Here is a 70,534-nt window from a genome sequence, read left to right on the forward strand (position 1 = left end):
CGCTACCGTTTTGTTTAAAATAACTTTTCCCGGAGGCTCACTATTTGAAGCACATTTGGCTGAGAATGTAAATTAAAAAAAAAATAACTTCATTGTATTTTTATAACAATCCAAACACACCCTTAAGTTTTCTAAAAACCCAAATTTAATTATGTAATCTCATTCTCATCGCAACTTCGAAGCTCTTACTTTCTCGTGTATTAATCAACATGTATTAATCATTAAAATCACTATGACTTTTGGACTTCCACAAACTCTCACTAACCTGACTTTAAAGCTTCTATATGATCCATTTTCCTTCATGAATCATTCATTTGTCAAATACATGAGAATAGACTAATGATTTTTCAAGACTTGGTAGAAGCAAAACTAAGTAATATTCATTTTACTGTCTTTATATATTGGTGTTTTGATATCACCAATATAGCACGACACAATTTTGTCCAGTAGTATTTTAGTCTTCTTTCGAGAAAAGAAAACACACAAACACATGCGGCTAAATACGAGACATAAATAAAAATTTTCCTTTTCTGATCGATAAGATTTTTTATTTCAAAGAAAGCTCCAAAGCAAAACAAGCTAGCTAGCTAGTAGGAGGACAAATCAAACAGGTCATGGCAGACCAAACAAGAACACTAAAAAACAACAACAAAAAACCAGAAAACAACAAGAAGAGCCAAAACTACATTCAAAAGCAGACTAACATATCAGCAAAACTAAAGGCCATGTATAGCAACATGCAGCCAAAGATGATTTCTGAAAGGTTTACAAGCCAGACTCCTGAAACTGCCTTCCTTCAATACTTCAATTTCCTTCACTCATTTCCAACATGAGCAATATTCTTAGTTGTTGACCTCCATTGATCGAATGTCTTCAATTAACTTCTCTAAGTTGCAATAAGAGGACCCACCTTCCTTCACACTGTCACAAGCCATTTTCGAATTCTCAGCTATTGATTTCATGATCTCCTTTCTCTTACCCTCCATCAGATTTCTTACCATTTTCTCAACCGTTGATCTATCACAAATGTCCTTCATATCAACCCCAACCTTCCACAAATCACTCACACACCTACTATTCACCTGTTGGTCCGCTAATATTGGCCAACAAATCATTGGAATACCCGCCAAAATACTTTCCAACGTTGAGTTCCACCCACTGTGGGTCAAAAACCCACCCACAGCCCGATGGGTCAGGACCTCTTCTTGTGGGGCCCAACGCACTATGCACCCTCTTTCTGTAGTTCCCACTTCAAGCTCTGCTGGATTCTCAACCACTCTATCATCTCCCAAAAGCAAACCTTCCCTTATTACCAACAAAAATGGTTTTTCACTATTCACTAAGCCATACCAAAACTCTAATAACTGGTCACGAGTCAAAATGGCCACACTTCCAAAGCTAACGTATATTACTGATTTGGACGGCTGAGAATCGAGCCAAGTCAAGCAGGTCATGTCTTGTTCTCTGATACTACCATTTGATGAATCTGACTCTGTGTGATGTGTGGTTCGAGACTTGAAGAGGGCATGAAGAGGACCAATGGTGTAGACTTTAGGAAAGAGGGAGCCAAGTTTAGAGATGATGGGTGATTCGAGTTCATCAAAAGTGTTGAGTATGAGGGCAGAGGCTCGAGTCATGGCTGATGTTTGGGTGATGTAGAATTGTAGGATTGGATTTTGGGCGTCTTCAAGTCTACAAATGCTTGGTAGGTCTCGACGTCGCAAGAGGCTCTCAAAACCCGGAATGCAAGCAATAGGCCTATCCATGTCATCATCTGCTAAAATCAAAAGCCTAATCAATGAGTTATACTGATAGAGAGAGTTTGAGACTATGAATACAATATATTTGTTATGTGTTGGATTGCAGGAGTAGACTAGGAATTAATATCCACTTTAGATATTTGTTCTAGCCGTTGGATTAGAAAAATTTGTGAAAGTTGTCAACTGCCGAGAATGTAGACTTTACGTTTTAAAAAAAATAAAAAATAAAAAATAAAAATAAAAAAAGGAGGAGGAGGAAAGATTTGCTTGTTTCATTCTCTCCTCTTTCTGCATCTCTTGGTTGAGATTTTTTTAATCAAACAATTAGAAATGGAGAGCTCGTTAGTATACTAAAGACATCCCTCTTACTATCATTAATATTTGTTCTAGCTACTAGTATTAGATTTTTGTATGTAAAATTGTAAATGATACAATCAGGTTGGATGGTGGCCCAATCAAATTGTGACACCTGTCTGAAATTAATATAAAATTAAATTGGGCATTGCCCATCAATTTCCGGGTATAACCCGTTCCCAGTACATTCTTTCATTCTGCCTCGCATCTCTCCATCCCAATTTCTTAGGCCTCACTTGGATTGAGGGAATTGGAGAGATTTGGAGAGAAAAGAAAGGGAATGATAGAGTTTAGTGTGTTTGGGTGGAGAGAATTGAGAAGAAAAGAAATGATTGGGAGGAATAGGCTATCCCTCTGAATCCCTCCTGCACAGTGAAATCAAATCCCCTCAACTTTGAGAAGATTTGAGGGGAAAGGAAGCAAGTGAAAGAGAGAGACAAAATTAGCCTTCCATGAGATTATCAACGGCACAATCTTCGTCCATGAGAGAGCAGCTTTGGGATACGCACCGGTGATGGCGGATTTAAGCTTTGGGAGAGTAGCTTTGGGCTACGCATCGACGTCGACGGCACCATCTTCATCCATTATATCATCGTCTTCGGGCTCGAAGTCCACCGCTTCCACATCCACGTTCACCATCGTCTCCTCTCTCTCTTTACCGAGTCTCTCTCTCTATCAGGTATGGTTAGTGTTGTTTCTATTGACCACAATTTCCCCCTAAGCATATATTTGCCTTCCACCCATATTATAAACATAAATGCACTCATGTACACATACATAGTGCATATGCCAATGTAAATAAAATAACACACAGATAAAAATAACACACAGAGTAACAAAAAGTTTTTGACAAATAAAAATAAAATCAAGAAAGCAAAGGCAATAAAATAGACAATTAGAGTCCTCTACGATGAGCCACAGACAGGTGGAGCAAAAGATACAGTAGAATATGAACCCCAGAACATGAAGAACTGAACCCAAGTAAAACAAGAGAGAAAATGGAAACTATTCAACCCCATCACCAAAAAGGGTTAGATGGTAATTTTTTTATTATCAATTTCTTTCTTTTCTTTCTTTTGTGTTATCCAAACAACAATATTGTCAATTTCTTTCTTTTCTTTCTTATCTATCCAAACATGAATATAATTTAGAGCTATCATTTTCTTTCTTTTCTTTTCTCTTATAATCATTTCTTTTCTTTTTCTTTTTTTTTTTTTTTTTATTTCCTGTGTGTCCAAACAAAGCCTCAGATCTCTCGAGATGGGGACAGGTTAATATCAAGATGGAGAACTCTTTTTTGTACGACTATTGGCAACTTGGTTACAATCAATTTCAGAAGACGAGTCCGACTCACTCTGTACCCTGCCATTGAAACCAGTAACCGCCGTTTCAAACAGGAACGCCTGTTTCTGCTCCGCCGCCCGTAGCCGTACAAGCCCATTGTAGAACATCACAGGTTGCGCATGGGGTACAACTGCTAGACTCGGCAGGTGGTGATAGATCGAATAAAAAGACACCGAGGCCTTCACCAAGGCGGCGCGTGAGAAATCCCATCTCCGCTGGAAGACTCCACCGTGCTGCTCGGGCTCGGGCTCTTGTCTGTTGCGACTATCTCCGAAGGCAGAAGGAAGTTGGTCTTGGCTTTGGTACCTCGGAATTCCCTGATGGCGGCGGCGTAGGGTTTCGCCGCCTCTTCCGCTGTGTCAAAGGTCCCCAACCAGACCCGGCTCTTCCTTCCGGGATCTCTCGGCGTATCGCCCTCATGGCCATAGGCCTCTTTCTCACTCTGTAATGCACCTCCTTGACATCACTACTCTTTGCTTTAACCTTTTCCTTCATAGCTATTCTTGATGATCTCAAGAATCAATATAGGAGAATATGTTTGTGTTATGACTACCGACTGGGTTGGAGTGAGTGGGAAAATAGAGGTGAAGGGAATTTATAGAAGAGAGGTGAGAATTGAATACACAAAAAGGGTACAGTGATACTGAAAAATTCAGTACACAACCAGAGAATGAGATTCACACAACCACAGGAATTCAGTACACAACCACAACCACAACCACAACCACAGGAATGAGATTCAGTATACACAGATGGAGTTTAGAGAACTGAGAAATTGGGGATGGAGAGGTGCCCGGCAAAAGGAGAGAATGAACTGGGAACGGGTTACACCCGGAAATTGATGGGCAATGCCCAATTTAATTTTATATTATTTCGGACAGGTGTCACAATTTAATTGGGCCACGTAATCAGGTTGGACAAACTTCATCCACCTGAGTTGGACCCAAGAATTGTATGTGTGTATATATATATATATATATATATAAGATCTAAGTTACTAACAAGTTCACATGTAAGCATACTGTCACGGACTTGAACCTTTTCAAGCTACCGTGCGGCCTTAGACACTTTCAAGCCCCCTTAAAGCGCTAAGTCAGCCTACCCGAGTGTGCTAGCTTAGTGAAGACTAAGGCTAGACAAGTGTTTTGCTTACTTGGGTGTGTAGGAAGAGGTTAGGCAAGTGAGCAAGAAAGTTTGGAAATGTATAGAACTTGTATTACTTGAGAGGAGAGATTACAACTTGGTTGCTTGGTGAGGAGCAAATGAACTCTCACCTCCTATTTATAGGCCTTTGGCCTTACAAGAACATTCTAGATATGTAAAAATGTGTGGCCTAGATTTAGTGTCTAGAATCCTCCAGAAATATCTACACAACTCTAGAACTATCTACTATGTACAAGACAAGTCTAGAAAATTGTAGAGAATTCTATACAACTCTAGACAAGTCTAGAAAATGCTAGACAACTCCACACTAATCTAGAGAATTCTGGAAAGTTCCACACTTGTGTAGAGAAGTCTAGAAAGCTCCAGTCCATGCAGGCTCCATGTCATCGTCTGCTGGGCGTCTGCGTGGCATAGCCTCTTGGTAGCGGGGTGTGACATTCTCCCCCACCTAAGCTCGCGACGCCCTCGTCGCGTCTTCTTGCTTGAACCGCTGGATATGTTCTGCGAACTGCCATAGTGTATCCTCGTGCTCCCAGCTCGCCTCGCTATCTGGCAGGTTCTTCCACTTCACTAAATACTCTGTATATTTGGGCACACATCTCCTGCTCATCACAGGATCTGCAAGGATGCAATCAACTTCCTTATCAAAGGATGTGACAACGGCCGTGGGTGCCCTAAGCGATATGCCCCGAGTAAGGTCTTCCGTGTCTTCATGATAAGGCTTGAGCATGCTGACATGGAAGACTGGATGTATCTTCAACTTGGGTGGAAGCTCCACCATGTAAGAGACCTTGCCCACCCGCTGACGATGGGGAACGGGCCCTCGTACCTCCTACTAGCCCCTTATGCACGCTCCGGAAGGACTTAAATTGTTGGGGTAGTAGCTTAACCATCACCTGGTCTCCCACTATGTACTCCACCCGCTTTCGCTTGGTGTCAACCCACTCCTTCATCTTCTTTGCCACCTTGTCAAGGTACGCCCTAGCCAAGTCAGACTGCTCATGCCACCTCTTGGCAAATTTGTAGGCCGCCGAACTCTTACCATCACAAGTCGAAGTAATGGCGTTGGGTGTCATAGGCTGCCGTCCGGTAACAACCTCAAATGGACTGTGATTGGTAGCCTCACTTCGCTGCAGGTTATAAGAAAATTGTGCCACCCCAAGGAATTTGGCCCAATCTCGCTGATTAGCACTCACATAGTGCCTCAAATAAAGCTCCAGAAGAGCGTTGATGCGCTCCGTTTGCCCATCTGATTGGGGGTGGAAACTCGTAGAGAAGTTGAGATCCGTCCCCATCTTCTTGAAGAGTCCCGTCCAAAATCTACCCGTGAAACGCGGGTCTCTATCACTGACAATATTCTGCGGAACTCCCCAAAGCTTGACCACATGGTCAACAAACAACTCTGCTGCCCTCTCTGCTGTGAAGTCTGCTGGTGCGGGTATGAAGGTGGCATACTTGCTGAACCGATCTATTACCACTATAATGCTCTCACAACCTTCTGACTTGGGCAAGCAAGTGATGAAATCCATAGAGACGCTCTCCCATGGTCTCTCTGGAATAGGCAATGGCTCTAATAGGCCTGTAGGATGCTGTTGCTCAATCTTGTCTTGTTAACACACAAGACAAGTCCTCACATATGTCTCCACGTCATCACGCATCCGAGGCCAATAGTAAGAATCTTCTAGGAGTGCTAGTGTGCGCCGCATACCTGGGTGACCAGCCCATTTAGTGTCATAGCACTCCCTTATTAGCTCCTTTCGTAAGTTGCCCCACCTGGGCACAAAGATTCGGTCTCCTGTAGTGAGAAGTAAATCATCCCTTAGCCAAAAGCGCTGAGTCTTCCCTTCCTTAGCCAGCTGAATAAGGCTTTTGGCTAGAGGGTCATGCTGCAACCCCTCCTTGATCCGCTCCACAAGAGGGTGCTGTGGCCGACTAATAGCTGCGAGCCCAGCCTTGCGACTAAGCGCATCCGCCACAACATTGGCCTTGCCCGACTTATATTCAAAATGATAAGTGAACTCCGCTAGGAAGTCCTGCCAACGAGCTTGCTTGGGGCTAAGCTTCTTCTGTGTCTGGAAGTAGCTGGTGGCAACATTATCCGTCTTGATCACAAATTGTGCCCCGAGCAAATAGTGCCTCCAAGTACGTAGGCAATGGATGACCGCCGTCATTTCTTTCTCTTGCACCGTATAGCGCCGCTCGGTGTCATTAAGCTTGCGGCTCTCATAAGCTATGGGGTGTTCTTCCTGCATTAACACGCCCCCAATAGCGAAGTCTGATGCATCTATGTGCACCTCATATGGTTTGGAGTGGTCGGGCAAGCTAAATACCGGCTCCTCTGTAACTGCCCTCTTCAAGTCATCAAATGCCCCTTGGTATGACTCTGTCCAACTCCAAGCACGCGCCTTCTTGAGAAGGTCTGTCAATGGGGCTGCTCTCGCCGAGTAACCCTTGATAAAGCGGCGGTAGTAGTTGACAAGCCCAAGAAATGAGCGTAACTCTGTCACCTTAGAGGGCGGCTCCCACTCTTGAATGGCCCTCACCTTTGCCTCATCTATCATCAACTTGTCATCCCGTATCTTATGCCCTAGGAACAACTCCTCCTCTTAGGCAAAGGAGCATTTCTCCGTCTTTACATATAGGTCGTTCTCCCGTAGGACTTGGAAGACCGCCCTTAAGTGCTGCATGTGCTCCTCTAGAGTGGTGCTATACACAACAATATCATCCAAGTACACCACCACAAAGCGATCCAAGTAGGGATGGAAGAGCTTGTTCATCAAAGTACAGAAAGTAGCAGGTGTATTGGTGAGGCCAAACGGCATAACAAGAAACTCATAAGAGCCATACCTCGTCACACACGTAGTCTTAGGCTCATCCCCGTCCGCTATCCGCACCTGGTAGTACCCCGAGCGCAAGTCAAGCTTAGTGAAGTAGCGTGCTCCACCAAGCTGATCAAAGAGATCGGCAATGAGAGGAATGGGGTACTTGTTTTTGATAGTCACCTTGTTGAGCGCCCGGTAGTCGATGCACATGCGCAAGGACCCGTCCTTCTTCCTCTTGAACAACACCGGTGTGCCATATGGGGCCTTCGATGGTCGAATATAGCCCGCATCTAACAGTTCTTTAAGTTGCCTCCGCAACTCCTCTAACTCTGGGGGTGCCATCCGATAGGGCACCAAAGCAAGGGGTTTAGAACCCGGTTCCCGCTCAATCTTATGATCCACCTCCCTCCTAGGTGGAAGCTTCTTGGGCAGCCCCTTAGGCATCACGTCCGTGTACTCGTCTAGCACGGCTCGTATCTCCTTAGGCACCTCTTCTTGTGGGGAAGGGACTAGCTCATCTTCGGGTGTCTCCAGTAACGTGGCAAGGTAGCTAGTCTCTCCCTTCTTGAAGCCTTTCTTGAATTGCATAGCTGACAAAGCTTGGGCTTCCAACTTGGCGCCTCGCTCCATCGGCACCATGCATGCTGTGTTGCCTTCCATAATACACATAGTGTTAGCAAAAGGAATGGGAAAGACTCTCACCTTGTCTAAGAACCCCAACCCAAGAACTAGTTTGAAGTCGTCCATGGGTACCATCGATAGATCTATGTGGCCACTCCACTCGCCAATGCATGCTTGGACGCCGTGTGCCATGCCATGTATAGCCTTTGCCACCGAGTTAACTACCTTTATGGAGCCCCCTTCTTTGCTATACTTGAGGCCCAACCTCTTGGCCTCGTCAAGGCTCACAAAGTTGTGGGATGCACCCGTGTCCACCAAAGCATGTGTGGGTGTCCCATTGATACTCGCCTCCACGAACATTAGCCCTTTAGCCACCACCTTAGGGACTTCAGTTTTAGCCTTAATGGCATTAAGGATTTGCAGTGAACCCATCTGCGCCTCCTCCTGTTGTTGCTCTTCATAGCGGCTCATCATGGCATTGAGGGTCTTCCGCTTTGGGCAATCTCGTACCCAATGTGGTCCGTCACATATGAAGCAAGAACCCTTAGGCTTGGGTGCTCCTTCCTTGTTCTCCCTTCCCTCTTTGCTTCCATGGTCACCACCTGGCTTACGGGACCAATCCTTGTGGGGTGCAACGCCCTTGTCTCCCCCACCTTTGCCGGCATACCTCCCCTTGTCCTTGTCTTTGTCTTTTGGCTTGGACGAGGGTTCCTTCTTGGAGCTGAAATCAATAAAGGACTCCGCCTCTGCAATAGCTGTGGCAAGGTCTTGCACGTTGCGCCGCCTCAACTCCGTCTTAGCCCACAACTGCAATCTATCCATGAAGAAGAAAAGAGAGTCCTTGTCGGATAAATCCGGGATCTCAAGAGTCAAGTTAGTGAATTCCTTCACATAGTCCCGAATCGACCCAACTTGTTTTAGCCTTCGGAGTTTGCCCCTAGCTTCATCCTCGGCATTCTCAGGATAAAAATGCTTCTTAATTTCCCTAGTGAAATCAGCCCAAGTATCAATAGAGACCATACATTTGCCTATGTCACCATACTTTTTCCTCCACCATAGCATGGCATGGTCGGTGAGGTAGTGGGTCGCCGTGCGTATCTTGATGGTATCATCGGTCATGCCCGTAGCCTCAAAGTATTGCTCCATGCTGAAGAGGAAGTTCTCCAACTCCCTCGTTACCCAGTTCCCACCATAGCACTTAGGCTTGGGAATATCAACCCGGGGTGCTATTACCCCTGTAGTAGCTGTGTCGGATGCCACCGCCCGTTTGCACAATGTCCAGTCCACTCGCATTTCCTCCATTTGCTCGCGAAAAGTGCCAAGCTCCTGATCAACATAGCCACGTAGGGTGGCAAACTCCCTCAACATAAGTTCTCGAAATGCTTGGAGCTCCTGCCGAAAGTCACCACTTAGGGCATTGAGTGACCCTTTGACAGCATTTTGGACCTCAACGTCCTCCGACTCCAGCCCATCCATGCGCTGGTGAGCATCCTCAAGCTGCTCCAACACGTTGGCTATGGACCCCTCCATCTTTGCCACACGTGCCTCTAAGCCCGCCATGATGTCCTTCGACCTAGCCTTCGTCCTCACTCCACCTGGAGGGGGATTTGTTTCCCTTCCACGTAGAGTCTCCTCTTGAGTGCCAGTCACGTCTGATAGCTCCGCCATAGCTTCCTCCACACAAGGTGTGACGCCTCACGACCCTGCTCTGATACCAACTGCCATGGACTTGAACCTTTTCAAGCTACCGTGCGGCCTTAGACACTTTCAAGCCCCTTTAAAGCGCTAAGTCAGCCTACCCGAGTGTGCTAGCTTAGTAAAGACTAAGGCTAGACAAGTGTTTTGCTTACTTGGGTGTGTAGGAAGAGGTTAGACAAGTGAGCAAGAGAGTTTGGAAATGTATAGAACTTGTATTGCTTGAGAGGAGAGATTACAACTTGGTTGCTTGGTGAGGAACAAATGAACTCTCACCTCCTATTTATAGGCCTTTGGCCTTACAAGAACATTCTAGATATGTAAAAATGTGTGGCCTAGATTTAGTGTCTAGAATCCTCCAGAAATATCTACACAACTCTAGAACTATCTACTATGTACAAAACAAGTCTAGAGAATTCTAGAGAATTCTATACAACTCTAGACAAGTGTAGAAAAGGCTAGACAACTCCACACTAATCTAGAGAATTCCGGAAAGTTCCATACTTGTGTAGAGAAGTCTAGAAAGATCTAGTCCATGCAGGCTCCATGTCATCGTCTGCGTGGCACCTGCGTGGCATAGCCTCTTGGTAGCGGGGTGTGACAATACACTCACCTTGAAATGGAATTTCTCCTCTTCCACTGAGTATATATATATCTCTATACATATATATATAAGCTAAAAAGTAAAGTGGGAGAAAAAAATGTAATTTACAAATCTTAATTTAGGGAAAAAATAATTGCAACTCACACGCTTTCATTTCTTCTTAGAAAAAAAAAACATTGGATATAACTCACCCTATCAGTGGGTAAAATAAAAATAAAAAGACACCTTGAATATATATAGATGTTAAAAAAAAATTGGGCTAGGAGAACCCAATTGGTTTGACTCACCTTGAAATGGAATTTCTCCTTGTTGAATGAGGTTTTCAATATGGAAGTAAAGCCAGGTGGAGGAAGCATTATGGGTTCGAAAAGTGATGACCGGAATGTGGAGCTCTTCTGCAACATCAATGGCGAAAGACATCATTCCATCTGCTATTACGCATGTGGGTGGCGGCCAATGCCCTGTTTCTTGGCCCAATAACAATATGTCCTTGAACTTGGCCTTGGGCGCAAACACAATAGAGAACATTAAGTCAAGGAATTGTGGACCAGAGCGTGGATGTTCAGGTGGAAGTCCATCTGGGATGACCTCAAAACGGAGTGTAGGAAAGAGGGCCTTGAAAGTGGTACTGTTGATGATCAATTTGAACATGAGATTGTGGTTGTGATGTGTGTTTACAAAGGTGACATAGAAATTGGCATTGCAAAGAAGCTGTGCTAGCATTAGCATGGGTTTGATGTGTCCTTGTACAGGGAAAGGCAAAATCACTACGTGAGGCTGAGAAACATCCATATCCCATCACCTTCCTGCTGCTTAATTGAGTTGGGATCGAATTAATTAGGAAGATGGTGTACACCGAATGATGAACGCAGTGAAGGCTGAAGACAGTTGTGTAGATCGACTTCAACGTAATTGATCAAGTCAAAAGGAAATTATCTCTCTCACACACACACTGAATAATTATTGGTACAAGTCTCCATCAGTATAGCAGCAACCTGTACCCAAAGTTATTTTATCTATGAGAGGTTGGTCCTTTTATTCCACACCATGGGTTTCTGTTAGAATTTGGCACAAATTGTGGCATAAAACAACTAGAAGAAAAGTCAAGTCAAGAATTGTGGCTTGCGGAAAACATGTGTTTGAGTTCAAATTGAACTCTGTCAGCTGATGTCATTGCATATGTTTGCAAAGGGCAGAATGGTGGCTATAAATAATCCGTGAGTTCAAAGCAACCGAAAATATTTTAGGTATATGGAAAAATTATTTTGTTTGCGCAATCTTTTAAGTGAAATTTGAAACTTGTCTTTGCGTAAATTATATATTATTCAAGGTATTTCAAAATGAGTGTTGTGTAAGTTTTCTTTACGTGTAAGTGAGAAGTGTGATTATTATGGTAAATGATCTTTAATTAACTAATGAGTTTGTAGTACTGCACTTCATGAGCTGGAATGGGAAATTATTGGGTACCCAATCATAGACAGTTTTTTGTTTTTTATCCAATCATCGATGGAGAGGATTAACCATGGCAACATAAATAATTTTACAATGAGCTAACGACAGTTGCAAGCATGACTGCATCCACAGTTGCGCTCTCATTGATTACTTTTTTTTTTTTTTTTTTTTTTTCAAATTATAATTAATGAATATCACCCCTACTTTAACAATTTTTTGGCAGGAAGCAAAATAATAATAATAATGAAAATTAAAAAGTGACTAGTGAAACAGTGATCAGGTTCCATCAAATTAGGAAAACAGTCTACAAAAAAGTTATGACCAGTTCACTTCACAAATTCTTTTTTATAAGTTGCGTTAACAAAGGTAAATATGAAACTATTTTTCAACTATAATAATAATATTTTTATTTTTATTTTATGTGTATAAGAACAAAATCTAACATGTCAATTAAAACTTAAGAATTAATATTATTATAGAAAAATTACAAATTTACAATAATAGATAGATGTTTTTAAACAAGAATAATATAAAGGGATATCTAGTGGTAATAAGATAACTTATAGTTTGGTTTATATATATATATATATATATATATATATATATATATATATAATATTTTTAATACAAAAAAAAAAATTATAAGGACAAAATTATAATATATCAATATCAACGGTATAGAGGAAGTGATTGCTTTTTTTTCATTACTGCATTCAAAAGCGAAATAAGATATCATCTCCAACTTCATCTGCAGAACTAAAGATCATAATAGAAAGGGTGTGAAGACTAGCGGCAAAAACTAAGATAGTTTTCAAGACTCCTAAAAGTTAAAACAGTCGATTTGAACTAAAAAGATGAAATCTATGCAATAAATCTTGCCTTCAACACTTCAATTTTCTTCAATGTTTCTTGACAAAGCGACCCAAAATGCTCCTAATATATGTGGTGACCACTTATGTTGTCCAATTACAAATACACACATCATCTGTTATTTTAAAATCAATAAATAATAAATAAGAAAACAATTTTTTAAAAATAAATTCTGCCACTCTATATGTTTTCGTTATTTTTTACCATTCCGAATTTACTGTCTTTATATGTGTTTGAATATTGAATATATAGCATGCACACACAATACAAACATAGACAAAATTCTGTGTGAGAAAACAGACACAGAAGCTAAATATGAGGCATAAATATATTTCTTAGGTAAATAAGATTTTATAAATCAAAGAAAGCTGCAAAACAAAAGAAGCTAGTGGGAGGACAAATCCAACAGGTCATAGCAGACCACAAATTAAGAAAACCAGTAAGGCTAAAAGCAAATAGCAACAAAAAGACTAAAAAAACAACAAAAACCAGAGTACAACAAGAGCAGTCATCGCCGTTATAATTGACGACTAAAATTGTTGTTGAGGTGTGGGGCCGTCAACAGCATCTCTGATTTGTAACCCAGGTTGGATCCTAAAGGATCCCTGCCCAGGTGAGTTCCGGTACCAGCCAAAAAAAAAATTAAAAGAGCAGTCAAAATTATATTCAAAAGCAGACCAACATATCATTTCCAATTTAATGAGCAGAAATAAAGACCACAATAGAAAGAAGGGTTATGAAGAGCAACAGCCAAAGCTATGAACGATAGTTTTTGAAAGATTACAAAGTCTCCTGAAACAGTACGTTGGTTTGAGCTTGAAGGAGGAAATCCATGCAAATTAAGAAGTGTTGAAGGCATAAAATACACTTTAATTTTCTTCAATGTTCACTCATTTCCAAAGAAGTGTTCTTAGTTGACATCATTGATCGAATGTCTTCAATTAACTTTTCTAAATTGCAATAAGAGGATCCACCTTCCTTGACACTGTCACAAGCCAGTCTCGATTTCTCAGCTATTGATTTCATGATCTCCTCTCTCTTACCCTCCATCAGATTTCTCACCATTTTCTCTACTGTTGATCTATCACAAATTTCTCTCAAATCAACCCCAACCTTCCACAACTCACTCACACACCTACTATTCACTTGTTGGTCAGCTAATTGCGGCCAACAAATCATGGGAGTGCCCGTCAAAATACTCTCCAATGTTGAGTTCCACCCACTGAGAGTCAAAAACCCACCCACAGCCTAATGGGCCAGGACCTCTTCTTATGGGACCCAACTCACTATGCACCCTCTTTTCCTAGTCCCCATCACAAGTTCTGTTGGAGTCTCAACCATTTTATCCTCCCCCAAAAGCATATCTTCCCTTATTACCCACAAAAATAGCATTTCACTATTCACCAAGCCGTACCAAAACTCTAATAACTGGTCACCAGCCAACGTAGCCACACTTCCAAAGCTACTGTATATCACTGATTTGGACGGCTGAGAATCAAGCCATGTCAAGCAGGTCATGTCCTGTTCCCTCAAACTACCGTTTGATGAATCTGACTGTGTGTGATGTTTGGTTCGAGACTTAAAGAGGGCATGAAGAGGACCAATGGTGTAAATTTTGGAAAAAAGAGAGCCAAGTTTAGGGATGACAGGTGATTCAAGTTCATCGAAAGTGTTGAGTGTGAGCCATGAGGGTAGAGGCTTGAGTCATGGCTGATGTTTGGTTGATCAAGAATTGTAGGAATGGATGATGAACGTCTTCATATCTACAAATGCTTGGTAGGTCTCGACGTCGCAACAGCCTGTCAAGCCCAAGAATGCAAGCAATAGGCCTATCCATGTCATCATCTCCTAAAATAAAAATATAAGAAAAAAACCTAATCAATGAATTATATATACCAATATAGAGAAGTGATAGGCTTATTGAAAGGGTACTATGATTATTAAATGAAAAATAGTCATTTTGCAACTATATGTAATTGTTAAGGGCAGGGGTAGGCCAACAGGGCCTGGCCCCCCAAAAAAAAAAAGGAAAAATTTATTAGTATATACAAAAAAATAATAATAATAATAATAAATTAGTATACTAGCCCCCACATTAGGGCACGAGAGAGAAGTTGGAAAAAAAATAGAGGGAGAGGAAAGAGAAGGCAGCGACTCACTACTGTTACCATCTTCACAGTTAGATCTCTCATCTCATATCAATCTGTCTTGGTTGAATGAATTGACGGCCAATTTTGCCTATGTTGTGACTTGTGGGAACTTTCAATAAACAAAAAAATCAATTAAAAGGCTAAAGCTGGAAGGAGAGAGAAAATCCAAACAGGAGGCAATTAAGCAAGTTAGCAACGCGATTCTCCGAGTCCATTGAAGCTGCTCAAAGATCTTGAAGGATCGAGGCTGTCGAAGCTCAACTCAAGGTCTTACCTATCTTTTGCCCTTTTTTTTGAATTGATCTCTGTCAATATTATGCTAAATTATTAATTCAATATGTTGTTATTTGCTTCTCGTGAAATGAAAAAAAAAAAAAAAAAGAATTCTTCCTAAGTTCCTAACTTCCTATGACTCTATGAATTCTTGTAGACTATCGACAAGTGTGGCTGGATTCCGATTCCTTCTTTGAATTACAATTTGTAAACAATTTGCATTCAACACTTCTGTTAGTTCACATTCATATTTATTAATGTCTTAAATAAAGATTTGAAGTGGGTCAAGTGGCAATTTTATTATTTTATTAGTACAGTCCAATAAGCTGACCTTGTCTTATTAATTGGATGGAGTTAAAATTCAATTGAATGAACATTGAACTTATTTTTTTAATCCCATTAGGCACTGTCAAGTACGTAGATATTTAAGCAACCATCGCATATTTAGACACTCCACACAATTTATTGTTTAGAGTCTTTAGACACTTCACTGGCCACAATTGTGGGTGATAATTTTTTTATATTTTAAATTTGTTATTTTATATGCAATGAGGGTGCAATATTATTTTTACTCAATTATGTTTGTTAGCAATTTAGGATCGATGGTTTAAATTACAATGTAAAACCCTAGGTAATAGGTATTAAAAGTTTATATTTGAATTACTCTCTTTAGGTACAATGTCATACAATGGTGAAGCCAAAAAGAACTATTGACACTTTTTATAAAAAAAATGATGTGCCTTCCGCGGCTTCCATCTTTAATGTTGATGTTTAGATTTTTTTTTGTATTTATCTATGTTATATTTGACTAGATATAGACCAATTATTGTTTTATAAACAAATTGGCCAAATTTTTGCTAGATATATTTTTATATGTATTTAATCGATCATGAAGTACTTTTAACTTAAAATATTATTATATTATAATGGTAAAATTGTTAATACTACGAACCCCCTTTACATTGAATCTTGGCTCCGCTAAAGAGTATGTTATTTGAAAATTTGAACATAGTTGAGGGATTTTTTTTGTACTGTATCCATATATATATATATATATGTAAATTTATATGCATCTCATATGGAATGGAATATCTTTGTGTGTTGTGTGCGCGTTCCAATTATTTCACGTGGGAGCCGGTTAAAAAAATAAAATAAATTTGGCATTTGAGAAACTTATTGATTTGTCTCACCATGGAATTGAATTTCTCCTTGTTGAATAAGGTTTTGAATATGGAAGTAAAGCCAGGTGCAGGAAGCATTGTAGGTTCGAAAAGTGATGACCGTGATATGGAGCTGTTCTGCAACATCAATGGCAAAAGACATGATTCCATCTGCTATTATACACGTCGGTGGTGACCATTCTTGTTGTTGATGTAGACCCGTTAATATGTCCTTGAACTTGGCCTTGGACTCAAATCCCATGTAGAAGAATATGTCAAGGAGTTGTGGACCAGAGCGTGGATGTTGAGGTGGAAGTCCATCTGGGATGACCTCAAAACGGAGTGTAAGAAAGAGGGCCTTGAAAGCGGTATTGTTGATGATCAATTTGAACATGAGATTGTGGTTGTGAAGGGTGTTTACAAAGGTGACACAGAAATTGGCAGTGCAAAGAAGCTGTGCAAGCATTAGCATGGGTTTGATGTGTCCTTGTGCAGGGAAAGGCAATATCACTACGTGAGGTTGAGGCTGAGGCTGAGGCTCACTTACATCCATATCCCTTCACATTCCTGCTTAATTATTGACTCGCGGGTGATCAATTATTCATCTCGAAAGGGAACTCTCTCTCCGTACCTAGTAATTTCCCCATAAGAACAACCATTGATGTATGTTTATCAAATTACAGATACCGATGTAGACTTCGTGATTTTTATTTGCAAATGCCATATATTTTTGGTTGTAACTTGTAAGTATACTTTTGTTATCTACCAAATCCAACGTAAGGACCCCGTTTAAAGGAATATGCCGTTGATGTATGTTTTATCAAACTACGGATGGTGATGTAGACTTCGTGATTTTTATTTGCAAGTGCCATATCTTTTTCGTTGTAACTTGTAAGTATACTTTTTGTCATCTACCAAATCCAACACCGTCTAGGGCCTCAAGGAATATGCGATTTACTATTTTGCACCTAAAAAAAAAAAAAATCGTAATGCTAGAATTAGAATTGAAAAAATTAGTTGAATCCTTTTAGGAATTTAATTTAATTTTTTTTAAGAGTGTTGTTTAAAAAGTAGTACATTAAATTTTAAATTGAGATAATTAGTTTAGGACATCCAAAAAATGAAAGGTGGATTTTTTTTTTTGTGTGTAACGGGAAGTATTAAACAATGACACACAACATAATGTAATTGTATTACCGAATCAGAGATAGTAGGATAGTTTAAGTATTAAATCGGAAATGATGGAGGCACACACACTTACCAATATTATTTTTTTTTGACTTTTTTTTATATTTTATAATTAAAGAGGAGGTGTCCATTTGTTATTGGTTCATCTCAGCAGTGAAGACATACTCATCGGTGAGCACCTAAGTATTGTTCGGAAAAAAAATGCTCCACAACTTGATAGCTTAATTTATTCATAGTTAACCAATCTTTTTTCCTGTTTATTTTTCTCATATCATTTCTAGATAAGCTTTTAAAAATGCACCAAAATTAAAATCATTACAATTATTTCATTTTAAAATTAATTTTATTATACTACTTTGTCCCCAAATGGAGGTTTTTGGCTCTGGCCTGGATTCTATTATAGTACCAGCAAAATTTTTATGTTGTTTTTGGGAGCACCATATTGGTGTTTCGAATTTAGGATTGGAAAATTTTAGTTCAAAATTTTAACTAAATTTTTCTCTAATTCTAAATCCAAAGTCGCCAATCCAATGCCCCAAACATAAGTACAAAATTGATGCTTCAATTTCCATATACCATAGACACAACTGAGACAAGAAAACCAGAAAGGCTAAAAGTAAATAGCAACACAGAGACCAAAAACCAAAACTACATTTAAGAGCGAAAAAATAATAAAAATAAAATGTATCATCTCAAATTAATCAGGAGAACTAAAGACCATAATAGAAAGGCCGTGAAAAGTAGCAGCAAAGGCAAAGTAAAAATAGTTTCCAAGACTCCTAAAATAGTCCGTTTGAGCTGGAAAGAAGAAATCCATTCAATTAATCATGCCTTCAATACTTTAACCGAAGCGTTCTTAGTTGACTTCATCGATCGAATGTCTTCAATTAACTTCTCTAAGTTACAATAAGATGATCCACCATCCCTGACACTATCACAAGCCATTCTCGAATTCTCAGCTATTGATTTCATGATCTTCTCTCTCTTACCATCCATCAGATTTCTTACCATTTTCTCAACTGTTAATCTATCACAAATGTCCTTCATATCAACCCCAACCTTCCATAACTCACCCACACACCTACTATTCACTTGCTGGTCAGCTATTTGTGGCCAACAAATCATTGGAACACCCGCCAAAATACTCTCTAACGTTGAGTTCCATCCACTGTGGGTCAAAAACCCACCCACAGCCCGATGGGTCAGAACTTCTTCTTGTGGGGCCCAACCCACTATGCACCCTCTATCCCTAGTCCCCACCAAAAGGTCTAAAGGAGTCTCAACCAATTTATTATCCTCCTCTGGAATCAAACCTTCCCTTATTACCAATAGAAATAGCTTTTCACTATTCACCAAACCATACCAAAACTCTAAGAGCTGCTCACGAGTCAATATAGTCAGACTTCCGAAGCTAACGTATATCACTGATTTGGACGGCTGACAGTCGAGCCATGTCAGGCAAGTCCTATCTTGTTCCCTTAGACTACCATTTGATGAATCCGACGGTGGGTTCTGGACGTCTTCATATCTACAAATGCTTGGTAGATCTCTACGTCGCAAGAGGCTCTCAAACCCAGGAATGCAAGAAACAGGCTTACTCATGTCATCATCCCCTAAAATGAAAAATCTAATTAATTATACACACACACAAGTGATAAAGAATCTGAATAAATATATATTTGATTGGACAATACTTACCTACTCATTAGTGAACAAGTTATCATGTTGACCGCTGATGTAATCTAATTACAAATGTACATATAATTTGTAATTACATAATTAGGAAAGTGACAAACAAAGATAAAAAAAAAAAAAAAATTGAATAAATTTAATTATCTTCTCTAGTTTCTTTATTTATTACTTTCCTAATTTTATAATTACTAACTATATGTGCATTTGTGAACGAACCACATCAGTATATATCCATCTGTTTGTTATATGATTTAATGGGTTATTGCATTCATTGAGTAAATATGCATGCAAGTTAATACAAGTTGGCGCACGGATGATGACACAAAGTTTGGCATTATAGGAAAAGAAAATAATTTTTGTAGTGAGTAGTTGCAATTGTAATGAATTGTTAGACCTATTATTTATATAACAAATAAGAGATTGAGATCCTTCACTTATTTGTATTTAACATAAATAACCAATTCATGGTAAGTAATACTACTCTATTGGAAAAACAAACCATTAGAGGTTTCTAAACGCATTGAGAAGTTGTTGGGATGGAATCTCTCCTTCAAAATGTGTGTCTATGAAGGACGCGCATATTCGAACAGCCAAATTTTTTCTTAGCCCAATCTGGAGTGTATATGTTATTCATTGAACTTAAATGGGCGTTGCCCTTGTTTTTTTTGTCTTCCTTTATTTTGGGCTAGTATGTAATGTTAGCTCTATGCCTTGTTGGGCCTCCAGGCCCGCTAATAGAAATTTGCTAACATTAATTTTTTGACAACTTTATTTACTGGTGTGAATTTAACCCGTCCTAAAAGGGTTGAGCCCAAATTTATCCTGATTAATAATAAATTTTTAAATAAATTTTTTGTTATTTAGTTTTTTTTTTTTTATGACAATTTTAAATTTTAATATTATTTTTGTTATTGTAATTATTAAATATTAAAAAAATTCATAAAATTTATCATAAATTTATTCAAGTTTGAATACTTCATGAATCGCGAACTACGAGTGAACAAATAATTCGTGAATTTGCGATCCAATACTTGTGAATTGGAACAAATTATTATATCCACGGATCGATAGCGAATTCAAAAAAATTGAATCTGTAACATGAATGGAATCACAGATTAGATTATTAAAATTTGATCCGATCTGTAATATATATATTCAAAGAATGTATTAATTAATTAAATTTGTTAATCATGATTTGATGAACTCTAAGAATATATTAGTTCATGATGATTTAAATATATGAATTAATTTTAATAAATTAAAATTTTATCAATTAGGGTATGGTTAAAAAAAATTAATATTAGACTATTTAAGAAAAATTCTAACTCACCGACCTGATCCGTTAACTCGCGTATCGGTGACGGAATCAAAACCATTTCAAAAAAAATTTAAGGGTAAGAAAAATTTTTGGCGCACCGTGAAATGGAATTTCTCCTTGTTGAATGAGGTTTTCAATATGGAAGTTAATCCAGGTGCAAGAAGCATTGTAGGATCGAAAAGTGATGACGGGAATGTGGAGCTCTTCTGCAACATCAATGGCGAAAGACATGATTCCATCTGCTATTAGGCATTTGGGTGGCGACCATTCTTGAGTAAGTGAGACCCCCATTAGTATGTCTTTCAACTTGGCCTTTGACGCCAACCCAATAGAGAAGTAAAGATCAACGCGTTGTGGACCAGATCGTGGATGTTCAGGTGAAAGTCCATCTGGGATCACCTCAAAACGGAGTCTAGGAAAGCGGCTCCTGAAACTGGTATTGTTGATGATCATTTTGAGGATTAAATTGTGGTTGTGATGTGTGTTTACAAAGGTGACATAGAAATTGGCATTGCTAAGAAGCTGTGCTAGCATTAGCATGGGTTTGATGTGTCCCTGTGAAGCGAAAGGCAAGATCACTACGTGAGGCTGAGGATGAGTGACATCCATGTTTTGCTTAATTAATTGGCTGGGTTGGGAATTAATTAGGACGATACATATATATATATATATATGGTGTACAAATATATACGCCTTCATGAGCTGGAAATGGAATCTATTGGGTACCGGGCACCATCAGTACAACAAACCTTTCAATGGTGGTATTCAGGCACCGAAATTATTTTTAATATTTTAAAATAATAAAATATATATCATGTTCAAGGGAGGTTCTATTTTTAATTTTTAATTTTTAAACAATATAAAATATGATGATGTTTGCTCATTTGGTCAACTTATCACGTTCACAATGCTCTCACTCATTGATATTGTAGCCACCCTCTAATATAAATTATGATGTGGTGCAGTTGTGTGGTTTTGTAAATTAAAGCACGTTCTATATATATATATATATATATAATTATAGGAGGATGACTTGGTAACTAAAGATAAAACATAAATTGTTAAATTCAGCAAGAATTATGAAGTCAAGTAAGTTCAATTGCTAATTTGCTATCTACTAATTTAAGTCCTTAATTCCCTGTGTAAGGTATAACACATAATGATAGACATATAAACACAAAATAAACAAAGTCACAAATTAAAGTCTATAAATCAAATAGAAAACAAAATACATTTTTCAACACTACAATTTTCTTCCCTCGTTACATTCAGAAGAAGCATACTGTGATGATGACATGAATGATCGAATGTCATCAACTAGCTTCTCTAAGTTACAATAAGAGGATCCACCTTCCCTAACACTGTCACGAGCCATTCTCGCAATGTCATCACTTGATTTCATGATCTCCTCTCTCTTACCCTCTATTAAATCTCTCACCACCTTCTCAACCGTTGATCTATCACACGTGTCCTTTATATCAATCCCAAGCTTCCACAACTCACTCACGCACCTACTGTTTACTTGTTGGTCGGCCAATTGTGGCCAACAAATCATGGGCACACCGGCCCAGATACTCTCTAAAGTTGAGTTCCACCCACTGTGGGTCAAAAACCCACCAACGGCTCGATGGGCCAGAATTTCCTCTTGTGGAGCCCAACCCACTATGCACCCTCTTTCCCTAGTCCTCATCGTAAGCTCTTGTGGAGTCTCATTCACCATATCCTCCCCCAAAAGCAAGTCTTCCCTTATGACCCACAAGAATGGTTTTTCACTGTTAACCAAACCATACCAAAACTCCATCAATTGGTCAGGAGTGATCATCACCAGACTTCCAAAGTTGATGTATACCACTGATTTGGACGGCTGAGAATCAAGCCATGCGAGGCAAGTCCTATCTTGTTCTCTCAAACTACCATTTGATGAAGAATGAGACAATAATAGATGATCTTTGATTCGAGACTCCAAGAGAGCATGGAGAGGACCAATGGTGTATATTTTGGGGAAGAAAGAGAGGAGTTTAGAGATGATGGGTGATTCCAGTCCATCAAAAGTGTTGAGTATGAGAGCAGAAGCTCGAGTCATGGCCAAGGTTTGGTTGATGAAGAATTGTAAAACTGGGTTTTCAATTGATTCAAATCTGCAAAAGCTTGGAAGATCTCTTCGTCGCAAGAGGCTTTGAAATCCAGGAATACAAGTAATAAGTCCATCCATGTCATCATCCCCTAAAATTAAAAATTAAATCTTATGAATAAGTACTTTCACACACACACAGATATATAACTGATATATGTTATGTTACGTACATATATATATATATATATATGCATAGACAGTGGCCGGGATAACTACGACTCTTTTTATCTATGAGTCCATAGTATAATTAATTCGAGACTACCTATCATCACGTACCTTGGAATGGAATGAGTCCTTCTTCAATGAGTTTTGGGATATTTAAATAAACCCAGTAGCTGGAAGCACTGACAGTTCTAAAAGCGATGACCGGAATGTGGAGCTCCTCTGCTACATCAATGGCTAAAATTGAAATGAGTCCATCTGCTATTACACATGTGGGCGTCGACCACTGTCCTCCTCCTGTTTCTGGGCCATTAATTAGTGAAAGCAATAGGTCCCTGAACTTGTGCTTGGGCGCGGCAGACAAAATAGAGATGAACAAGTCTCTGATGAATTGGGGACCGGAGCGTGGATGTTCCGGTGGAAGTCCGTCAGGAATGGCCATGAAACGTAGTCTAGGAAAGAGGTTGTTGAAGGTGGTTTGGTTGATTAATTCGAGGAAGTGGTTGTGGATGTCGAGTGTGTTTACAAAAGTGATATAGAAATTGGCATGGGAAAGAAGCTTTGCTAGCATGAGCATGGGCTTGATGTGGCCCTGTGCCGGAAAGGGCAAAATCACTGCGTGAGGTTGAGGAACATCCATATTTTGCTTAATTGATTGGATTTGGAATTTATTTAGGACGATATATCATATATGGTGTACAAATATATACACTTCTTAATCTGGGAATGGAATCTATTACGTACCGGGCACCATCAGTATAACAAACCTACCTTTCGATGGTGGTATCAGGGACCGACATAAGACTCTCAACTTGATTAATGACCACATGTATATAATATTGTAGTGGTAATAAGTGGTCAAATAAATATAGAAATTCATATGGTCCATATAATTAATGCCATAAATATAATTTAATTCATAAAATAATATTCAACATATAAATATAATAAATAATTATATTAAATATTATTTATGTTTTATTAAAATATTCATAACACTATTAAAGCATGTTCAATCTTATAATGGCTTTTGCTTTCGGCTCAATCTTGCTGAGTGTGACTTGGATGATAATTTAGTCCACTTGAATTTAATTTGTTACATAATTAACAAGTTTGTGGTTTAGTGGTATCAAGATTTTACTTCTTAAAAAAATCTCATATGGCACACCAAATTTTTTTTGCAATTTTCTAAAAAAATTAATAAAATAATAATTTGGAGTTCAAATTCCGAATCTGCCAACACGATGGAACAGTCCCATTGTGAGTATTTGGAGAGTCTGAATTGAGAAAGATTCTCAGACGCCATCATTCATTGTCACTATTTTTGAGGCCATGACCAAAAAAACTATTTTTTTCAAATTTTTTCTATACTAAAACATTTCTCCGACTTTATTTTATTTTTAAAAATAATTCTAATTAATCATCAATCCAAGTATAGAATCACAAGATTTTTTCCTGGATAACCTTGGGTGTCTAATGTATATAGATTTCAATTTTAACCCATAGATCAGTTTTCTCTAAACTAATTCAAGAAAATTGACAAATCCATGGAAATAAGAAAATTAATTTTTAAAGTTGGACTTGTTTATTTTTAATAGTGTATGTATGATAGGGAGCTCGATACTCCAATTTATTCAATATGACTAATTTTATATAAATAAGAGCTGATGTCACCTAATCGTCGTACAAATAATTTTTTAAAAGAAATATGTAAGTATCAACTTAAATAAAAATAAATAAATAAATACCAAACTAAGTAAAAAGTCCATTCCTTCACATTCTTAAAAATTATCTGGTCTCCACTTGCATAAAAAAGTTGGAATTAACTATCAAATCTAAATCACTTTCGTATTCAATAAATAAATTTTGAGCAATACTTGGATTAACACTCACCGATTTGGGCACGTTTCATGATTATATTGGTTCGTGAATTCCTTTTCTCTCTCCTGTCCTTGGGCTCAACCCATATAATAAAAATCCAATAACTAATACGGATAAGACGAAACCTAACCTCTCTTAACCTTATAAAGCCCATAAATAAGCCCATGCAGCCCACAGCCGAATCAACAACCCACCATAAAGTGGACCCACCGATACACAAATGTTGACTTAAGTGGGTCCCACCTAAATCGCTTTGTGATGCCATGCCGTAATGTCTACAAATGGGTCCCATGGTAGCCACCACCTCAAATTACCTGATTCGACCGTCTGATTGAAAACGAAACGCCTCACTTTCTCTCTCTAAACCATTCTTGTCTCTCTCTAGACATCACTGCGGTGAGAGAGACAGATTCTCGGTCCGTTTCTGTGTATTCTATAGGTTCTTTGTATTCTTCTACGCCTTTGAAGAAAACGTGTGCGATTTACAAGAACATTGCTTGCATCTTCTTGATTCTCTGCAATTCCTTTCTTTGCTTTCAGTGCACATTCTTCTCGTTGATTCCAAGATTTTCAGAGTGATTATTTTGAGGTAATGTATTTTCTCTTCATCGAGATCGATGATTTTGGTTAATGCGTGTCTTATATTCAGTAAATTATTGATTTCTCGTGGTATGTGCTCTGGCTTTTTTTTTTTTTTTTTTTGTTGTTGTTGTTGTTTTAGAGTGATTTAAGTACAATTATTGGCGCTTACAGTTAGAATTTAGAAATTTTGTTTGTTTTTTGATACACATTTGGCGGTAATTCCCGCGAATTTGATTGTACTACTCTGATAGTTTAGCTCTAATTAGTTTGGATCTGTCTGTCATTTGCTTTCGACGTGAATCATTTGCGTCGATTTGCTTAGTCTTGAAGAGAAATTAGAACTTGGACATGAAAGGGGCAATTCGGTCAAGGACTCTTAGAGAGAGAGATTTGTTTTGTCTTGGGTATTCAATTTTCTATCTTTCTTGGCTGAAATTTTGTTTGATTGATGAGCTATATTATATGTTATGGAATTTAGTAAAGAATGGCTAATTTGCTTCTGGGTTCTTGAGTTGTGAGCATTCTTTGGACTTTAAAGTGATTATGTGATGGTGTAGACGCTGTGACTTATGGTTTAATGGATAATGATGTAAGTGCTGATTATGCAAGAAAGGTCAAATGAAATGGCACCAGAAACTCTTTTCTCGCGTTAAATTGAGACAAAAAATACTTAAACTATGAATAGACAGCAATACAAACTCCTTAGTGTTGACATTAAGCAACAAAGATTTTGACTTCTGTGACAATCAAATGTCCTGTTGTTGCAACTTTTTGTATTAAAACCTGTGTGTCATGGTATTCCTGAAGGCCATTTCTTGTTCATCTTAATGTAGGGTTGCCCCCAAGAGTTCTATTTCATCTTGAGAGAGAGCATGAATAGAGGGCCTGTTTGCTTGCTCAACTGTTTTTTGTTTTTTATTTTTGTTTTTTAAACATTGTATTGAACTGTCAATACAACTTTTTGTGGAAGAGAACAAGTTTTGATTGTTCTCTTTGAAGAACTTACTAAAATGGTATATGAAATTCCTTGTTAAATCAGATGCACATTCATCTTCAATTTACCTCAGAAGGACTTAGCAGATGGTTAACAAACTATTTGACCTGTACATTGTAACCAAGGGAGTTTAGCAGTTCTTGTTTATCTTATTTTCATCTTGTTGTATAACTGCAAATTCTGTATCAACCCCTTTGTTTCCACCAATGCTTGTGTGTTGCACATACGGCAGGCGAACAACTATCACACAAATTATATATTTATATCCTTACGAATATGAATTTAGAAAATCGATACAGGATTTGTGTAGTTCATCGCAAATAACTTGGTTCTCTGTTGGGTTGAGTTGAGCAAGGAACTCACACTAGATCTCAATTATTAAATGATTATGATAACACATCAATCATAGTTGTCCGTCCAAGTGAGGAGTGACTCTGTCTATTCTCTCTCTAATGAGTGTTATTTGATTCTTGAGAAAGTTAATTGTTTATGCCAGTCTAAGTAATGTTTACATACATAATGGCTCCCAAGTTTTGAGTTCAGTTGGTCCTAGGCAGGAAAATATCATTTCTTGGTGAAGTCTACATTAACTTGTATGTCAATAATGGGAACTTTTATCTTCCAAGTTGCATAATTTTTCCTCTAGTGAAATTCTTGAGTTTGTTCTTTTTTAACTGTTTTTTTTTTTTTTGACTTTTGACAATTTACATACATCTCTTTGCTCTGATGAAATTCTCAGCACGGAAAGGACTCAATCTTGCACCATGTTTTGGTGGCTCACACGTGTCAGTGGAGCATGGCAATGTGTTATATCATACCATCTGAGATATAATCAAGTAACAAGCACTTAGAATCAATTGAGAACATGGGATACAGTTTCGAACTCAAAGGGAGTACAAAACAGCCACAAACATCAAAAGTTGCGAAGGAGAGGATCCTACCACCTCGAGCAATTGAAAGTCTAAAGTTGCAAGACAAGTGTAAAGTAGAACGTCCATTTGGTCAACCGTACCTTGGTTGGCATCATGAATTAAGACATAGTGCAGGTGACTGCTCCAATTTTCATCCAAAATCTTCTTTAAAAAACCAAAAGCAATGGAATGGGAAGAAGGTGACTAGAGATGATGAGCTGGTCAAGCACATGTCAAATTTACCTGGCTATCTCCAGCAAATGGACAGAGGAAAAAATCTCCAGGAAAAGGCTTTGAATTTTGGAGTTCTTGATTGGGAACATCTAGAAAAGTGGAAATATGACCAAAAACATATCTTACAAAAAGGTAACCTGAATACATCATCTTCTAGCCATAATTCCTCATTTATGGCAAGTAGCTTCTCTTCACTTCCCTGTAAAGTTCGGGGCAAGAACCTTTCTCCTCTGATGAAGCAGGCCCCATTACAGTGTGCTCGTCGTGAAGAAGATCCTTCTCAAGGTGTTAAACAGTCTGGAGGGAAGGTCATACACCTTCAAGATTTTGAGAGTGCTCCAAAGAGCACCCTGGATGGGCAGCAAAAGTGCACAAAGAAGTCTTTTCGTAGAAATTATTCTGAGATGAAGATTGAGATGGACAAGAGAAAAGATGCAGATCAGAATATCATGCCAGATAAGAAAACTTCCAACTTGAGAAAACACGGTATCTCACTCTCTGCAAAGGACGCGATGAGTGGTCAGAATGGAGAAACTAAGCAGAGAGTGGAGGAGCTACAAGCATCAGAATTTACTCTTGCTCATAATCACTGCCCTGGAGATCACCAAAGAATTGTTCTCCTTTTACCCAAACATTCTCCCAAAAGGAGTTGCTCTCAGGTATTTCAGCCTTCGGAAGGCAGAATATTATCTGATGGAAAATTGACACAAGCAAATCAGAAAAGCTTTTCATGCCACAATTCTTCTGAGGAAGTTCACTCTGCAGAACTCTGTTCTGAAATTCTGCAATCTCGCCCGCTGCCTGTTAGTGTGGAGACCAACACCAAGCCTGACACGGAACCACATAGCTTGATAAAAGCTCAAGGAATGGAGCTTCCACATGCTGCGTCTGACACATGGCAATGTTCAAATGAATCACCAGCCATATTTTCTAAAAGTAAATCTGTAGATGAGAAAAGGGCAAGCATGAAGATTTCCTGCTCAAGTCCAATTGAGAATTCTAAGAGATTTGATCAAGAAACTACTGACCCAGTAGCTGCAAAGGGAAGGCATCCATCACCTAATCATCGGTTTAGCTTCAGCCTAAGCAGGATGAGCAGAAGTTTCAGTTTTAAGGAGGTGTCAGCTGTTCCTCAGTTGAGCTCTTCGTATGCTACTGTCAAGTCTGGTCCAGTGACATTTGAAACTTCTGGTTGTCTGGATGATTCAAACGGAAAAAATCCTAATTTTCATAGCAGATCCAGGTCCAGCCCTTTAAGAAGGTTACTAGACCCTCTACTGAAGCCCAAGGCAGCAAACCGGCATCTTTCTGCTGAGACTGTTCAGCCATTGAAATGGAATTTGAATTCTTCAACCTCTAAGCTGATTGATAATAGTGAATCATCACCGGACAAGAAGCATGGGAAATCATCTGTTGAAGCTCTTCTGCAACTTACATTTAAGAATGGACTCCCTTTGTTCAAACTTGTGGTTGATAATAATACTGACATTCTCGCTGCCAATGTGAAAAAGTTAACTACAACTGGGAAGGGTGATTCTACCTGGATATACACATTTTACTCTGTTAATGAAATTAAGAGGAAGAGTGGCAGCTGGATAAATCAAAGGCATAAAGGAAAAAGTGGCTTTAGCTATGATGTTGTTGGTCAGATGAAGGTTTCCTGTTCTGATTTTCCAGACTTGACTGCACAGAGCACCAAGGACCATTTTGTAGTGAGAGAGTGTGTTCTTTATGGTGTTGATATTGGACAGACAGATAAGGTAACATCAGAGCACATGCCAAACAGGGAGGTTGCAGCCATTGTCATCAAGATTCCGAGTGAAAATACAAAGGATGATGGAGAACAGAGCCATAAAGGCATGGACTTGACAGGGACAGGGTTTACAGAGCATTTGCAAGAAGACAAAAAATTCTGTGACGATGGTGAAAATGAACGCTCTGGTAGCACGATAGTTATTCTTCCTGGTGGTTTTCATGGCTTGCCAAGTAAGGGAGTACCTTCGCCATTGATTAACAGATGGAAATCTGGTGGATCATGCGATTGCGGAGGTTGGGATGTTGGTTGCAAACTACGAATTCTCACTGACCAGGATAAAAGCTACAAGCATTTGAAACAATCTATTCCTTGTTCTACCGCAAGTCATCTTGATCTTTTTGTTCAGGTACTGCTTTTATGTCTAGCTGAGCACTCTCTTTCTCTGCCTATAATTATTTAATCTTTGTTTTTGTTTTTGGTAAAAGTTAATCTTTGTTATTTTGTTAATACGTATTTGCTCAATATAGTCTACCTTCACACAGGGAGGAGATCAAGAGAACAAGCCAATCTTCAGTTTGGCACCATTCAAGAAGGGAACTTACTCTGTTGAATTTAACACGTCAATCTCTTTGTTACAAGCATTCTCAATCTGTATCGCGTTTATAAGTAGTCAGGAGTCTTCTGACTTCATGGAAGTGAATAACATGTCAGAAGCAAAACTTCTCCGCGAACCTGCTCTGACTGGATGTGATAGAACAAAGCCTCCCACCATTCCGCTAAGATACATCCCATCCCCACCCCCTTCTCCTGTTGGAAGAGTCTAGCTTCATGCAAGGGATATGTTTTCCGACTTCATGGAAGTGAATAACATGTCAGAAGTAAAACTTCTCCGCGAAGCTGCTCTGACTGGATGTGATAGAACAAAGCCTCCCACCATTCCGCCAAGATACATCCCATCCCCACCCCCTTCTCCTGTTGGAAGAGTCTAGCTTCATGCAAGGGATATGTTTCGGGCATTTAGCTGTTAAACTTCAGTGGATAGCAAAGGAAGCATCTATACCTCAAAGAGGGTAGGTATTTGTTCATAATCAGTCCATATTTTGTTAAAATTGAGATATGGCTACCATGAAAGCTGACCTCTGAACAAGAGAGTGATGTGGGAGATGAGATCTATGACCATTTTAATCTTGTACCAGTTGGTACCATTAGTACCATAATCCTATGTATGTAAAAAATAACATCATTTACTATATCCAACTCGGCATTACAAGAGTTGTACAGGTTCGTGAAGACTATACCTACTATATGGACATGCATGCAACGATGCAAACTATCAGAGCTCTTGGGCCTTCTTTAGATAAAAAAATCTGGAATAGAATTAAAATGATAATAAGGTCTCACAGATTTTATTGCAGCCTACGGTCAAGCAAGCATCTAAAATATACGTACAACAGAAGCTGTTTTTATACTATAAGCAACATTTGTCCTTCTTTCCATGTATAAACTGATAGTGATGCTGATATTCTTCCTCAATCATCACAACTCAACATGTGATGCATGGTGAATACAGATGAACCATTGGCCATCGATTCTCTCAAAAACATTAGTCGCGAACTGTCTTCCCCAGCTGCTACCTTTTGTCTTAACCAATTCGGTGCAAGTAACATACCCTAAATCACCTTTGACATGGACTTGTACATCCTTAATCTCAATCTGTAATGGGAACTCATAGTCAGCCCATACAAATTCCCAGCTCCCCATCACAAGATCGTAACCAGATATGCCACTCACACCAGGATGCACAACACACACATTTTCCCCCTTTGCCCAGAGGGCTTGCATGGCAGCCAGATCCCCATTCCTAAATGAGTTGTAGAATCGAGCGTTGGCTGCTAGTACTGAAGTCTTGCTATCCTCCTGGAGAACTCGGAGATTGTCCCTGATTTTTGCTGCTTGAGTGTAGTTTTCCTCCTCAATGGCAATTTGTAGTTCCCGCTCTAAGGTCTGCTCGTTTAATAGGATGCTTTCACCACTCAAAGTTCCCTCCGAGTCCTCACTTTTAACTTGACATGGTTTCAATGAATATAAACGGGAAGCTCGTCCAAGGGTTGCTGCACTAGATAAATATGAAGTCACACATACTAGAGTATTAAAACAGAAATCGAAATACAGTTAAACAAATATATGGTGCTCCTTGACTTGATCAATGATGTGCATCATATATCCATTATGTTCCATTGTTCCAGAACAGACAATATATACCTGATACAATTCACAGATGAGGCATACTATTCAAAATAAGTTTTTCCGTCAAACAGACAACGTCAACTTTTGAAATAACCTGGCTTGCAATTGAGAGAGATGCAAACTTATGGGAAAATAAAGCCAAAGATGCAAAGCAGGAAATAACCTCTTGAACTCTCTCTGGCGATTGAACAACCTAACATTTGAGAGAGATGCAAACTTATGGGAAAATAAAGATCCCCTGGAGATTTTATTCAAATGAGTTTTAGTTTTACTCCGACTGCAGGAAGCATAATGAACTTGTTTGTCTTTTCTCAAAAACCAATGACAACCAGTACCAAGATACTTCAACAAACACATAGGCAGCCACACAGTGACATGCAAAACTGGAAAAGAATTAAATAAATTTCTGTCAGGACATAGAATGGGAAGAGATCTGCTCAAGTTATACTAGCGTGATCCTTTTCTTGTGACAGCAAACAGTTACTTCTCTCCTTCCAGCCTAAAAAACTTGGATATTTTCTTGGTGTTTTGCCAAACCGCCGTCACCCCTACTCGCTCAGAAAAGTACAAAAACCCAATACATCCTCATCCAACCCACATGCTAATAGAAACAGCAGCTAGTACTATTAAACCCGCCAAGGAGCCATGAGCTTGATACTAAGGGGTTGCATACCTCCTTTTCTATATAACTTGCCATCTACAAATTTTCTCCGACTTCTTCACCTTTATTACATCCTTCTACCGTCTCATAGCTTGCCTTCTTCCAGGAGCCACATCTACCCCAGTTAATAGGCTCAAGAACATCGTCAGATATTGATGCAAGACAATATACAAACATCATCTTACACCATATGAATAACACGAGTTATAATGCTATCCATGGGTGTGCTTACAGAAGGACTATAGTTGCTATACAGAATAATGAGAAAGAGAACTTACCATGCTTTCCAGTCCCCAAATTGCAAGGATGATGACCAAACAAAACCTGGACCTCATTTGCTCTTCGACAACTACACGCCAATACTAAATTGTACGACTTCAATGAGGCTGAAGAGAGGTTATGAAACACCCCAAAATGATTAATGATTGGACATCGCAACCCATTAAGCTCCTGAAATCAGAAATTATCCCTAGAAAATGAAGGTTTGAGTATAAAAGACACTAGAAGAATGAACTCCACAATAGATTGTGAAAAATGTTTATTGTGGCAAATAATGTTTTGCTATTATTGGAATAATTTCTTTTAAATCCTCTAACTTTACACTCAATCATTTCACAAGGAACCGTCACATAAAAAAACTATTGAATCATCTGATGTGCAATCAATCAAGCAGCTAATCATCCCATTGTTACATGGTCATGAATTACAGGGAGACCTTAATCAAAAAAGAAATTAAGAGTTGGTTTCCTTCAACTTTTTTGTAATAATATCTCATAATTAATATAAATATAGAATTTTAATTAACATAGAGTTTAATCGATTAATACATGAATGAACAATATTGCTTCAAACCACTGATTCAAAATAAAATTGCTCGAAGTTCTGTCTGATTTTCTAGATCCATCTGCTTGCAGGGTTATAAGTAAGGCAGTAAGCCATATTTTCTTTGGGGATAGGCATTTAAGAGGAGCATTCTTACATAGAAATGAGATGATCCGTATAATTGACAGACCCAATTGCAAAATACAACTAATTTTCTATTAATATTTAAAAACTGAACAATACTACTAATTAATGAATTTTAAGGAGCCAACTAGGTTTTGTGGTGGGTGGTTGATAATTTACTACTTACTAATTTAAAAAAATTATAGAGAGAGCATATTAGTTTTATCAGACTGAAAATATATGGACGAGATCCATTTACACCTTGTGTAAAACTCATTGTTCTTACTGCCCTCCAAAACTTCATATAAAATCCAAAAGTTATCCAATTCACCATTTGATTGCATATTTTTTCCATTCCTCATTCTCACCAAATGTCGTGTTCATCGGACATTAGTGGTAGTTCAACTCATGCACTCACATCTCTTAGTATAAGTATAATTAGATGCAATATATAATGGGGCATCTATTGATCTCCAATCAACCTGAAATTTGGAATGTGTACAAAATAAACATATAATTGAATATGGTTTTGGAATTTCTTTACAACTGTTCCAATGCAACCTGTTGTATGAAAATTGGAAAGGAGAGAGGAGGAGGAAGGGGCGGTGTGGGGGTTTCCTTTTACAGAAAGAAAAGAAGGTACTTTCAAATTTTAAAAAAGGTGGTCACAGTGCCCTGCAACTCACAGAAATTGATGATAAATGGAGTTTCCATTTGTAAAGAACTTGAACATTTAACTAATGAACAGGAATTGGAATTATATACTATTTTTACAGGCTTGATCATTATCTTAACCTTGGTGGTCAGAAAGCTAGATAAATAATCATATGTAAATTCAGTTTATTAAGAAACTTGATTCAAATTTAAGGTTTTATTAGGAAGTAGAAAGGTCATGTTTTTAAAGGTTCCTTCAGACTGATGGCTGTTTCCAGTGCCATTTATTCTTTCTAAGAGAACTTGGAAAGCTCCAAGGTGTTTTAAATCTCGACCTCCCATGTTATCTCTTAAGTATACGAAATAAAACTGTACAGTGATTTCAGTTTTCAATATATTACTCTTTTGACTCATTAACATCAAGGATCTTTAAGGTTTGCTCATTAGGAACCTTAACTAAGGAATAAGTCATCACTTTAACTAATATAGTTGTCAATGATCAAGTCAACTGTCTTATCAAGTTACCTATTGCACTTGTTCATATTAAGTATCTTGTTTTTGTTTCAGTAGTTTACCAATCTCATCTTTCAACATGCATTTAGATTCATACTGAAAAACACATTGTTATATTTTATCTCTGTTCCCTGAAAATGCCCGATTATTAGATGCCCAATAATTCCCAAATTCTGAAAATGTCTCTAAGCCTCTTACCACCTCAATTACACATGAACTTAGCTATTCATATGACCACAATAAATTAAATGGCGAAGACAAAAATTTTATAGAAAGCCCACACAATGTGAATAGAAAAAGAACATGTAAGACGCAAAAAGGCAACTATACACACACATACATATATACGAAATAATACTCACATTGCAAGAGAACATAGATCGACTAGGCGGAGGCTTCAACGACAATATATAGAAATTTGACATCTCCATGATTCAAAGGCGAGAATTACAGACCATCCACTGCATATATATATAGAGAGAGAGGTGAAACAATTAATTATGTGAGAACGTGTATATGTATGTAACCAAGAGAATAACAATACCCTTTGAAATATATAAAAGAAATATTATTAGGGTTTGTTTATTACCTGTCAAGAGATTTAGGGCTTTTCAAGGTTTGAAGAAAGCTCTTCTGCTAGCTGAGACAGTTTGGATCAGTTTAAGGGCATTCATGGAAATTCAGTACTGAACCGAACTTGTCCTCAATATGATGTGGGCCGATTTAGTGGACCTCGACGTAGATTGGTCTGTTGGGCTAAAGTCTCTGTAAAACAGGCCTTGTAAGTTGTAATATGATACAGTTTTGGTTGGTCCAATATCTGCCCAAATCTACTCCGAAACAAAAGTGGTGTCCCAACTAACTGACCTCTTCTACTAAAGTTGGGGAACACCACTTTTTAAAAATATATATATATATATATATATATGTGTATTTATTTATTCTTTCTTGCAAAGATGGTGCTGTCCCGCATTTTAGAGTACCTGACAATTCACCGGACACATGCACCAGATAATTATTAAGAATTTTCCTTTGAAGTTGGTTCTAAGAGAATGTCGAATTCTCAGACCTCCAAAATTTGAGGTAAGAGTTTTTTCAATTAATTAGGATACGGTTCCCCTCATTTTAGTACTTTTATAAATTGCTTAATTTTTTTTTTTTAAAGAAAATGACATAATTATCCCTCACAAGTTGAATGTATAATTCTGAGCATCACCTTTTTTTTTTTTTTTTTCAAGACAAGAATGTTAGGGGTTGGTGGTTAGTTGTTAGAGGAGGGGGAAGAATGCAAGGTTCAAATACGGACTTTTAAATATAGAAAACAATTCAACCACTCGGATAACATAGTACTTGCAGTTCCGAGCATCATTGGGGTGTGGGAAAATATTACTTTTAAAAGAAAATTATGTCATTTTATTTTTCAAAAAAAATAAGTAAAATTGTGAGAAAATAAAAATGGAGCTCAAATATCAATTTTTCTATTGTGTTCATATATGTGTGTGTGTGTGTGTGTGTGTGTGTCATGCACACCATATATCTATATCTATGATGTGTGATATTGCTGTGACAAAGAAATCCATGCTTGTGGGTAGGCATCTTTGAGACTTTGTCTTCCTAAAGACTTTTCATAATTTCCTAAACAAAGTTATTTCTCTTTCGTGCGTACTCCTCCTATGTGACAACTTTTTATTAATTGAAGTTTGATTAGAAGGGCACCTTAGGTGGTGGGGCTGTTGGTGCATATCAAGGGTCTTGTCTTTGTTTTTCATTATTTAGGATACAGACATATTACTAATTATTTGAGGCTCAAATTTAAGATGCTTTCTTAATCAATAAGAGAGACTGATTAGACTACTGCTTAATTAATTTCACTGGCCAATGTATACTACTGTCCCAGTAATTCACTATTTTTTTTTTTTTTAGATGTTCCAAATTAACTGTTGATTTTGAAAAGTCAAAGCAGATAAATTTTATTTTTTCATCAAAATCTTTTATATTTTTAAAAAATTTTAAACTTGATAATTATACCTATTTAAACTAAAAATGACAAGTTGATAATTTTAAAAAGGAACAATGCATTAATTGCATGTCTTCTTAAAAATTCTAATTTCTAAACATGAGCATTTAATATAAGACAAAGGGGTTATGTCATTTCTTTTTTTATTTAAATACAAAAATCCACCTGCTCCCTAAACAAATTGTTGGACATTCAGATTAATTGAAAAAATATCCCAACATTTCGTCAGTCATCACCCAGCATTTATTTCTAAGTAATATCTTCATGGTGTCAAGGGAAATAATTCAGATATATAGCATAGTTTTAAAAGGGAGTGGTGTTCTTGGGGACCATAATAATGTTAAGATCTTCAAGGAGAAGTTATATGTATAATTATATTAAAGATTTATACATAGAGAGAGTATAATAATGTACTTGTAAATTGACTAGTCATTTTTGGCACCACTCAATTGCTTTATGCACAAGTTGATGGCATTGTGTGGTTAACAGAAGCATACTTACTATTTGCCTTGGTGTGAAGTTAGCGAGACGTTGACATTGTGCTAGGAAATAATTTTAGACTGAGACTATGGTACAACTTAATTCAGAAGCAGCTAATGCAACAAACAACTGAGGTATGTGGGCCTCTGAATATTAGGACATTTTGAATATTCAAACCCTGCAATGGTAAACTAAAGAAAAAAAAATGGTGACGGAGTTCCTCATCCAATCCATTTTCAAATGCCACCAACACTATGAACTACTTGTTGAGATTTATATGTCCTGTCAGAGCAAATTTCTGTTTGGATTAAAGTGACATATGTTCCTAACGTTTATGAAATATTTATGTTTTATACAATTGGTAAATTCAATGTATTATATTTCGATTCATTATAGAATTGATAGTGTCTATTTGATTACAAGAGATATTTATATATATGTTTGTGATGGCAATCAATGCATGATATATAAATAGTAATCATAAATGATTCATAGTCAGTAATTATGGATGGACTCATAATTAATTAAGATTTGAACTAGATCCGCGTTAGGTTGAGATATATTGCGAGAACTGTCGTATGCAATTGCTCCCTATCACCGTCATGGCATTTGACTCTTAAGTATGAGAAAATTATAGACTCTTTTATTAATTAATAATTACTTTGATTTGTTCGGCGGATTTTTCAGGATCCTTAGACCGACACTTTGGGTAGTTATGTAATTAATAGTTAGAGGGTTATGTTTTCAATATTTGCATCATTGCTACTTGTATTTATTTTGTATTGATTATGGTTGATCACAAAGTAAATTCGAAGGCCTTCGTGTATTTTTAGACAAAATGATTTATTATATATTTATTTATTTAAATTATTATTTTTGTCAAACAAATGTTTTATTGTGATCGAGCCAGAAATAATCAAAGGTACCAAAATAAATATATTAATTAAGTAGTCGGATTGATGACTTTATTTATCCGATAACTAATTATGCATAGAGGGGTCAAAGTGCAATATTGACTTAGAGGTTATTTATTATTTAATTGGAGTTCAATTAATTTCTTTTAGTGGAGTAGAAATTAATTTATGAATTAATTGAATTGGGTCCATGGACCGGGCCAATTATTAATTCATTGTAGCCAATAAAATAATAGGCCCAATGGATTATCACTCATAGCCCAACTTGATATTGGAATCATATTAGATTTGAGACATGTGAATTAGAGATTGAGAAGGATTAGTTGTTTCCTTTTCTTTACCTTTATATTGCCTATAAATATACATGATCTATGTATATTTTAGGTGTGATTTTTAGTAGAAGGAAAAATGAATATATTTTCTCTCTCTAGAAAATTAGGGTTTATGTTCTCATCTAATGGAGGCTCCCACAAGCCTAATTTTCCAAGGTCATTCATGGGACATATGAGTGATTCCTAAAGGCAAAACAATTAATAAGAAGATGGAAATCCAAGGAGAATGCATCTTATTAAGGGATTTACAATAAGTGAGAACATTCACTTTGGAGGGGAGATCTAAGGTTTACTCAAATATTGATGTAAGTATTCAATCTTTTAATTAAATGATACATCATGTTTTATTTTTGCATAAAACTTGTCTCTATGTAATGAATCAAGATCTATGAATTTAAATCCCTCGAAAAGTTTTTAAAACTAGCACGTTTTCCAACACTACTAACCGTTATTTTTAAATCTACCTCAATTATTTTATGAATGGTATATATGAAAGTTATTTCTTTTTTTTCCACTCAATTCTACGGTTTCTATCTTTTTTTATAAATAAGAATGAGAACAAAATGAACAAAATAGAAAAGGCGAAAAAAACTCAAAGTTTGAACAAAATCTCTTACTAAATTTAAGCTATTTTAATGAGGGTAAAATTACTTACTTAATCTGGTTTTGTGTTGTCATGTCCTTATTGCATGCCGGAAGGAGTTTTACATCGAAATGCGGAAGCAAAAACAGAAAACAAGTCTATAGGGATATACAACATCCCCAGAATTCAAATTAAGCTCAAGAATTAATACTAAGGCCAAAGGACAAATATAATGTTTTAACATATCTGTTTTAAGAAAATAAATCAATCCTTACTAAGGTCAAATTGAAATCCAATCTGAAGCGGAGCGGTGGAGGACACAATGGAAATATTAGATTTGGAATGATTGTTGGCTAAAGAAAAAGAAAGATGCAGATGAAGATACACAGATGGGAGCAAAGAGAGAAAACAAATAAATCTGTCATGTTTAACCCTAAAAATAGGTATAACCCATATTTTGTATTTTTTAAAGTTTAAAAGATGTGTCAACATCTTATTGGGACACGGTAGTGTGCAGGACACAATTCGTCCTGATGGAAGCATTTTCCAATCGTGTTTCTAAAAAAATCTCAATATCATATTTGTTTAGAAGAAAAACAAAAATTACATTTTTGTTATGGTTTTAGAAAGTAACAATTACTTAAATACATTTGTTCGTATTGTCAAAAAAAGTCAAAGATCAACAAGTCTATATTGATTATGATTTTGTATCAAATCATTAATTTGTTGTTAGTAGTTATATCTAGGACGAGTAAGTGGTGTTATTAATAAGACGCTGTTAGTTAATAGTAACTTTAAGTGTGAAGGGTGTCTCTTTTAATCTAGGATGGGGTTCTCCAAGAATTAGGAATCCCTAATACAACTTGTTAATAATATATGGTATTACATTCCTCTCCACCTTATTAAAGACACATTCAAGCAACACAAAAGGCTATCGGTTCTGACTCAAAAGTGTACAGACAGTCTAACGAAAATCCTCCTCAGTATAGAACAACGATATATGGAATGAAGTTGTCAATCACAGACCACATTCCAAAGAACCGCCGGAGAGGAGACCACAACTAATCCGGAAAACAAGAAGTTAGTAACGGAAAGGCCTACGGACTGCCCCTCTTCACCAAACTTGTGCCAAGACTCTATACCGAGTAAGGGGAAGGAAGAGGACAAATCCAAAGATTCTCGTCGTCGGCTTCTTTGAGGTAAAGTTCGTTTCGTAACAGGAGCCTCGTTGGGCTTTTACAGAGTTTGGTCTGCTTTCACATTAACTTGCCATTTGGTGATTTAGTTTGTAGCAGCCAAAGTATATTGAGGAATAAAGTAACTAAGGGGAATATTCAAATACAAGGAATAGTTGCACCATATGTATTTTTTCTTATCCCCCACACATAAATTTCAATGTAGTTATATGATACTTGAACAGGGCTGAACATGTGGATATTCTCGAATGGGGAAAAATGGCACTCGAACATCTATTAAACACCACCAAGAACAAAGCCACACCATGCCCTTAGGAGAAAACTAGTGATGATTTCCATGAATGTTGCCTCAAGGACATGTACAAGAAGGTCTTTGTCGATTCCTATCAGCATGGTGCACCTCTCAATGGAGGCATGTAAAAACGTCGGGGAGACTTTAATGGAAGGAACAAGGATCAATTAATAGACATTTTGATTGAGAAAGAGAATCCAAGATAAACGTTTTTTTATTTCACCAAGACCAACGAATGAGATGGTTGTTAAAAATACTCCATACCATTGTCTTATGATTCATAAAATCCTACAATTGTACCGATGTCTACTAAAAACCTACGGCTGCACACTAGTAACAGTGGTAAACATTGCTACTAGAGAAGGAATAAGGGAGATCTATAGTAAGAGATTCACTCGCTATTCAACGCCTGCTTATCGAAGCTCGAAAGGTAGTCTATAATAGATGACATTATAGACTACCGCTGGACTCTTTTGTTCTTCCAGTTTTCTTCTATTTTGTAGATTAGTCATATGAACTCATTAGACTTGTTGGTAATCCATAAACACCCCTAACAACTAGTAGTTAAGTCCTATTAGGTTTAAACTGATCACAAGATCGATATAGTCCCTGGTGCCAAACTCCGTACACATGCACCTTATCGGTTGTCGCCCTTAGAACTTGCAGAACGTGGGACACAATTGACATAGTTGCTGGATATAGGCTTTATTCAGCCTTGCAAGGCACCATATGGGCCCACTATGTTGTTCCAAAAGAACCAAGATGGTTATTCCTGTTGGGAAACGTGCTAGTTTTAAAAACTTTTCGAGGGATTTAAATTCATAGATCTTGATTCATCACATAGAGACAAGTTTTATGCAAAAAATAAAATAAAATATGATGTATTATTCAACTAAAAGATTGAATACTTACATCAAGGTTTGAGTAAACCTCAGATCTCTCCTCTAAAGTGAATGTTCTCACTTATTGTAGATCCCTTTTGCTAGACATCTTTTCCATGGATCTCCATCTTCTTGGTAATGGTCTTGCCTTTAGGAATCACTCATAAGCCTCCTTGAATGACCTTGGAAAACTAGGCTTGTGGGAGCCTCCATTAGATGAGAACATAAACCCTAATTTTCTAGAGAGAGAAAATTTATTCCTTATTCCTTCTCATAAAAATCACCCCCTAAAATATACATAGACCATGTATATTTATAGGCAACATAAAAATAAAGAAAAGGAAACAACAAATCCTTCTCCATCTCTAATTCATATGTCTCAAATCTAATATGATTCCAATATCAAGTTGGGCTATGAGTGAGAATCCATTGGGCCTATTATTTTATTGGCTACAATGAATTAATAATTGGCCCGGTCCATGGACCCAATTCAATTAATTCATAAATTAATTTCTACTCCACTAAAAGAAATTAATTGAACTCCAATTAAATAATAAATAACCTCTAAGTCAATATTGCACTTTGACCCCTCTATGCATAATTAGTTATCGGATAAATATAGCCATCAATCCGACTACTTAATTAATATATTTATTTTGGTACCTTTGATTATTTCTGATTCGATCACAATAAAACATTTGTTTGACAAAAATAATAATTTAAATAAATAAATATATAATAAATTATTTTGTCTAAAAACACACGAAGGCCTTCGAATTTACTTTGTGATCAACCATAATCAATACAAAATAAATACAAGTAGCAATGATGCAAATATTGAAAATATAACCCTCTAACTATTAATTACATAACTACCCAAAGTGTCGGTCTAAGGATCCCGAAGAATCCGCCGAACAAATCAAAGTAATTATTAATTAATAAAAGAGTCTATACTTTTCTCATGCTTAAGAGTCAAATGCCATGACGGTGATAGGGAGTAATTGCATACGACGGCTCTCGCAATATATCTCAACCTAATGCGGATCCAGTTCAAGTCTTAATTAATTATGAGTCCATCCATAATTACCGACTATGAACAATTTATAATTACTATTTATATATCATGCATTGATTGTCATCACATACATATATATAAATATTTCTTGTAATTAACTGGACACTATCAATTTCATAGTGAATTGAAACATAATACATTGAATTCACCAATTATATAAATCATAAATATTTCAGATATGTCAGGAACATATGTCAATACAATCCAGATAGGAATTTGCTATGCCAGGGCATATAAATCCCAACAATTCCTTGATCAATGAGCCCTAGCCTAGCTCAGATAGCATAAGTTATTTCCCCTACACGGAGAGGTCGAGTATTCGGGTCTCGATGGAGACAATATATATACTGGGTGGGTGTGTGCGTTTGTTTAAACTTTTAGAGAAAAAAAAGAAAAGAGAAGAAGATTTTTATCCCTTCCACGCATCCTCGGTTTGAAAGGGATGAGATTCCGATTCATATCTCCACACCTTTCAGACGCATGATATGCTAAGAGTATTTTACATTTCAAGTTCAGACAAATCAAAATAAAACCCGGATTTGAGATATCTGGGTAGAATGTCAATTATGTATTTTATTATTATTATTATTATTATTTGGTAATGAAGTTAAGTTCCAGGATTTACGGTGAGGCATTGTTTAGGTTGAAAATACTACAAAAAGTCTAATTGTTTAGGTTGAAAATACCACAAAAAGTTTGAAATTCAGAGTGATAGAATCTTTCATTGTATGTAATAATATGTTTAATTGCACAAGATATTTATTTTATGCCTAGCTCGTTAATCACTGGGCCACCCGTACGGGTTAAACACAGGCGACTTTTGTATTAACTAATAATAATAATAAGAAGAATAATTTTGATTTTTTCCATGCTTAATTTTGTGTAGAAATAATTTCATTCCATATTGGTATTAAAAGTTTGTTGTAAAAATAGTATGATTTACACATATATATTATATATTTTTCTGAATTATCCTAAACAAGCTGGATAGACTTGAACTTATAGCATCAAGCACAATCCATGTGAGATGCATTTGGAAATACCCTATTAATGGACTATAGACTTTTAATCCACCCAAAATTTGACCACGATTTCCTTTTATTTTTTTTTATTTTTTCTTAGAATACGTGTATCTTGGCCCTGTAACACACGTACTATTTAAGTTAGGAGTGTTATTCAAAAACGAGATCTCAAATACTTATCTCATGAACTTCTGCCAACCCAATTGTACCCTGAGACCATGCTTTCCTTAGATTTGCTAAGCTGAAACTAAATATGATAAATGGATGACATCTAATCCTAGTCAAAATGAATTATGAGTTTCTAACCCATATAGTTTCTGTGCGATTAAGATTTTAGTTTAGTTATATTTAACTAAATAATATAATTTGACATGTTTCGAAGCGATAATTCATTATTTTTATATTTAAAAAAATTAACATAGTATCAATCAGACAGTATAAAAAACTAATTTTTGTATTTGTGTATTTCAAAATTTCAGATTTCTCATCGAATTCAAACTCCGATAGAAAACAGGTATGGGTTGTATACTCGTATGTATTAAAGTTGCATGACACGTCACATAATTATGGATATGATTTCTTTTTCCAACTCAGTGAGTCACTTTAACCAACAAAACGGTCCCATTCGTCGGCAATGACGACCATTGACCGTTGACTAAAATATAAAGGGGCAAATTCAAAGTATCCACTTTCATCTTCTTCAACGTAATATAATAATGTGTTAACAGTGAACACATTTATAAAATATGACATACATCTATCCTTAACAAATTTTAGCTTTTAAACTTTATCAGTCAATTGACAACACAATCCCAATCTAGCTATTATAATTTTATACCCGTGACATTTGTAAATACACAAACCGTAGGTGTTTATATACTTTATATATTACTGATGTTATAGCTTATAGGCAGTGTAAACTGTGTTCATACACACGGACGGATCTGAAAAGGAATGAGTAGGAACAATTGTCTTTTCAAAAAAAAATTTTAAGTAATTGTAAATTTTTTTATTTTCAATTATATATTTTTGAAAATTTACCATTAACTCTGAAATTGTAAAAAAAATTAACTTTTGCCCCCCTTACTCATTATCCTAGATTCATTCCTGTTCATACACTTGCAATGAAGTTAATTTAAGAAGTACATCATTTTATGAATGAATTTAAAAAGCCACTCATGATAAAGGATTTTATGATTTCAATTAATCACAATTCGACATATAAATAAAAATTTGAATAAAAATCAGATTAAGATATTTATTTACATGTTGAGTCGTGATTTATCTAAAATATTTATTTGAATCTTATTAATTTTTCTAATATTATATATATATATATATATATTGTTTGAACGTTCTTAGCATGTAGTTGCATCAAAAGAAAATTTCCTCTAAGAATAATTCAAAATTTCAGTGCTAACTATATACGTAGTATATGTATAGTCTTCTTGATTGAAGATTTCTCAACCACCATGTTTGTCACTATAATCACAAATAAGGATTGTCTGTTTCAGTGGGTTTGACCCGGCCAATCTTCATTTGAAATTTTGGAAAGGAAAGCTTTGTCAATGATTAAATGGGTCAGAGAATCCATGAAAGATATATATATATATATATATATATATATATTTATGTTGTGTGCACTGATACTTATGATATGTTTGACACCACTAAATTGGAGCCTTAAATTTGGAATGAAGGAAAATGTACTATAAAATTTAAATTAAATTTTTTCTAATTTTAAATTCATGATATTAAGCTAATCACTTATAATGAATTTCTTGACATACAAATTCTGAATCATTGTATTTCCCAAAAAAAAAAAAAAAAAAGGTGGCGGCTATATATTTTGAATTGTAAAGGTACTTTTAAATGTCAGGTTTTAATTTTGGACTAGTGCTAATAATTATTAGCTCATGATTTTATGTTGGGTCGAATTACATACTCATGTTTTTTAAATATTTACAACTTGATTTTGGGCTAAGCTTAGTTACTATTTGGATTGTATTTTATTTAAATACAATCTTGAAAAAAAGAAATTCAATTTGTATTGATTCAATTTAGGAGGTGCCACTTGATTTGGTTGGATTTTAATTTAAGATTTGAATTTCTTTTTTCAAGATTATATTTAAATAAAATCGTTAAGATCAATTTAGTTATAAGTTACTTTTTAAATCTAAAAAAATTGAATAAGTATTCAAATAAAGTACGAATATTAATGATTAAGTAATGTGTAATTTTGTGAATAATTAGTTCATGAGTAAATATAACTCATAATATATAATTTGAGTCCAAGACTACGACCAGTCAATGCCTCAACAAATTGACCTGACCATGTGCTCAATTTGACTCTCTAAGCAATAATATCCTTCTCGCTTCGAATCCACAGTTTTGAGAGAAAATTTGAGCGAGCTCATGTGAGAACATGCATATACTTTGAAGCAAAGTGAGAGACGTCTAAAGTTTGGTAATCAGAAATATTTTGTATTTTTTTTTTTTTCATTTGAAACAAAAATAATATTTTTATTTTATTCGTATATTATATTTAATAGTGATTGAAAGTGTATTCATCGCCACCGTGTTGTTGATATTGTGCACAAACTTGTAAAAATATGGAATTAGAGTTTCTGCTTTGAACCATTATTTATAAAACTTTTTAGTACTGTACAAAAGAAATCATTATTTAGTAAATATGTATTGGCCCAAAATGATGTTACAGTACTCAGCCAAAACAAAAAAAAAAAAAAAAAAACACAATAGATTTCCACTTGCCTTTTTTTAAAGGGAAACAAAAATGATGAACCTGTTGTTTTAAAATGAATCACACTCTACAATTATTTTTAAAATAATTTAGTCATTTTATATATTAAAAAATTTAATTAGAGTATTAATATCATTTCCCTACTACTACTACTAATAATAAGGTAATAATATAGTTGAATTGGGTTTAATTCAAAGTGGTTTTAATAAATTTTAACATTAACTTGTCTAGAAAATTTGATTATACTCTATTAGTGTAAGTCAAACAAAAAAATTGTACACTTTTCGATGAAATCATACTTAACAACCAAAACGCGTTTTAAATAATTCACTCTCTCAAATTAAGGAGTGAAAATTGAAAGAAGTATCAAATTTACATTATTTATGGTACTAAAATCAAGACTCATTTTTCAGGTTATGGATAGATTGAAGTAAGGAACTTTTGAATTTCAAAATAGGATCATCTCATTTTTATAAAATTCCAAATAAGATAAAGACTGTTTTAGTAAGAGACTACTCATTTTAACATGGCTATAACCAACTCCTAGAGAGAGAAAGTGGAGAGAGATTGGCCTCCACATTGCAGGCCAAAGCCGGGGATCTCTCTCTCTAGTTTGATTCGATACAATAGTGCCGCCCTCCACATCCCCAAAGTTTAAACAGGTGGTTGTTGGTTTGGTTTTGCACAAACGATAAAGAGAATATCTGCTTTTTGCCTTGTTTTTTTTAATTAATTAATAGTAGTAACATTTTAATAAAAACAAACATTTAAAACTTAATTTAACTTATATATTCTCGATCTAAGCATATAATTACATAATATAAATAACGCCTATATAGGCATTATTTTGTACGAATTGCTTTCTTTTGCAGTCTCTCTTTCCTCCACTTTTCGCAGGGGGTCGCGTAGCGCAATCTTTCATACATATAATAAAGCCCTCTTTTTATCTTCCTTCTCTGAACTATCGCTCCGTGTTCAACTCGCGTTTCAGCAGACACAGGAGACACAAATCAAACAAGAGAGAGAGCGGATACTTCTAGAAAGGGTTTCAGAGAGAGTTTTAGAGAGAGAGAGAAGGACTGAATTCATAGAGTAGCGGTGTTCGACTGCCATTCGAACCGATTTTGTGCTCTAATCTCAGATTTCAGGATTTCAAAGCCATTGTGCTTGTGAATTTCTCGATCTCTGTGATTAGGTTTCATTGATTTATTGTGTTGATCGCGCTTCCAATTGTTGATTCTGCCGATATTACGCCCTTGATTGCAGAAAATTGGTGATTTGTTTTATTTGAAGTTGTGATTAGTGTGATGATATTTGGTTCTGAGAGAGATTTGTGATGAATGATGTTGACCTTAATTGGTCTGTGATGTAATATGGCACTGGTCTTCAACCCCGAAGAAGATGTCGCTTTACATTCGTCGCGAGGCTTCAAAGGTTCGTCTTTCTTCTCTCTAATTCCTCTTTTCTTTTTGTTTATGCGTAAAGGAAGTTCTCTGTTTTGCTTTATTTCGTGGCTTTTCATTGATTTGGTTTCTTGTTATGGTGAAAAGCTATGGAAGAAAATTTGTGCAGAGACAACAACAGAATTCAACCTTCTTATCGAGAATTGGAAGTATCTTCTTGCTGGTCTCATATGTCAGGTTCATATTTGCCCTTAAATCAGTCGAATAATGTCCATTTTTCCTTGTTCAGATAGAAGATCACTTGGCTCTTTTCTGGATTGATTTTTTTTTTTCTTCCTGGTATAATAAGTGGATTAGGATCTGTGTGTGCATCTCTTGGATGCTGCTCTCTTTTAATCATGTTGATGCAAGTTATTCCCCTGCCGACGCCTATATTCAAATTTTAGGGCGAAGTTATAGTCATGCACAGTCTTTTCATGTCTGTGTTGAACTTTTTGGCTTTGCTATATATTGTTTTTGTTTGAGCTTGTTTATTAGAATTTGTCAAAAGAAAAGCATAACCCGTTAGAACGGTTACATTGGAATCTCGAGAGTAATTATCAAGTCAGATAGCTGCCCTTGGTTGAATTATAGTTCTGATCAAGTGATTTTTGATGTTATGTTTTTTTAAACTGTTCATTATTTTGCTAAAATGATGCAAATGATACGGTTTAATGGAGACTTATGGTTGTGTGAAAAGTGATTTGTATTTGCATTTCTATATCATGAGGGTGTGATACTTGTTTGTTATAGATTAAATTGTTCAGGATGGAATAAACTACTCCTCCAACTTACTCAGTGAGCATTCTGTAAGTTAGGATCCGATTGATATTTCTGCATTTAAGGTGGAATAACACTTCAACATGCATGTTCTGAAACCTGATTTGTCATGGTGATACATCCTTTAATTACATTGAATGTGACTTTAGCAGGTCAAAGTGCATTCGTGAAAGTGGCTGAAAGAGCATATATTTGTTTCTAACTGTTTTACTTTTTTCCCACGTAATATTTCACAATTTTTATTGAATGTGAAGCTGTTAGACATACTGTTTTATATATTGGTTTATATATCTATTAGAATTATAACTAATACTATTTTTAATTCTGTTTCCTTGGTTTTTCTTCACGATGTTATTCATATTTGATGCCTAAACAGTGAAATATCTCTCTCGTTTCTTCAGTATATTCACGGGCTGGCTGCTCGAGGAGTTCACTATATACATCGGCCAGGACCTACTCTTCAGGATGTTGGGTTCTTTCTTCTTCCGGTTCGTATTTTCTTCTTTTTCCCTGCCTTTATGCGAAATGAACTGTTTACCATTGTGCATCTTTTTAAAAATCTAAGCTTGTGTTATTGCAGGAGCTTGGGCAAGAGAAGGCTTACATAAGTGAGAGTGTTTTTACTTTCATCTTTCTATCCTTCGTTTTGGTGAGTTTTCTTTAGTTAGATGGTTTCTACACATATATATAGATTGGATAAAGTATTTTATACAATCGATTATTTCTCGAATGCTAGATTATAAAAAAAATTTGGTGGAAATTTTTAGATAGTTTCTGTTCTCTATGTAGGAATGTATAACCAAGTTTTTTTTCCCCATTGGCTTTATTTTTTAATGAAACTACCATTTTTTTATAAAACTAGTTGAACAGATTGAGGATATTGACACAATTAGTAATGTTAAATTGGTATGGATTTACACAAATAAGTCAGTCTCTTGACACCGCATATAATGCTATAATAGGAGTCGCACGTCACTCGCATTATTGCATAGATTGGATAATTTTCCAGGAACTGTTAATTTTTAGCAAATAAGAGTAGCCAGATAACAGAATATGTTGCAACTTTGTCCAGTGAATAATCTTTGTATTTTTCATTCCTTTGCCCTCATTTAAGCTTTCCAATCTCATTTTCCCTTATGTGGATTATGTTGTGGTGCAGTGGACTTTCCATCCCTTCATTTTCAGGAACAAAAAGATATACACAGTTCTACTGTGGTGCAGGGTTCTGGCGTGTTTAACTGTAAGTGCCTTTTCGTATTTACAATGTTGATTTATGTTTTGAACAATTTAGGGATTGAATTGATTAATGATTGGGGCTTACTAGGATGATTGATGAGAAAATTTGTGAAGAACATGAAAGCTATCAGTGACAACAATATTTGAGACTTTTGAGTGCAAGTCAGGAATACTTTCATGTATTCCGAATTATTGTTTTGCTTGTGAATTTTGAACTTATTTGTGTCGGTTCAAGTCTAGTTGTATAAATGATGGATTTGTAAAATAAGTTACTGATTTGGAAGATGTGTTGTTTTCCTAAAAAATTTGTTAAATTTTGTTAAATTTTTTACCAGTTACTAAACAGTCAAAATCAAATAACCTATCTATTTATGGGTTAAGACTTGTAATATGCCAGTTAGTTGATGAAGAACCAGTTTGTAACCACTTTGCATTTACATGTTTTTATTTCTTTTTATAAAGCAACAACTATTTTATTAAAAGAATCAGCTTTATGCATCATTTTTTTTTTTTATGGAAAGTAACTAACTGTATATACCTGCACGCATTACTATGCTACATGTAATAATTACGCATGTGTACATCTTTCTGTAATTTTTTTAATTTTTCATAGTTGTAGTGATTATTCAGCAACTTGAAATTATGATCCATATGTGTACTCAGCCAACCTATATTTACCCTCTTATATAGAAGTTATAAATCTACATATTTTACATTCATATATTGAGAGGGATTTCTGGCAATCAGTCACGTTTAGTTGATTCTCCTTGGAATGTATTGACGTATTGAGTACCATTCCAACATCTTTCTGATAGTTGCTTTGTGTATGTTTGTTTACTCCAGGCTTGTCAATTTCTTCGGATAATAACTTTCTATTCTACTCAGCTTCCTGGTCCAAACTATCATTGCCGTGAGGTAAATCTATAATAGGGTTGTTACTTGTTACTGTGTTTTAAATTTATCTGATTTCACGTGATATATATATATATATATATATATATATATATATATATATATATTTCTCATCAGAGGCAAAAATACATTTTTAGTTTGCGAGATATCTCAAGCCTGGTGAAGTTGTTGATTTAATTTTGTTAGTATATTATACATATTAAATCAGTATCTTTTTGTATCATGCAGGGTTCAAAGCTTGCCAGGCTGCCCCGTCCGGACAATTTACTTGAAGTCTTAATAATTAATTGTGTGTAACATTGTTTTTTCCCATCCTTTTGCATATGGCTCAGTAATTGCAATTGGTCCATTATTGTGTGCTAATTTGATTTGTTTAATGTGCAGTTCCTCGGGGCGTATTATATGGATGTGGTGATTTGATATTCTCATCTCACATGATATTTTCTCTGGTCTTTGTGCGCACATATCAGAAATATGGCACGCAGAGGTAATACTCGAATTGTTTCATTTAGTATTATAACTCTTTCATGACATTTAACATAATAGACGTACCTCCCTCCTGAGGAGGGGGAGACCCATATATGAGTTGCTGGCAAACAGAGAAGCATTGGCTTGCGGAAGGCCATCAATTCAATCAAATAAATGAAATTTTTTTTCTAACATGTGTTAGTGTAAAAATTTAGGAGGGTTAATAGAAAAATATATATTTTTAGACTGGCTATACCATTTCTTGCTTTGTAAGTATGATAACTGCTATGTATAAAAAAAAATAAGTATGATAAATGTTTGTTGTTCCTTGATGTAAAGTTTGTATGTGGGATGAAATGGGGACTATTCATACAATTATAGTTTATTGGGTACTTGGTGGTTTATAATGCATATGTGATGATTATAATCAATCCCGTCAACCAACTTAGATCCTGCACACTTGCAGCTTCCTGGGTTTTTTTCAGGTAGATTTTCTTCAGCTCAATAAGTTATTGTCTTCAGGTTTGTGGTCTAATCCAACAGATTTTAACTGGTGATGTCTCTAAAAAAAAACAGAAAAAAAGTTTACAGGTTTCTGGCTCAGCATCATATACGTGTCGTGTTCCTTTTGTTTGAACTTTTGACACAAGTTTGATGGGGTTTTTTTATTCAGTCTTCACTAAATTTGCTTTTGGGCTGGCAAAATGAATAGAAATGGGAGATTTTTGGTGAAAGAAATTTTAAAATTGGAAATTTGGCTAATTAATCTCAGAAGCTGGCCGTGTTTGACTGAAAACTTAGATGAGTTATCTGTTCGGTTGAAATTTGGAAATGATGAAATATAAAGTAGGTTGAATATTTTGCCAATTTAGATTAAGATGGGTTTCACAGATTTGCCTAAGTATTTACTCAGGAATTTGCAAATTAAAATCATGACTTGACATAATGTCTCAGCTCTTCCTGAGCAATATGTTACGCCACGCAGGCGCCAATGCCAAGTCCGTGACAAATAGCCGTCCTCCTGAATCTATATAGTTTTATATGATTTTATGGAATTATTTTAATGTATCTATGCACTTAACTGAATAAAGAAGAATCAATGTAATTATGCAGGTTTATAAAGCAGTGTGCTTGGTTATTTGTTGTGGCTCAAAGCTTGTTGATTGTTGCATCCCGCAAACATTACACTGTCGATGTAGTTGTGGCATGGTAAAGCATTTTATTTTAGTTTCAGTTTCCAATTTTATCACCAATTTTCTGATCATTAGCTGATTTATTTAAATATTAAATATGATTCTGCAGGTACACTGTTAATCTAGTGGTGTTCTTTATCGACCAGAAACTGCCAGGTTTGCATTTTGTATTTTTAAAATTATATATATATATATATATATATATATATATATATATATTAGTTGCTTTTATTCTACCTCGGCAGTCAGCATTTCAGCCCAATAGTGACTTTCAACTTGTCTTAATACAGAACTTCCCGACCGCGCTGCGTTGTTGCTACCACTGAGCAAGGATGGTAAGATGAAAGAAGAGGATCACAAGCTCCTAAATGGGAACTCTGGAGATCCTGCAGATCGGGTATGCTGAATTTAAAAATTCTCCTCATCTGACTACTTAAACAAAGAAGTTTTTATCCTGCTGAAATAGACGGCATTTGACATTGTCTGGTGCTGTGTTTGTCCAGAGGCAGAGAACTCAAGTGAATGGCAAGATTTCGGAAGATGGCAACACAGTCCATGCTGATACAGTGATGAATGGTGTGTAGATAATAGATGCTGCTGTTGTTGCAATGATATTGCGTTTTCAATCTCTACGACTTCAAAGAAACACAACTCATGCTCGTGAAGACTGGTAAACCTGATTTGTATTTTAGTTGAAATGGAATTTGAGTTGTGCTTCCAAACACTCGGGCCATGCTTCTCTGGTTAATGCCATTCTTTGTGATTAGTTCCACCTTTCAATAGCAAATTTTTATTTGTATTCCTTAGTTCTGATCCTTGTAGTGATGATTGTTAATCCCTTCACTTGCAGTATACATGAAAATCTGGGGAAAAAATACATACACACACACACACACATATATATATATACACACACACCAAACCAAACAAATCTGTGAGGCCATTACCCTTTGGTTCCCCCAATAGCGAGGTTCTGGGAAAGTTAGATTGGAAAATTATTAAGCTTGGTTTAAGAGCTAGTTCATATTCCTTTCTTAGCTTTTATTTTTTATTTCCTCAAATAACTTACACATGTACTTAATCCTATTGGACGTTAACCCTCGTACCTTTTAATTTGAGAAATTGGTCTACAACACTTTGGTATGTTTGTTTGAAAATTTAACCCTCAGCCTTTTGCTTTGGGTGTTAGAGAGAGAGATGAGATTCTGTCAGAGGCTATAACCCTTTAATGTTTGTTTTGCCAATAAATAAATAAGCTGAGTTCGAACAACGTTCTTGATCTCATTAGCTAGGGGAGTAGAGACTGTTAGGCTTGCAAACATGCTCATGCAAATGTTTTTGTGAGCAAACATGTTTGTAAACATGATTAGTGTGTGTAATCGGAACCAATTTTTTGGACTTTTCGAATTGATCTCAAGTTTTAGAGGTCTGCGTTGGAGCTTGAATTTCTGTGGTTGCAATCAATCAGTGATGAATGATCATGTGGATGGAGGAGCACGTGACCAATAGCATTGAGGCATGGGGTGTTGATGCAATTTAATGCTTGTTTGCCTATGGCCGCTTTCCCCACTTGTTTATAGTTGTATTTAAATGTTGGGCAGCACTCTGTAAGTTGGAAAGGTTTCCATTTAAAATGGAGGAGACCAGACAGCACCTTACATCACATGCATACTCTTTCCAGGGACTAAGACAACTCCTCTTCATATATATATATATATATATATATATTTATGTATATATGCATAGAGAGAGAGAGACAGATGCATGAAAGAGCAAGGTTTCCAATTTAAAAAAAAAAAGGGAGGCCACATTTAAGATCACACGACTTCTCTTTGTGTGAACAAAATCTTCCCTTATTGAAAAGAAATGTTCGCCCTACTTCATCCATCTCCTTTATTTTGAAAAGGGAATTGTCCAATTTCAAAAGAACATTGGCAGGCTGACCCACGTGGTGTGATTGAGAAAGAAAGACATGCCCATGAGAAAAGCTGTTCAATTTTTTTACTCGATTCAAAATTCAAATTGCCCTTACCAAAGTGCCTCCCTCAGATATGGTACCGGGTCAGGTTCGTGTCCAAGTTCTTGGTTGAGCTCTAAATTAGCACTAATTAGCCCAACATCAACGGCTAATCTTTGTTAGCTTCCCTTTGGGCTTAATTTCATTAGCGTAGTACTGCACTGAAACTTGAGAGTCGGATTTCACATCTCTCAGACGCCACTCGAGTATTATGCTTAATTGAAACCACCAATGGACATCTGGATGGGTGGCAAAATTAAGTCATCAATCAAGGAATAATGATAAGAAGTTTGGAAGTCAAATGTATTGGCCTGTTTTTTGGGAGTGGGAGACAGTTTTTCGGGAGTGGGAGACGGTCACAATGTCATTAAATATGATGATGTCATAATCACGTCATCTCTTACTTACATAATTTTAGTCAGATGTGTATGACTCTTAGATTCTGTATCATTACTCTAAATCAAGTTCTCTTATTCACATAATTTTAGTCAGATGTGTCCGACTCTTAAACTCTCTATCATTACTCTTAATCAAGTTCTCTTACTCACATAATTTTAGTCAGATATGTCCGACTCTTAGACTTTGTATCATTACTCTTAATCAAGTTACTTGAATTAGGGCCATTGAGCAAAATACTGTAATCTTGAAAGTATATAGCCATATCTGTTGATGGCACAACAGCTATGGCTATATTCCTTGATCTGAAAGGAGAAAAGAAGCCTGATGACTCGATGAGCAATTTCAAACGTATGTGAAGGTAAAAGCTTGATCCATGTTGTCTTTCACTCTCAATCACAGTGGAAAAGAAATGCTATGCACTCATAGGACCAACCTTACTAGGGTTACAGTGAACAGGTGAGCGATTAGCTCTGGATAAATGATAGTGCAAAATTACTTATAAAGGAGCTAACATAGCAACATTACAATAGGAAAAGAAAAAAAAATTGTCTGAAGACAATTCGGTCAAAAAGACAATTATTATCCTATCTTATAATTTTCTTTACTTAAGGGTATAATAGTCTTTTTTTCATTAAAAGTATTGAACAAAAATATTTTTACAGCAATTTGAAAGATATATTTGTCATATGGAGTTGAATTAATTATTTAAAATATGAGAGAGGTTAGTATAATAAATTCTAACTATAGGCATAAATGTAATTTACAACTTTTTAGAAGAATAAAAACGAAAACTGAATTTTTAAACCATCAACCCAAAATGGCAGGCTAAGGTGGTCTCATAATTGAATTCGTCTAAAATTCAACTCTACCATCATTTAGAGGGAATTTAATGAAAGAAAATATCTAGAACATGATTTGTTGTTTATTCTTTTTTTGTTGTCACGTATACATTAAAATATGGGCTGTAGACAGCTTAATTGTGCACTTTTGTTTACCAATGTGGCCTTACTTTCATGTGTTTTTGTACACACTCATAACGGCAAATTGGTCCCATAATGGTCATCTTATATGCAAGATAATAGTACGAGATGCCCCACCTGTATGACTCAAACCGAAAGAAAATGTTTCCGGCGCAATTTCAGCTGTAAAAGTAGTCGACAAAGATATATATATACATATATATATATAGATGGATAGATGCATGTATATGTGTGTGTGTGTGTGTGTATATATATATATATATTTATCATGTTCATTTATGGGAGGGATGAATTATGATGATGAAGGTGTGTGTGCATAACGAACACCTTTATCTTTTGCATGCTAATAATAAAGGGGTCCTCTTGAACCCTGTATGGGTGGTACTAATAATTACACTTTCTGTCATTACAATGACTTGTGCTCTCTGTTGGGTCTCATATTTTGTTTATCCTTGCCCTTGGTGGACCCATGAGCTCTGTGTGATGATCAGGCATGCCCGTCTTCCTCCAATTTGGTTCCAATGTTTTGGGTAAAACATCTCGATTAGGGTCCGTTTGGATGATCAAAATTCACTCCAATGAGGTTTTTTCAAGATTTCCTCCGGTAGATAAAATTCATCGCTATCAATAGTAACTTTGGTTACTTTTACTTATTTGAATTTTGTTACCATTTGTTTACATGTCCATTTCACACGACTATACTTACAAAAATGATCATTGATAGTAATAAAATTCAACGAAACGGCAAAAAAAAGACTCATTGAAGAGGTGTTTTTACCCCCACCTATAATTTTGAAGTTCAGCGCTGCATAATTGAAAAAATTGAAGCCTAGACGGGTAGACCTAGGATAGATTACTTTATTAAAAGGAGAAAAATTAAAGATATTTACGCAACCTTGCAATAAACAGTTGGTTAAATGAAGGATTTGAGCAAGCATAATTTGACTCTTAATTATCTCAAATTTTCAACTTTTGACTGCTAATCCATAAACTAAATTGTTTTGGATGATAAATCTAGATATATATACACACATAAGTACGTTTGTGTGTGTATATATATATTTGTCGTGTCAAACGATAGAGAGGCTTACAAAGTCATCCATTGCCAGCCCAAAAGACAAATCATAACCAGTGTTGTGACTGTATGTGTGTGTGTTCACGCACATGCACATGTATTTGCCTCGGACAAAAGATCAACACACCATACTCAAAAGAAATATGGTACACGTCGAGTTGTTTACAACCCCCAATGGTGTGGTTCTTCATGCCCCCACTCTTTTATTGAGAAGCTTAAAACAGAAGTGTGTGTGTGTGTGTGACTGTGTGTTTTTCCTGAACATGTCCTTTTAAATGATGGTTTCATGTCATAGAAAAATAAAATAAGACATACTGGGTAGACATGTACCCTTGAGACTAGTAAAGGTGTACCAATTTTTGGACAGATTAAGGCCTTCCTCATGGAATGAGTCAACAAAACTCATTAAAAGAAGGCATGGAGCCCCAATTATTCTGTGTCTCAGAATGAAAATGAAATCCAATCTTATCATCACAGTCTACGGACTCATCTGACAGTGATTCAACATATATATATATAACTTATTGAAAAGAAAATAAATGAAAAAAATCCTACTCAAAGTTGAACCATGATTGGATTGGATTGGATCATTTAGGTCCAAGACCAACTTTGAACCAGCCCAAGTTACATGTTTCATCTCACCTTCCTTTTTGGGCCATTAATTAGGCTGTGTATAACTCAATTCCTATAATACTTCGCTTACAATCGATTGGATTGGCTGTGATTCTGTGAAAGATTTTACATGTGTGTATTTATTTGATTCAGGTTATGATTTTAGATCAAATAAACTGAAGTAAGATCCAGATCATAAAAATAGTTGGTACAGTGAGTTGAGTTATATATACATGCACATGTATATATCTCTTTCTCAATGAAATTAAATTAAGGGTGATAAATGGAATGAATTTGCAAAACAATGACCTAACCTTAACCTATCTTATGTAATCTCCTCCTTGAAAAGGAGGTTAATAGTTGGAGTTTCATAGTAAAAAATTTTGGGTATATTTTATAGTAGTTAAAAAATTTTGAGTATATTTTATAATAGGTAAATTGACTATTAAAATGTTTAGAGATTTAACGTCGATCATGTGACTGACTTATTCATATGAATTTAATATAAATGCAAAAATGATAACAATAATTACGAGAAAAAATAATAATAATAATAATAATAAACAATTGAAAAAAATGTCTTTGACTATGACCTAATCAACTAAGTTACTTTTAAAAGAAGAAATTGAAAAGGATAAACACACAAATTAATACATTATTATAGTGGTAATGCAGTTCTACCTAAGCCAGCATTAGGATGTTGTCTACGTCATCGATTTATTAGACTTTGACCCAAACTAAACGACCGTTGATACAAAGACTTTCATCCTCATTTTTGCCGCCAATATACACTGTTACGGCAACCAGATTAGATTAATATCACAAAAAACCCAGAAAAGAAAGTAACCAAATAAGAGAGAGAGAGAAGCAAGAAAGGAGTAATGATGAAAACGTTGAAACGCAGAGAAAGCAGAAAGCTGAAAACAGACAGGAGAGAGAAAAGGCCCTTTTCTTTTGCAATAGTGAGAGAAAGAGGCTAGAGAGAGAAACAGGTAGAGATTACTCTACATTGAATCATTATATATATATATATATATATTATTATATTACTGGAATTTATAGAGGGAGAAAAGTGAGCTTAAAAAATCATTGGATCCACAAACCTCTCTTTCTCGCTCTCTACAAACACTCTCTCACCTATCATTCCCCTTTTCGCTCCATTTGTTCCCATCTTTTTCTTCTTACAATTGAAGCTTCATAGCTCTTTGTAGTTTGACTCACTGTGGTTTCAGAAACAATGCACAACAACCGTCTGATCCTCTGATCTCACTTTCTATCTCTAAACATTTTACGGCAATGGGTGCTCGTTGTTCCAAGTTCTCAATCTGCTGGTGGCATTCTCACCTCAAACCCTCTGTTCTCGAATCCTCTGATCTTGGCAAGTCTCTCTCTCTATGGAAATACATATATACATATATGTATCTATAATTCTCTTTTTCTCTGACGAATTCTGTTGATCTTCAATCTGTTTGTGAAATTGTTGCAGAGAATGGAGGCAAAAATGACCGAAACACATTGCCTAGCTTCAGTGAGTTCAGCTTAGAGGAGCTTAAAGCTGCTACGAGTGGGTTCTCTTCAGATAACATTGTATCAGAGCACGGAGAGAAAGCTCCAAATGTTGTTTACAAAGGGAAGCTCGAAAACGATCGATGGATCGCGGTTAAGCGATTCAACAAGTCAGCTTGGCCCGATTCTCGCCAATTCATTGTTAGTTAAAACCCAAAAGCATAAATCTTTTATGAACCCATATTGATTGTTACTACAATCTTTTGTTTAATTAAAAGAATTAGAGAGAAAGTGACTTCATTCTTTTATTTCATTTGATTTTGTGCATGGGTTGTGATTTCTGGCATAATTAATGTGATTTGTGTTGTAATTTAGGAGGAAGCAAGATCGGTGGGGAATTTGAGGAGTGAGAGATTGGCAAATCTGGTCGGGTGCTGCTACGATGGGGAGGAGAGATTGCTCGTCGCAGAGTTCATGCCAAACGAGACACTGGCCAAACATCTCTTTCACTGTGAGTCCTTAACTTCTTTATATGTGGTGATTTATTACTGAAAATCTTCGTATGGTGACAATATAAAATGTAAACATTATATAGTGAATTCTTGTGGCAAATGTGAGTTGCTTGCTATATTATGTGGTTGGAGCTCAAGTACTAGCATTTATTGTGTGGCTTGGGTGTGGTAATAAATATTAATAATGGACTTATTGCTAATTAAGACTCAATGAATTCTTTTTTAGAACTTTTTGCTAAGAAAATTATATAAATATCAATCATAAAAGATTTAACTCTATTATGACATTGCTCTAGTGGCTTGAGTGAAGTGCCGTGATCTCTTGAAAATCATAAATTTCACACTCTTGTACCGAATTTCTTGGATCTCTTTAATTTCTTTACGGTTCAATTGCTCAGGGGAGACCCAGCCCATGAAATGGGCAATGAGGTTGAGAGTAGCCCTGTACTTGGCACAAGCTTTAGAATATTGCAGTAGTAAAGGGCGGGCCTTGTACCATGATCTCAATGCTTACAGAATCTTGTTTGATCAGGTGAAGTGGTTTTTACATATAGCTTGCTTGTCATTATATGCATTATCGAGTATCACTCTTATATTGAGAAGTTGTCTGCAGGACGCCAATCCAAGACTATCTTGTTTTGGCCTCATGAAAAATAGCAGAGATGGCAAGAGTTATAGCACGAACTTGGCTTTCACTCCTCCAGAATACTTGAGAACAGGTGAATAAATTTTGCTCGATGAGTCTAGAATCCAACAATCCACACCTTTTTTTTATGTGGACCCATCATTTAGTGTGTATCCTGGATTGGAAGAAAGCTGGAAATGTGTCATATGAGAAGTTATTGCCTCTTATTGATTATTGACTCGACTTGACTCAACTCAACAAAACCTTTTTTCGGAACTTCTTTGGTCAGATAAACCACATGTTACCTTATCTTTTCTTACTAACTCTACCAATGGTAATTTTGGTCTTCTCCTTCCCCTAGTATTACCCTCAATATGGACCATATGACTCTTCCTCATTAGTGTACCTAGTGACCTTCTTTATACATGTCTAAACTATCTTTATTATTTTTATTTTTATTTTTTTTCATTTTAACCCCCAATGGGTATTGCTTCAACCATCTAAAAACTGTTCTCAATTTCAATTCTATAATTCTATCCTTTCTTGTCTTGCCGCATATCCAGCTCAATATTTGCACTTCCACCACACTCACTTTATGCATATGTTGTTTTTTAGCTGCTAAACATTCTGCCCCCAGAAAAAAATGGCTGATAGAAGACTAGTCTAATATATATTTTATAGAACTTCTCTTTCGATCTTAGAGAGATACGCTGATCACACAAAATACTAAACACATTTTTTCATTTAACTCATCATGCCTTGATTCTATGATTAATATCATCTCCAATTTCTCCTTTATTTTAAATAATCGAGCCTAAATAACTGAAATGTTCACGTTTTGGTATTTCTTGATCCTCAATCTTCATCACATCTCTATTTGTATATCTAGAGTTACTAAATTACATTCTATATTTTCAGTTTTATTCCTAATTATCCCAAATCGTTTTAATTCTAGAGCTTTCCTCCAAATCTCCAATTTAAACTTATCCATTCTCTAGTTTTATCAAGTAAAATAATATAATCAACAAATAATCATACCCTATGGAATCTCATCCTGGATGGTCTCGTTAGTCCCTTGATGTATGCCTATGTTAATTGAAAGTTTACTTGTTCCCACACCGTCGTTCTAACTGTAAACTTTCATCATACTTGTCCTTTATCATTCAATATAACCTTTTGTGACTACTTTCTATTCCAAAACCCTTTATATTATATCTCTAGGTACCTTATCATAAGCTTTCTCTAGATCAATAAAAATCATATGAAGATTTTTCTTCTTCTCTCTATATCTTTCCATTAGTCTCCTCGACAAGTAGTAAATACCTCCATTGTTGATCTCCCTTGCATAAATCCAAATTGATTTTCCAACACTATAGTTCCCTGCCATAGTAGTCGTTCAATTACTCTCTCCTAATGTTCCATTGTACGACTCCTTAATTTAATACCACAAACTCCTATTGATGACTGACTATGTTCTTCTTACTTAATGTTACTACTGATCTTTTTTTTTTCTTTTTTCTTTTTTTTTTTCATTCATTGTTATTATACTGATTCAGACAATTACCTACTTTTACAAACATGCTGTCAAATAATAGGGTTTTTTTTTTTTTTTCCCGAGCTTTTTTACATAAATTCCATAATGTTTCTCTCTAATCTGGACTTAACAGAAGTGTGTGTGTATATATTTCAATGTATGGCAGGAAGAGTGACACCAGAAAGTGTAGTCTACAGTTTTGGAACTCTGTTGCTAGATCTACTGAGCGGCAAACATATTCCTCCTAGCCATGTAAACTTCAAATTCTTCATAATAATCTCTTCTTCTTCTTCTTTTTCTTTTCTTTTTATAGTATTTTTTTCCCAGAATTTAAAGCAAACTTACACACCCACACATTGCCTCTCTCGGGGTTTTTAATAATATCTGTTGTATGTATAAATTCATTCATTTTTTCCCCCTCATGCAGTGAATACTTTTGGATTGCAAATACGATCCGAAATTTGTGTTCACAGTAATTACCTACGAAATTTAGGTTACAGATTGCATGGTGCCTTCTTGCCATAGATATTTAAGTTATTCTAAAAACTGCATTATGTTGTGATAATCTTTCTTTATGAGAACATCGCGACCTCGTATTGCATTCAATTTGAATTAGCTAGGTTGTGAAGACATCAAGTTTAAAGCGTGCAATAAATTGTAGAGAATAAAATCACTTCTTCTAGGGCTCTGGTTGACAGTTGTTGAAGACCATGTATTCAGCACCATAGGCTTGAAATTCTTCAGACTGATTGTTTATCGCATTATTTTTTCCTGCTGTTAACAGTCCTTATTGATTTCCAGTTGAGGTTAATGTTGTATCTATTTTTTTGGTAATTGATTCTCGATGTAATACTCATCATGACATCATGTAACAAGGTTTACAGTCAGCATTGCAATTTCTTTGTTAAATTTGACTTGAGAATCTAGCAATTGGAGTTTTAACAAAATACGGATGCTTTGTTTCTACAGCATTAGAAGTTCAACAATAACTTTCAAATATGCTCAAAATTGTAATAAGCTGTTTTTTTTCTTTTTTTCTTTTTTTCTTTAATTATTTGACAGCTTAAATTTCAACCTGTTTAATATTAGAAACTTGTTTGTCTGACTGCATTGTTTTTTAGTACCAAAATATTAAGCATCACTTTCTATATGCCTTGCAGGCGCTTGACCTGATCCGTGGCAAGAATTTCCTGATGCTGATGGATTCTTGTTTAGAGGGTCATTTTACAAATGATGATGGAACTGAGTTGGTGCGATTAGCTTCTCGTTGTTTACAATATGAAGCTCGTGAGAGGCCAAATCCAAAGTCCCTCGTCACTGCTCTCATGTCTCTTCAGAAAGAAACAGAGGTAGACAGGATTTATTAAAAATACTCCTCCTGATGCTCGTGTCTTGAAATACCTCGAGTGTGTCAAAATTGACGAGTTCCTTCTTGTTATTTCTCATTTCTTATTTCCTGTTCTTTGAGTGGGGGGAGGGGAGGGGTGTTTAAATGAAGGTAATTTGGTTAATTTATATTCATACCTTCATCAATAAGTTTTTGTTCTTTATAATTAAAATGTTTTCTTTGCCTACTTTACTTTTTGTTTCCTTTTATTGATGTGAATTATAATTTTTAAAGTGGAAGGGGAACTAAGAAAAAAAAAAAAAAAAGTCGACTATGAATAATAAGGTGGTAGAATTAATTTGCATATTGCTCCTACTTGCTGTATATTTTTCGCAGATGAAGAAATTATTTTTGATTTCTAAAAGCTGGGAGGAGAGTGTTTTCTCATTCAATAATACTTAATCAGGTTCCCTCGTATGTTTTGATGGGTATTGCTCCTGAAACTGCATCCTCAACACAACCATTGTTATTGACGCCGTTGGGTGAAGCTTGTTTGAGAACGGATCTCACTGCCATTCATGAAATATTGGAGAAGATTGGATACAAGGACGATGAGGGGATTGCAAATGAGGTTTGTTGCTGCATGTCCTAAATTTGATCTTCTATTCATAGCAGCATAAAAGAGCTCTCTGTGCCTGTGCCTCGTATTTTATGTACCATTGAGAAAAAATCTTATGACTAAAAAGTTCACTTCATACCATTTCTATCATTCGTTATGTGAATTTTGTGACGGTGTTTTATCAATGGCCTAAACCTAAATGCATGTTTTTATGCGTGGCTTCATCATCATGCATGAATGTTAAACGGAAAGAATGGGAAGAACTTAATTCCAGTGCCTGTTTTCACTGGAAGTACCTATTTCATGTCTTACCCATATGTTAGCGAGTGTGCTCTTTCTTCCCCAATACCCTCTACCTTTACACAGTCTACTTTTTTGTTCTTCTATTTTGGAATGCTGCCCATAAGTAAAGAGAGGAAGACCAGTTTGCATAGAAAGTAAGAGAGAGTGATTCATCAAGCTGTTAGTGCATTTATGGATGATTTGAAACTGTAATGATCATGATGTTGGAAGCTAAAATTGTGTGATCTAGTACTTTCCTGGTTAAATACCTTTACAAGTGCTCTTGAGTATTCTGCTTTGCCAAAATATGTTTCCTGATTTCTGGCATTATACTCGGCAGATTTAGATCCTGGTACAGGTAGTATTAGCTAAATATATAAATGAAATTCACCTTTTCTCTGGATGTTATGGTTAATGTTGCATCTGTGTGTGTGTTTAGTTACACAATTCTAATATCGTTCAAGAACTCTTGCCTTGCAGCTTTCTTTCCAAATGTGGACAAATCAAATGCAGGAGACCTTGAATTCTAAAAAGCAAGGAGATGCCGCTTTTCGAATCAAGGATTTTACAACTGCCACTGATTGCTACTCACAGGTGAGTCTTTTTGAAATCCATAAGCATCTTATAGTTATTTTTAATAACAAGGTCATTCCTTAGCAATTCGAACGCAAAATAATGGATAGTCAGCAATGATCCAAGCTGCCAGCTATGGCTGCCTTGGAAGCTGATACTCTTACATAGATATATTTGTACGACTATAAGGACATTAACAAATTTTATATATGCTATTTTGCATGAGAATGGGAATATATATATATATATATATATATATGATGAGGGAAGATCGAAACTATATATGATGCTTTAGATAACTTTGAAAATAAATGAATTAAGATGAACTGAAGGTGTCTAGTTCAGTTGTTGAAACTTACATTCATCATGCAGCTGAAAAAAATTAGTAAATGAATAATCAAAGACTCAAAGGTGTCATGCAGCAAACCTACCGGGTTGCAGTAGATCATTCATCTAATTAGTATGTCTGGATTAAGGCTTTGAACTATGCATTGGTGGAACACAATGAAGGATTCCTTATATGTTGGTCTCCGTTTATCAGAAAGTTCATTTTCATGTGGGCAGACATTTAGTCATTCTATGTTTCCATGTAGTTCATTGATGGAGGTACCATGGTATCACCAACCGTGTTTGCAAGGCGTTGCTTGTCTTACTTGATGAATGACATGCCACAAGAAGCTCTTGCTGATGCTATGCAAGCCCAGGTGATTTCTCCGGAGTGGCCCACAGCCTTCTATCTTCAGGCGGCTGCCCTGTTCAGCCTCGGGATGGAAACTGATGCCCAAGAATCACTCAAAGATGGTACCAACTTGGATGCCAGAAAGAACAAAAGTTGAAAGTGTATAGCCTTCTCTCTCTCTTTTTCTTCTTTATTTTCTTAATTATTCACTCTATAGTGGCTTGTATCTATCCCCAGGTTATCCTCCTTTTCCTTCACGTTCTTTTGATACATTTTTAATGGATTCTTAGAAATCTTACTGTTGGTTTTGATTCTTAATATCTAGGCTCTCTTGATCTGAGGGTCTGCTGTTTGTAAGTTTGTAATTTCTATGAAGATCACGTTTCTTCCATCCCTTCCCTAAAGGCTGCATTGTGTTGATATTTTTTTTTTCCCCCAATAGTCTCTGCATAATGAATGGACATGTCTAAGGCTCCAAAACCACTGTTCGTTTGCCCTTCTCTTAATTTATCATTAACCCAAGTTGTGATCTGATGATCCTTCACTAGTTGGACTGTTATTCTAAGTGCTTAACAAATTTTTTTATTAGAAATGAAAATGATCCAAATTCCTTGCAGAAATACTCTTAGGTGAAGATCTGACTAAGCATCATTATCATATTAGAACTGTAAAAATATTCTTCAGAATAACTGCATTCGTGATCGTGTCCTATGATTTTCCTGTTCCCTACTCCCAATTGAGCATGAAAAACAATGGCAGATCATTGGGTCCATCATAACATGAAGCCCTGTAATAATAAAAAATAAATAAATAAATAAAATTAAAATTAAAATTTACATTGGAGGTTGGTTGGAACCAAGCAGCTGGCTGTTGGAAATGGGGGCATTCAAAACATAAACTTTGGATGAGATTTGAAATAGATTCCGCTAATAATTTTTTACGGATCTCTAAACAAGCGCGTTTCTCTCCGCAAGGAAATGAACGTGGTATATTTACTTTCTGAAATCCGTTTCCGGATGAATGAGAAATTAGCTCCAAAGTGTGGTGTTTTGATAAGCCTAAATGGGTATGCAAAATGTGGGAAGTATTTGTCCCGCATGGAAAAAATATTGAAACAAATTGAAATTTAAATAAGCTGAGTTTAGGATTTGGGCTTGGGCTTGAGCCTAATTGTAAAGTCCAGATTATTCTTTTTTGGAATTTTGGATTGGGCTTAATTTTGGGTTGGGCTTATTTAAATGGGTTTCACAAATGAATGGATTTTTTGGGTGGTTGGTTTTTTGAATTAAAAAAACTACTTTTTAGTTTTTCTAGAAGGTTACACCTTTTAAATTAAAAAACCATATTTTAATTTTTCTAAATAGTTACACCTTTTAAATTAAAAAACCACTTTTTAGTTTTTTCAAAGGGTTACACATTTTTCCGAACTATCATGACCCATGGTAACACCACTCGAAAAGGCACATTGCAACCTATTGGAATGGATGTGTCTATTGGTGAACAGACACCATGTGAACCATTGCAACCTATTGCAATGGATGTGTCTAGTGGTGAACAGACACCATGTGAACCATTGCAACCTATTGCAATGGTTGTGTCCAATAATGAAGAGACACACCCAATCCGAAAAAGCATATCTGTTTCTATAAATACCCCCCTTTGGATCATTTGCAATTCATTCATTTTCATTTTCTTCTATCTCCCTCTCTAGACTAGAACCCAACCCAAGTGGGTTCAAACCATAGGTTAAGTGGTTCGAGCCACTTCGACCCTGTTCCAATTTCATCGAGCCATATTAAGATTAGTCCGAACCATTTGATTCGAATTGTACCCAATTCAGCATTTATATAGCATAGATGCATTTTTGAGTCAGAGAGGGTATTACACGGAGAAGGTTCGCCGTATCCACGAGTTTGTAGTGCTGCTACTGATGGATGTAAATCGTTGTATCCTGGGAGATAGACGCCACTGAGTCCGTTAGCACCATAACGAGGCGAATCTGTCTTAAGGACATAGTATCCAATACTAGCCTCGGTTTAGGTTCTTTATTTATAATTATTATTTCATTAATTTATTTTGCATATTTAATTAAATATAGAGTTACATATTTAATTAATGATTTCTTAGCATATTGTTCATTATCTCATGACATATTAGTATAAGGTTTGTTATATCTTAAATATCACATGAAGTATATATTTTCCCAACAATCTTAAGACAGATTCCTTCCTTGCGTAGATTTTATTATATGTTTCTATTTAAGATATAAACAAGTAGATATTATACTAATAATTGAGATATGATAAAATAATGTTATATATATTATTATATGATAATATGTTAAATATTAATGCATTCAATATTATGTGAAATTGAAGCATGTTATATAAGTGGATTATTGAATTATTCAATATTGGTTGAATTATTTAATTTTGTAATATGATATTATGAAGTATATGACATTACCTTAAACATGTACCAACTAGAGGTAGAAAAAAGTACTTCGTTACTTTTATCATTGGTTGCACAAGATACCGTTATGTGTATTTGCCACGAAGCAAAAATGAAACCTTAGAAATGTGATATCATATGAATTATGGAAAGGTTAAAAATCTTTCTATAAATTCTTAAAAGTGTAGGGGTGTCTATTTAAGGTTGCTGATCATACTCCTATGAAAGGTTAGAGTGGACCTAAAATGTGACAACCTTGTAGGTGAGTGTGTCGTGGACGAGTGCAAGAGGCACTAACAGGCTACCACACTAGGCGAGCTACAAGTGCACAGTCCCTACACATAAAACCTTTGATAGGTTATGCTCATAACAGTATTGCATATCATTTCCTTGTGCATAAATCATACAATGAAAATAAAAATGAGCTTAGAGGTAATAAAAAGGTTAGAACGTCTAAATCTTTTATTCCTGATTTTCTAGCATGTTTATTGAAGAATAAGCCACAAAGCTTTAAGGAAGCGAATTCTTCTCTTGATTATTATTATTTCTTATATTAATTATGTGATATAATTAATTATGTGATATAATTAATCATGTGATATAATATGAAACTATATTGTTATGTAAGTTTAATATTATTTTTATAAATGTTTACTTTCATTTGATACTATAATATTGAACTATGTAATTGAATTACTTAATGTGTATTGTAATTCAAATTTATAACATAATTTATTTAATATGTGATATTATTGAATTTTGTATGAATGGACTAGTCCAACTATGTCAACTCTTCTGATAGTCAAAGGAAAACAATCTATACTAGTGTTTAAGACATGTATAGCTGTAAATGGGCTGAATCAGATAAAATTTTCCAATAACTCGAAAGAATTTAATGGAAAATGTTATGGATACACTAAGCAAGTACACCAAGACAAGCTAAATCAAGCTAGATAGCTCTAATATACAATTTAGCTAAAAGCTAAAATGTTATTGAGTTGCAAACTAGTTAGCTTAGGTATAAGCTAAAATGATTAATGAGGTACAGAGAATCTAAGAGGAAGATGAAAAACTGTCAGTTGGTTCTACCTCTTAACTTGATAGTAAAAAAAAAAAAACATAAGGGTGATGAGTAGCCATTTTAGCCATAAGCTATTTGAGTTATACATCATATCTGCTCATGTAGGAGGGAATAATACTACTTGTAAAGTAGTAGTTTTTGAAGAATATTCTTCAAAACAAATAACTCTACTACCAAGATAGACCACTTAGATAAATGTGTACTAAAGCTATGAGCTACTAGAATTGCTAGCTAAACAAACTTAACTTCAAGCTAGCGGTAATAACTGAAAAGTGGGTGTTCATCATAACTTAGTAGTGAGATATGAGAAGAGTGTGTAATAATACTTGAGAAGTGAGTGCTCACTCTGTGGTGATTGTATCCAAAACTTAAATAATAAGATAATTATTTGCTTAAATGATTGAGTTATGTGATGTGTGACACATAAAAGGTTATGATATGTTAATATGACTAACTTAACTTGAATAACTCAATTCATAAATACAAGAGATGTAGAAGTAAATATTAATTAAAGCTCATATCTCTAGCATTAATTCACAGTAACGTCAGTGACATATTATAAAAACAAGTTAGAGATAAAGTAAATACATATGCACTAGAGACTGTTAGACATGCTTGTTGAAAAACGAATATAGAACCTTGGAAAGGTAGATGAGGTGAAATATTTAATATATGGTATTTCAAGAGTTAGAAAACCATAAGAAATATATCATATATAAAATTTCAGGATTATCTCAAAGTTGTGGGGGGATATTGTCCATAGATAAAATTTGCTATGAGTTACCTCACTAAATAAAAAATACTTATAAATATAGGGTTCTTAATCCTAAGAAATTTTGGATAGAACCAAAAATCATTTATAATATTATAACAATAGTGCATGTTGTTTCCTATGAGGAAAAATTATGGAACAACTAGAAAAGTTCTTTTTCTAGCAGAAGAGCTGAGTTATTTGTTCTAGTTGAAGAGTAAAGTGTGCAAGCTTATAAGTCCTTGAGTGGATTAAAGCTAGTACCAAGACAATGACATAAATGTGATGTATAAGTCATTGTATGCCTTAAAAAAAAAAAAAAAAAATTTAATGATATACTAATTAGTATATTTGATATGAAAGATTTAACATCTAATAACATAGTATATTCTCAATAGAGTGAGATTGAGATAATACTAGTTATGATAACAAAAACCTAGCTAACTTTTGTAGATGTAAATCTCAAATATAAATACTAGCCAAAGTATATCATTGGTTGAGATTGCAAGGCATCTTAATAACTGTGTTTAATTGCACATTTTCAATCCAGGATCTGATCGCCAAAAAAAACAATAAATTGGGTAGTTGAGATACACCCCAAATCCAATATTGCATAGATCGAGGTATCTAACTAAATTGGAGGTGTAACAGTGATGCAATCTGGATATGGGATATTAAAGACTTCAAATCCAATAGTGGATATGTCTTTTATATTAAAGGTGTAGTTCTATGTTCTTAATATAACTCAAAGTTAGAAACTTTGAATAAATCAAATAGGAAAGTCAATTGACTTCACCTAGAGGAAAATTCAAAGTAAGTCTACACATGTGCCACTAAAGAAAATGATATTGCTAACAATAAGCAATATTAGGGCACAAAGTATACAATTGCTCTCACCTGGAGAAATCTCTGTAGAGTGTAATATTTCTAAACACAACCTTGTGGCCACATATAACATTGAAGGTTGTACTAGAGAGCAATTGTACAGTTCATCGAGGGGAATGGGGTTTAAAGCCGAAAGCTAACGAGTCACCTTAATGGAAACCCAACCTAGCTGACTGGAGATCCCAAGATCTAGGTTCAAAGGGACAACAATAATTCTGAGTGACTCACCAAAAGCACTGGGAAGATATAAATCTTCTACCTATTTCTATGATGAGACAGTGCTACTTACAGCGATGATCAGGATAAGCTACGCTTTTAATGACTCTTATACCTTGAAAATTCAAGTGGGATTTGGTAGGATACTCTTAATAAGAAGTCACCTATATGAGTGTGAAGTAGGGCCGCTTCTATGAGAACTATAAAGGCTAAGTTTTCTAGAGCACTTATTGAATACCAGGACTTGTTCAGAGCCAAAATAAACACAACAATGAGAACCAACTTTGTGAGGAAAGCTACTGTGTGTTTGTTATTGTCTTGGTTTACACAAACGGCTGAACAGTTCAAGACATCGCGTTCACTGGTTAGCCAGTAAATCCGATAGCAATACACTAGGGAAGGTTCAAAGCCAAAAGCCACCTATCCTGATGCAGTAACTTTTCGACTATACTCTCTCTAGTGTCTGCATGATCATCTTTTGCATTTTACGCAAATTTCCATTCATGTGGGGGATTGTTGGAAACGGGGGCATTAAAAACATAAACTTTGGATGAGATTTGAAATACCGCTAATAATTTTTTACGGATCTCTAGACAAGCGCGTTTCTCTCCGCAAAGAGATGAACGTGGTATATTTACTTTCTGAAATCCGTTTCCGGATGAATGAGAAATTAGCTCCAAAGTGT

General features: G+C 35.7%; 9 protein-coding genes and 1 pseudogene across 11 annotated transcripts; 3 read left to right on the plus strand and 7 right to left on the minus strand.

The window, feature by feature from the left end:
• Positions 1-510: 510 nt before the first annotated feature.
• On the minus strand, positions 511-11,406 carry LOC132313218 (7-deoxyloganetic acid glucosyltransferase-like). Its single transcript, XM_059811904.1, has 2 exons — positions 10,652-11,406; positions 511-1,774 (listed from the first exon to the last, which is right to left on the minus strand). Exons 1-2 carry the CDS (start codon positions 11,154-11,156, stop codon positions 843-845), a joined length of 1,437 nt encoding a protein of 478 aa, XP_059667887.1. The 5' UTR covers positions 11,157-11,406; the 3' UTR covers positions 511-842.
• Positions 11,407-13,026: 1,620 nt separating this feature from the next.
• On the minus strand, positions 13,027-14,601 carry LOC132313219 (7-deoxyloganetic acid glucosyltransferase-like; annotated as a pseudogene).
• A 1,599-nt stretch (positions 14,602-16,200) lies between these two features.
• Positions 16,201-17,011, minus strand: LOC132313220 (UDP-glycosyltransferase 85A7-like). Its single transcript, XM_059811905.1, has one exon. The coding sequence runs from the start codon at positions 16,820-16,822 to the stop codon at positions 16,283-16,285; it is 540 nt and encodes a 179-aa protein (XP_059667888.1). The 5' UTR covers positions 16,823-17,011; the 3' UTR covers positions 16,201-16,282.
• Positions 17,012-18,090: 1,079 nt separating this feature from the next.
• LOC132315064 (7-deoxyloganetic acid glucosyltransferase-like) lies at positions 18,091-19,533 on the minus strand. The gene has a single exon (XM_059813822.1). It carries the CDS (start codon positions 19,057-19,059, stop codon positions 18,283-18,285), a length of 777 nt encoding a protein of 258 aa, XP_059669805.1. The 5' UTR covers positions 19,060-19,533; the 3' UTR covers positions 18,091-18,282.
• A 982-nt stretch (positions 19,534-20,515) lies between these two features.
• Positions 20,516-21,088, minus strand: LOC132314687 (myricetin 3-O-rhamnoside 1,2-glucosyltransferase UGT709G2-like). The gene has a single exon (XM_059813516.1). The coding sequence runs from the start codon at positions 21,074-21,076 to the stop codon at positions 20,516-20,518; it is 561 nt and encodes a 186-aa protein (XP_059669499.1). The 5' UTR covers positions 21,077-21,088.
• Positions 21,089-21,649: 561 nt separating this feature from the next.
• Positions 21,650-23,497, minus strand: LOC132313221 (7-deoxyloganetic acid glucosyltransferase-like). Its single transcript, XM_059811906.1, has 2 exons — positions 22,878-23,497; positions 21,650-22,690 (listed from the first exon to the last, which is right to left on the minus strand). The coding sequence occupies exons 1-2, from the start codon at positions 23,401-23,403 to the stop codon at positions 21,711-21,713; spliced, it is 1,506 nt and encodes a 501-aa protein (XP_059667889.1). The 5' UTR covers positions 23,404-23,497; the 3' UTR covers positions 21,650-21,710.
• Positions 23,498-24,975: 1,478 nt separating this feature from the next.
• LOC132313222 (uncharacterized) lies at positions 24,976-30,411 on the plus strand. Of its 2 annotated transcripts, none has more exons than XM_059811907.1 (3): positions 24,976-25,233; positions 26,960-29,527; positions 29,649-30,411. In XM_059811907.1, the coding sequence occupies exons 2-3, from the start codon at positions 27,086-27,088 to the stop codon at positions 29,943-29,945; spliced, it is 2,739 nt and encodes a 912-aa protein (XP_059667890.1). In that variant the 5' UTR covers positions 24,976-25,233; positions 26,960-27,085; the 3' UTR covers positions 29,946-30,411. The 2 variants fall into 2 exon arrangements, with proteins under 2 accessions (XP_059667890.1, XP_059667891.1); XM_059811908.1 differs by having other exon boundaries at positions 24,977-25,233; positions 29,664-30,411.
• Positions 30,412-30,470: 59 nt separating this feature from the next.
• Positions 30,471-34,803, minus strand: LOC132313224 (uncharacterized). 2 transcript variants are annotated; one of them, XM_059811910.1, is made up of 4 exons: positions 34,731-34,803; positions 34,504-34,602; positions 32,308-32,479; positions 30,471-31,232 (listed from the first exon to the last, which is right to left on the minus strand). In XM_059811910.1, the coding sequence occupies exons 2-4, from the start codon at positions 34,570-34,572 to the stop codon at positions 30,658-30,660; spliced, it is 816 nt and encodes a 271-aa protein (XP_059667893.1). In that variant the 5' UTR covers positions 34,573-34,602; positions 34,731-34,803; the 3' UTR covers positions 30,471-30,657. The 2 variants fall into 2 exon arrangements, with proteins under 2 accessions (XP_059667893.1, XP_059667892.1); XM_059811909.1 differs by lacking the exon at positions 34,731-34,803 and having other exon boundaries at positions 34,504-34,724.
• Positions 34,804-46,242: 11,439 nt separating this feature from the next.
• Positions 46,243-52,531, plus strand: LOC132313225 (phosphatidylinositol:ceramide inositolphosphotransferase 1). The gene is made up of 12 exons (XM_059811911.1): positions 46,243-47,128; positions 47,245-47,334; positions 48,318-48,404; positions 48,497-48,565; positions 49,076-49,156; positions 49,996-50,067; positions 50,293-50,353; positions 50,449-50,551; positions 51,646-51,741; positions 51,835-51,881; positions 52,016-52,122; positions 52,229-52,531. The coding sequence occupies exons 1-12, from the start codon at positions 47,096-47,098 to the stop codon at positions 52,307-52,309; spliced, it is 927 nt and encodes a 308-aa protein (XP_059667894.1). The 5' UTR covers positions 46,243-47,095; the 3' UTR covers positions 52,310-52,531.
• A 5,082-nt stretch (positions 52,532-57,613) lies between these two features.
• LOC132313226 (serine/threonine-protein kinase BSK5-like) lies at positions 57,614-64,856 on the plus strand. The gene is made up of 10 exons (XM_059811912.1): positions 57,614-58,186; positions 58,295-58,515; positions 58,690-58,825; positions 59,225-59,358; positions 59,440-59,545; positions 61,152-61,237; positions 62,146-62,334; positions 62,779-62,943; positions 63,694-63,807; positions 64,380-64,856. Exons 1-10 carry the CDS (start codon positions 58,105-58,107, stop codon positions 64,620-64,622), a joined length of 1,476 nt encoding a protein of 491 aa, XP_059667895.1. The 5' UTR covers positions 57,614-58,104; the 3' UTR covers positions 64,623-64,856.
• Positions 64,857-70,534: the final 5,678 nt, after the last annotated feature.

Source organism: Cornus florida, unplaced genomic scaffold (genome assembly GCF_030987335.1).
Source record: "Cornus florida cultivar Cherokee Brave unplaced genomic scaffold, ASM3098733v1 CherokeeBrave_3.0.0_Hap2_Chr06, whole genome shotgun sequence".
Classification (NCBI taxonomy): Eukaryota; Viridiplantae; Streptophyta; class Magnoliopsida; order Cornales; family Cornaceae; genus Cornus; species Cornus florida.

Bases quoted from the DNA above. Each gene is read 5' to 3' on its own strand.
- LOC132313218 (XM_059811904.1), bottom strand. From the start codon at position 11,156: ATGGATGTTTCTCAGCCTCACGTAGTGATTTTGCCTTTCCCTGTACAA. The intron at 1,775-10,651 runs GTGAGTCAAACC...TGATTTTAGCAG, and splicing joins AGGAGAAATTCCATTTCAAG to ATGATGACATGGATAGGCCT.
- LOC132313220 (XM_059811905.1), bottom strand. From the start codon at position 16,822: ATGGATGTAAGTGAGCCTCAGCCTCAGCCTCAACCTCACGTAGTGATA.
- LOC132315064 (XM_059813822.1), bottom strand. From the start codon at position 19,059: ATGAGTAAGCCTGTTTCTTGCATTCCTGGGTTTGAGAGCCTCTTGCGA.
- LOC132314687 (XM_059813516.1), bottom strand. From the start codon at position 21,076: ATGGATGTCACTCATCCTCAGCCTCACGTAGTGATCTTGCCTTTCGCT.
- LOC132313221 (XM_059811906.1), bottom strand. From the start codon at position 23,403: ATGGATGTTCCTCAACCTCACGCAGTGATTTTGCCCTTTCCGGCACAG. The intron at 22,691-22,877 runs GTACGTGATGAT...TTTTAATTTTAG, and splicing joins AGGACTCATTCCATTCCAAG to GGGATGATGACATGGATGGA.
- LOC132313222 (XM_059811907.1), top strand. From the start codon at position 27,086: ATGGGATACAGTTTCGAACTCAAAGGGAGTACAAAACAGCCACAAACA. The intron at 29,528-29,648 runs GTACTGCTTTTA...TGCTCAATATAG, and splicing joins ATCTTGATCTTTTTGTTCAG to TCTACCTTCACACAGGGAGG.
- LOC132313224 (XM_059811910.1), bottom strand. From the start codon at position 34,572: ATGGAGATGTCAAATTTCTATATATTGTCGTTGAAGCCTCCGCCTAGT. The intron at 32,480-34,503 runs GTGAGTATTATT...TTCTGATTTCAG, and splicing joins GATCTATGTTCTCTTGCAAT to GAGCTTAATGGGTTGCGATG. The intron at 31,233-32,307 runs GTAAGTTCTCTT...TATCTAGTGCAG, and splicing joins TTTGGGGACTGGAAAGCATG to CAACCCTTGGACGAGCTTCC.
- LOC132313225 (XM_059811911.1), top strand. From the start codon at position 47,096: ATGTCGCTTTACATTCGTCGCGAGGCTTCAAAG. The intron at 47,129-47,244 runs GTTCGTCTTTCT...TATGGTGAAAAG, and splicing joins TTCGTCGCGAGGCTTCAAAG to CTATGGAAGAAAATTTGTGC. The intron at 52,123-52,228 runs GTATGCTGAATT...GTGTTTGTCCAG, and splicing joins CTGGAGATCCTGCAGATCGG to AGGCAGAGAACTCAAGTGAA.
- LOC132313226 (XM_059811912.1), top strand. From the start codon at position 58,105: ATGGGTGCTCGTTGTTCCAAGTTCTCAATCTGCTGGTGGCATTCTCAC. The intron at 58,187-58,294 runs GCAAGTCTCTCT...AAATTGTTGCAG, and splicing joins TCTCGAATCCTCTGATCTTG to AGAATGGAGGCAAAAATGAC. The intron at 61,238-62,145 runs GTAAACTTCAAA...TATGCCTTGCAG, and splicing joins AACATATTCCTCCTAGCCAT to GCGCTTGACCTGATCCGTGG.